This window comes from Rana temporaria, chromosome 12 (assembly GCF_905171775.1).
Source record: "Rana temporaria chromosome 12, aRanTem1.1, whole genome shotgun sequence".
Taxonomy (NCBI): Eukaryota; Metazoa; Chordata; class Amphibia; order Anura; family Ranidae; genus Rana; species Rana temporaria.
Window position 1 is genome coordinate 113,556,367 of NC_053500.1, and position 71,041 is coordinate 113,627,407.

The 71,041-nt window shown below is 45.3% G+C and overlaps 4 protein-coding genes, 1 non-coding gene and 1 pseudogene across 13 annotated transcripts in view; 3 read left to right on the forward strand and 3 right to left on the reverse strand.

The window, feature by feature from the left end:
• Positions 1-6,324: 6,324 nt before the first annotated feature.
• LOC120918576 (zinc finger SWIM domain-containing protein 1-like) lies at positions 6,325-24,018 on the reverse strand. 6 transcript variants are annotated; one of them, XR_005744421.1, is made up of 3 exons: positions 23,745-24,018; positions 23,425-23,525; positions 22,251-22,370 (listed from the first exon to the last, which is right to left on the reverse strand). XR_005744421.1 is itself a non-coding variant. In XM_040330233.1 (2 exons), exon 2 carries the CDS (start codon positions 7,727-7,729, stop codon positions 6,326-6,328), a length of 1,404 nt encoding a protein of 467 aa, XP_040186167.1. In that variant the 5' UTR covers positions 7,730-7,773; positions 23,745-23,962; the 3' UTR covers position 6,325. The 6 variants fall into 6 exon arrangements, 4 of the variants coding, with proteins under 4 accessions (XP_040186167.1, XP_040186165.1, XP_040186168.1 ...); XM_040330233.1 differs by lacking the exons at positions 22,251-22,370; positions 23,425-23,525 and adding an exon at positions 6,325-7,773 and having other exon boundaries at positions 23,745-23,962; XM_040330231.1 differs by lacking the exons at positions 22,251-22,370; positions 23,425-23,525 and adding an exon at positions 6,325-7,776 and having other exon boundaries at positions 23,745-23,962.
• On the reverse strand, positions 20,729-20,857 carry LOC120919662 (annotated as a pseudogene).
• A 16-nt stretch (positions 24,019-24,034) lies between the features above and the next one.
• On the forward strand, positions 24,035-34,640 carry LOC120918578 (zinc finger SWIM domain-containing protein 1-like). 4 transcript variants are annotated; one of them, XM_040330235.1, is made up of 2 exons: positions 24,035-24,244; positions 33,165-34,640. In XM_040330235.1, exon 2 carries the CDS (start codon positions 33,212-33,214, stop codon positions 34,610-34,612), a length of 1,401 nt encoding a protein of 466 aa, XP_040186169.1. In that variant the 5' UTR covers positions 24,035-24,244; positions 33,165-33,211; the 3' UTR covers positions 34,613-34,640. The 4 variants fall into 4 exon arrangements, with proteins under 4 accessions (XP_040186169.1, XP_040186170.1, XP_040186172.1 ...); XM_040330236.1 differs by having other exon boundaries at positions 33,168-34,640; XM_040330238.1 differs by having other exon boundaries at positions 24,036-24,144.
• On the forward strand, positions 25,655-25,793 carry LOC120919691. The gene has a single exon (XR_005744625.1). It is a non-coding gene; the product is annotated as a small nucleolar RNA SNORA16B/SNORA16A family (small nucleolar RNA).
• Positions 34,641-55,993: 21,353 nt separating the features above from the next.
• Positions 55,994-62,139, reverse strand: ZSWIM3 (zinc finger SWIM-type containing 3). The gene is made up of 2 exons (XM_040330242.1): positions 61,409-62,139; positions 55,994-58,058 (listed from the first exon to the last, which is right to left on the reverse strand). The coding sequence occupies exons 1-2, from the start codon at positions 61,561-61,563 to the stop codon at positions 56,051-56,053; spliced, it is 2,163 nt and encodes a 720-aa protein (XP_040186176.1). The 5' UTR covers positions 61,564-62,139; the 3' UTR covers positions 55,994-56,050.
• Positions 62,125-71,041, forward strand: part of ACOT8 (acyl-CoA thioesterase 8) — a 15,574-nt gene continuing 6,657 nt past the window's right edge. The window contains exons 1-3 of the mRNA XM_040330243.1: positions 62,125-62,369; positions 65,224-65,360; positions 70,560-70,785. Coding sequence (XP_040186177.1) covers positions 62,230-62,369; positions 65,224-65,360; positions 70,560-70,785 — 503 coding nt within the window. The 5' untranslated portion in view covers positions 62,125-62,229. The remainder of the gene's footprint in view (positions 62,370-65,223; positions 65,361-70,559; positions 70,786-71,041) is intronic.

Sequence of the window (71,041 nt, forward strand, 5' to 3'; positions counted from 1 at the left end):
GTGTCTCATGCCTATCAGAAAAGCAGGGTTTTGATCTGCCTTCTGAAGGACAGGTGGTTTTGCTCCAACCGAATGCTGGTTGGTAAAGCATTCCAAAGCCTGGGGCCCTGGAAAGCAAACCTTCTTTCTCCTTTGGACTTGTATTTGGTTTTAGGAACCTTGACCAGATTTTGGTCGGTGGATCGCAGAATGCGGTTGCAATTGTGCGGTTTGATCTTGTCGCATAGATATCTAGGAGCCTTCCCATGGATGCACTTATGTGTCAGGCAGAGTGCTTTAAATGCAATTCTGTCTTTCACTGGCAACCAGTGAAGGGATCTCAATGAAGGTGAGATTGATTCCCAAGATTTTTTCCCAGTCACCAGTCTGGCGGCCGTATTCTGTACGACTTGAAGACGAGCGATTTGGTACTTGGGGAGCCCGAGGTAAAGGGCATTTGCATAGTCCAGTCTGGAATTCACGATTGTTCCCACCACGACTGCTACGTCTTCTTTGGGGATAAATGGAATCAGTCTGCGTAGTAGGCGCATCAAATGGTGCGCCCCGCTGACTACTGACCCTATTTGTGCGTCCATTGTCATGAAGGTGTCAAACGTGACTCCCAGACTTTTGACTTTGGAGCTAGGGGAGATGATTTGTCCCAGGATGGGAGATGGTGTCCAGTTTGTTGTCGGTTGTTTCTTCCAACTGGCATCGAAGATAAAGAGTTCAGTTTTAGCGCTATTGAGTTTGAGATAACTCTTAGTCATCCAGTTTTCTATTGAAGAGAGACATTTCTCTAATCTGAGATGATGATCCTTTTTATGGCAGATGCGAAAATACAACTGCGTGTCGTCTGCATAAGAGTGATAGAGTAGTTCTTGGCTACCGATAATATCAAAGAGAGGACGAAGATAGATATTAAACAGCACCGGTGATAGGGGGGATCCTTGGGGGACCCCACATGGCACCGTGCGTTTTTCTGAGGTGAAGGATCCCAGTTTCACTGTTTGTGATCGGTTTCCGAGAAAAGAGGAGAACCATGGTAAGGCATCTTCTGAGACTCCGGCGACTTCTGTTAGTCGTCTCAGTAGCAATTTATGGTCTACTGTGTCAAAAGCTGCGCTTAGGTCCAGCAGAACCAGGAGACACGATTCTCCTTCGTCTGCGGCCTCGAGCGCATCGTCCCATATTTTCAGTAAGGCCGTTTCTGTACCGTGTCCGGGACGGAACCCGGATTGAAATGGATCGAGTAGGTTGTGGGTGTCCAGATGCTGTTGCAGCTGATTTACCACCACTTTCTCCATTATCTTGGACAGAGCATTTAGACCTGTTATGGGACGGCGGTGAGTTGGGTCCATAGGATCCAAATTAGGTTTTTTCAAGATCGGCAGGATTGTGCCCTCTTTCAGCAGGGAAGGCACTATGCCTTCCTTAAATGACTGATTTATAAGCTGCGTGATCGGAGGCGCCAGGATGTCGGCACATTCCTTCAGTAGCTTGGTGGGAATGATGTCATTGGGTGCTGTGCTGTTGCGCAGTGCACCAATGAATTTTTTTGTGGTATCGATGGAGATGGGTTCCAAAGTGAACTTAGTTGATTGTAGAGGCGTTCCGTCGGTGTATTGATTGAAGAGGGGGCTGAGTGGAGTATTGTTTTGCCGAATACTTACCCGAATTTTTTCAATTTTGTTGATGAAGAAATCCGATAGTTCATTGCAGAACTCTTGGGTGTCTGAAGTGGGAACTTCAAGACATCCCGGATTCATGGTCTGGGTGACCATCCTGAAGAGTTCGCGTGGGCGATTCCTTGCGCTGTTAATTACCATAGAAAAGTGCAGTTTTTTGGCTTTGAAAATTTCCTTGTGATATCGTGTTGTTACTGCTTTGTAGAAGTTGAGGCGGTCTTCTGAAGGACTTCTTTTCCAGGCGGCTTCCGCCCTTCTGCGCTCTTGCTTCAATAGCGACAGCTGGTTATTGAACCAGCTGGACTTTTTTGCCCGGCTGCGGAGTTTGCGCTTTGGTGCTGCTAAGTCGGCTGACTGTAGCAGAGCTGCATTTATGGCATCCAAAGTATCTGAGGCTGCTAGCTGAGGAGGAATAGCCCCAATTCGGTTTCCCAGGGTAGATCTGAAGAGTTCCGAGTGGAGCTTCTTCTGAGATCTAGCCCAGTGTGTTGTCACCGGCTTGGGTACTTTCATGACTAGTGAAGTTCTGGGAATTATGAAGCTAATTGCATGGTGGTCTGTCCATGGCAAAGGTTCATTTCCCAAAATGTTTATTTTCAGATTTTGTCTGAAAATTAGGTCGAGTGTGTGACCTGAGGCATGCGTGGGACCGCATACAAGTTGCTGAAGTCCTAATCCTTCCAGGTGGTCGATGCCGGCCTCCGCGATGGGATCCTGTGAGGAGTTGGCCCACAAATTGAAATCCCCGAGCAGCAAAAGATGATTGCTGTTAAGGGAGTAAGTGGAAATGAACTCCGTTAATGCTGGAATCAACTGCGATTTGGGCCCAGGGGGCCTGTAGCAGAGGAGAATGTGAACGGTCTCCTGAGAGTGAGCTTGAAGTTGAAGCGTAAGGGTTTCCATAAAAGGTAGAGGATTTTGAAGGACCGGTTTAGTGATTGCAATATGCGACTTATGAATCACCGCCAGGCCTCCTCCTCTTTGCCCTATTCTATTTTCCGTTAGGATGCGATAATTTTCTGGCACCAATTCTCCGAGAATGGTGTTGCAGTCGTCTGACAGCCAACTTTCTGTAATAAAGAGGCAGTCTAGATCGTTTTGTAGTAAGAAATCATGGATTTCTGAGCGGTGTTTAACTGCCGATCTAGTGTTAAGCAACGCACATGATATGTGCTTGAGCTGTGTTGAATGGTTGAAATTTTTGATGATCGATCGTCGATCGATTCTCAAAAGTTGATCCGATTTTAAGGCTTTTGTGGTGACGGCAGGTAATATTGTTGCGAATTGTCTCAGACCCCAAATGGTTTCCGCAGAGTATCTCAATTTAACCATTGTTGCCAGTCACCGTGAGGGGGGGTGCGGGTGTTTGGTGAGAGAGGATTCAGGGAATCCTCGCTCTCAGCAATCCTTGGTCCAGAGGAAGGCAAAAAAAACCCTGGGCAAGCTGGCCAATGTGCTGCGGCAGGGAAAAAAATTCCTTCCTGATCCCTAAAGGCGATCGGCTCAAGCCCTGGATCAAAGATTGATGACTTAATGAGGGGAAAAGGGGGGGGGGGGGATGCTGGGTGTCACTGTTGCTGGGGTGCACCAAGATGGCCGCCAGGCAAAGACACAGGACCCAGGCTGGGGGAGCAATCAGGTAGGTAAGAAAATGATTCCACCGATCTGGTTGCTAATAGGGGGGGTGGAGGGGACCTCTAGGGGTGCAGGGGCGATAAACAACGAAAACTGCACTGTTGGTGGTAGGTGCAGGGAGAAACGGTCGGAGCGCCGGTAGGCCGCGGCTGAAGCCGCGGACTTTCCTGAGGCGCGGCGGCCGCGAAAAGTAGCAGGCTGGCGCGGGCGTGTAAAAACGCCAAAAAGCGCCGAAAATACACCCAGGGGGGGTGTCTGGGGGCAACCACAATCGTGGGTGGCCGTGCGAGAGAGGATGCCGAGAAAAATAGAGAGCCGCAGTGTGGGGTCTGTGTGACGGCTGCCCTGAAAAGGACGGCCGTCAGTGGTTCCCCAAGATGGTAGGCCCTGAGAGAACAGGGTCTTACCTGCGGAGCAGGAAGGAGTCCACGAGGAGAGGAGAGAGCTGGATTCCTGGTTCCTAGGTTCCTGGTTCCTAGGAGCTGTTTCTTGTGCAGCACAGGTAATGGAAAGTCTGCCTAGTCTGCCTAGTTTCTGACTGCCAGGTCTGGGTGGGAGCAGGCTCGTAAGCGGAAGGTCCGAAGCACCCTACTCCACCTCTAATGGTCTGGGGTGCTTTTTCCTTCAGTGGAACAATGGAGCTTCAGGAAGTGCAGGGGCGTCAAACGCCCGCTGGATATATCCAGATGTTGCAGAGAGCATTCCTCATGACTGAGGGCCCTCGTCTGTGTGGTAACGACTGGGTTTTTCAACAGGACAACGCTACAGTACACAATGCCCACAGGACAAGGGACTTCTTCCAGGAGAATAACATCACTCTTTTGGCCCATCCTGCGTGTTTCCCTGATCTAAATCCAATTGAGAACCTTTGGGGATGGATGGCAAGGGAAGTTTACAAAAATGGACAACAGTTCCAGACAGTAGATGGCCTTTGTGCGGCTATCTTCACCACTTGGAGAAATGTTCCCACTCACCTCATAGAAACGCTTGCATCAAATTTTTGAAGTGATCAACAATAACGGCGGAGCTACTCATTACTGAGTTCATGTTTGGAAGTTGGATTTCTGTTTTTTGGAGGGGGGGGGGGGGGTTAGTTTTTTTTTTGGAGGTATGGTCCTAAACTTTTGCTCAGCTGAAAAACAGCCTGTTTCAGTTTATTCGTTATTTTCAATTAATTGAATGCTCAAAAAATGTTTTGTCTCACTCTCATTTCTTCTTGTTGCATGTTGAAGCTCTACTTGGAACCTTGTTAAGATCCAACAATGTAATTTATGATTTTTTTGCCATTTTTCAAGTGGTCTTAAACTTTTGATCAGGACTGTATTACAGGTTTGTAATATAAAACTTTATAATCAGTTGCATTATCAATTGTTTTAGAAATATAGTAAAACCTTGGTTAGAGAGCGTTTTGCAAGACAAGCAAAATGTTTAAATACATTTTGACTTGTTATACAAGCGATGTCTTGATACAAGAGTAGCGTCATGTCATAACTGAGTATAAAAAAAGAAGAGAGGCTCCTCTGTGTAGCAATATGGTTACATTAAATCAGGGGTGTCAACCTCAATTTCATCGTGGGCCGCATCAGCATTATGATTGCCCTCAAAATGTCCAGTTGTATCTGTAAGATTAGATGTCCAGCGCATTCCCTTCCCTCACATTAGATGTCAAGAGCCACCCCATCATCAGAAGTTGAGTCCCCCCACTGTCCCTTATGTGCCAAGTAAGCAAGTGGTTAAAGGGGTTGTAAAGGTATAATTTTTTTTTCCTAAATCTCTTCCTTTACCTTAGTGCAGTCCTCCTTCACTTACCTCATCCTTCCATTTTGCTTTTAAATGTCCTTATTTCTTCTGAGAAATCCTCACTTCTTGTTCTTCTGTCTGTAACTCCACACAGTAATGCAAGGCTTTCTTTCTCCCTGGTGTGGAGTGTCGTGCTCGCCCCCTCCCTTGGACTACAGGAGAGTCAGGACGCTCTCTACATTGCAGACAGAGAAAGGATCTGTATGTTAGTGGGTGTCCTGACTCTCCCGTAGTCCAAGGGAGGGGGCGAGCACGACACTCCACACCAGGGAGAAAGCCTTGCATTACTGTGTGGAGTTACAGACAGAAGAACAGGAAGTGAGGATTTCTCAGAAGAAATAAGGACATTTAAAAGCAAAATCGAAGGATGAGGTAAGTGAAGGAGGACTGCACTAAGGTAAAGGAAGCTATTTAGGCAAAAAAAAAAAATTGTACCTTTACAACCCCTTTAATTTTGCACTTCAGTAATCAAGAATTAAAAATTAAGAACGCTGCTTTTGGTCGCAGAGTAGTGGTAATGGCTTTGGAAGACAGACGAAGGAGCTAACATTTCAGAAGTTGAAGCACCAGAGGTTAGTAGTGCATTATTGGGGGGCAACACAGAAATTACACAGCTAAATGAAGAAATTCAGGAAAAATTGGCATTTATTACCAGAACATTTCTCAATCTGAAAGATTTGTATAAGCAAACCGAGATCTGAAAACAAATATTAAAAATTTCCTTGCGTAAATTTTCTTTAGTATGTACATATTATCTGGAATGTAAGAAGCCCAATACATTAAAGGGGCTGTAAAGGTAAAGTTTTTTCACCTTAATGCATCATTCAGGCAATACGGCCCCCCCTGGTATACTTAACGGGCCCCTGGAAAGTCCCGCGCTCGGCCCCGACATCCTCTCAGCCTGGCCGTTGATTAGCTAGAGCAAATTAATTTAAAGCAGAGCACCCATTGGCTGGCGCTGCTGTCAATCACATCCAATGACGCGGCACGCAGCTAGACAGGGCCGAGCTATAGCCGCTCGCTGTATCACAGGAGCGCGCCTGCAGGGACTCCACACCATGAGAGCTCGCTCGCATGAATGTGTGAAGTTCTTGCAGGGAGGACCAGAGACAGCCGCCGAGGGACCCCAGAAGACGTGGATCGGGGCCACTCTGTGCAAAACAAGCTGCACAGTGGAGGTAAGTATAACATGTTTGTTATTTTATTTTTTATTTACAACCACTTTAAAGTTTCACTTGTTCATAAGGCCCAATCCATGCATCTGCCAACTCCCTCAATGTATTGTAGCGCTGCTGAAATGTATCCTCGCTGCACTCCGACAGCAATTCAGAGAGCTGGTTGGTTAGGGATTCCACAGTCAATTCTTTTTCGGAAACATCTGTGCTTCCACCCTTTATGACTTCCAGAATGTCAGATGATACAGGAAGGTTGGAATCGGACCCTCCTGCCTGTGCCCGCCAGGGCCTTTGTATCATATCGGACTGAACCACTTTCTCACTGGCAGTGATAACCGCCAAGATATGGCGACAGGGAAGCTTTAAGACTTGGTTAAAGCTGCAGGAACAAGTCGCTGGTGTTCCATAACTGACCTCACTGGGGTGCTCTAGAAGCTGAACATTGGTTGTTACTTCATTTGTTCCTATCACTTTCACTGACTTCTGGGCAACTTCAAGTTCTTTTTGACAAAGGCTTAAGGCTGAAGGGTTGCGAATGTCCTGCAGAGCTTGAACCATCAATGAAGTGCTCTCAAGGTCCCTGTTGGCTTCTTCAGGTTCCTCTCCTTTGCAATCAATTATGGCGATTTCCTGACTGGTGCAGGTCCTCTTTTTTACAAGATCTGTGTGAAAAGCATGTTCCTTGATGTACTTAACCAGAGACTTTGGGATGGCATTCGTATCTCGAGTGTTTCTGAAGATTTCCATGAAAGCATGGCTCAAAGTTTCAATAGTCGGGAAATACTCAAAGCACTGAGTGGAGCTTTTCCAGCGATGCAAGGCCCAAATCCGATCTTCCAAAAGCCAGTCTGCTTTCAGCTGCATCAACATACTGGGCTTCACAAACTGGTTTAACATCGTATGCATGTTTTTTAGATTCTCCTTAGTGGCGGAACACATTGTGTTCTTCAAAGCGTCGATCAGCAAGTGTTCTGTCTGGCTAGGTAACGATAGCTGATAGATACTTTGCTGGAAGTGTCTGCAGATGTGATAGGCTGAGAGAACAACCTCAGCACTTGGAAATACTTTACGTATAGCATCAGCTCCTTTAAATTGGTGGTCCACCAGAAATATGCGAATGTCTTGCCAATTGGTGTTGAAATCTTTCAGAACTCGAAACATATCAGTGAGGCCTTCATGGCTCTCATTCTTTGGCACAGCTATATGAAGGATTCTTTCTGTCTGACATGTTGTGGGTATGTACGGGCCATCTGCCAAAAATGTGTACAGAGTTTTTTTCTGCGCGTCTTGAGATCGAATGATAAAGATAACTTCAGGAAACCTTTTGAACCATTTACACATCGTACTGGTCTGGAGGTTGAGAAAATCCAAAACTGAGCCTTTATGGAAGTGAAATGCAACTTTGGACCCTGGGTCTGTTGCCATGAACATGTCCAAGTAATAGGAAGCCATTTTCACTTATTCGCAAAGCGCTCGAGAAGAGAATGCTTGATGTTCTGCTAAAATAAAACAAAAAACAACATTTAATACAAAGAACGTAGCAGTGCCAAATTTCAAACGATATTTCCTTTATCAGTTGTATCCTTTTAGTGTAAAGTGTGGTTTTCTTAACCACTTACGGACCGCCCGCCACAGTTTTACGTGATGACTTTGAAGAGGAATACCGTTGTTATGGTAGCAGCTAGCTACCATAACCCTGGTATCCTCTTCAGTGGGCAGTCCTCTACAAGATAAAAGTGGTCTCTGCAGTGGATTCGCCACAAGATCACTTTTATCAGCAGCGGGAGAGGGGGGCCCCCTCACCTCCCGCTGCTCTCCGGTGCCCTCTGCTGCTTACCGGAGCCATCGGTAGTGGCGGAGGCGATCCGGTCCTATCCCTTCCTGTGTTTAGAGACGAGTGAGGGGAAGATGGCCCCCACCCGTCTCCATATCACTGCAGGGCGGAAGCAACGTCAAAACGCCACTTACGCCCATACGTCTTAAGGGGAATTTTTTTGTTGTCATTTTTTTCAAATGACAAATTTTTTTTATTTTATTGCATTCAAATCCAAATATGAGATCTGAGGTCTTTTTGACCCCAGATCTCATATTTGAGAGGTCTTGTCATGCTTTTTTTTCCTGTTACAAGGGATGTTTACATTCCTTGTAATAGGAATAAAAGTGACCCACTTTGAAAGTGTGTTTTTTTTTTTAAATCAATAAAATCAAGTAAAATAAATAAAAAAAAAATTAAAAATTTTTAAAGCGCCCCATCCCGACGAGCTGGCGCGCAGAAGCGAATGTATACTTGAGTAGCGCCCCGCATATGAAATGACCAGTTACACTTACCGGTAGCTGGATTTCTGGTAAGTCTTACAGGACGGCACCCTGAGAGATGACTGGCTCCACCTGACAGGAAACACAATCAAAGAGGTTAAAAACCCCGCCCCTTCCCGTTCTCCTCAGTTTGAGATAAAGTATTCACCCACCAGTGCACGGGAAAGAAAAAAACACAAAACAATACAAACCAATAATGTATCACAAGGGTGGGAAGTAGGCTTGCCGTCCTGTAAGACTTACCAGAAATCCAGCTACCGGTAATTGTAACTGGTCATTTCTCAAGTCGTCTTCCAGGACGACACCCTGAGAGAGAAGCAGGTAGCTTCAGGCCTACCTTAGGGCGGGATCACTGCTTGCAGGACCTTTCTACCAAATACCAAGTCCTGAGGTGACAGTAGTTCAACTCTATAGTGTCTTAGGAACGTGTTCTGGCTTGACCACGTCGCCGCTCTGCAAATCTGCTCCACCGAAGCTCCGGCCCTTTCTGCCCAGGAGGTTCCTAGTGAGCGTGTGGAGTGTGCTTTAACATTAGGAGCTGCCTTACCGGCCTGAACATAGGCTAAGGAAATCGTCTGCCTAATCCACCTAGACATGGAGGCTCTGGACGCCTGAAGACCTCTTTTCTGACCAGAAAAACGAATTAATAGATGGGTAGAACGTCTATTAGTTTATTTAGAGAGGGTTAGTGAATTTAGACAACGTCTGACATCCAGACAATGAAAGGAAGCTTCCTTTTCATTCTGGGGATTTGAACAAAAAGAAGGGAGAACTATCTCCTGTGAAACTTGGTCACTACTTTAGGAAGGTACAGGGGGTCCTGACTTAGAACAACCCTGTCAAATAAACAAAAAAACGGCTCATTAATAGAGAGCGCCTGCATATCACCTATCCTCTTGGCCGTCGTGACTGCCAAGAGGAAGGCAAACTTAAAGGTAAGTAACCTGATGGGGATACTGTCAATTGGCTCAAATGGAGTGTTGGTTAACCGATTCAAAACCAATGTAAGATCCCAGGGCGGAACTCTAGAAATCCAAACTGGGGACAACCTATCTCTGGCTATAAGGAACCTTCTAACCAGGGGATCCAGGGATAGGCGTCTATCCAAAAAATACAACAAGGCTGCCACTTGAACTTTAAGAGTCCTTGTGGCTAGCCCCTGGTCCACTCCGTCCTGGAGAAATTCTAGGATGACCGAAGTCTCCTGTTGGGATACTTGTCTCGCCGAACACCAGCGAGAAAAGATTCCCCAGGTCTTGGCATAAATACGTCTAGTGACTACCTTTCTACTAGCCAGAAGCGTGTCAATTACCTTCTTGGAGCAGCCCTTCTCCCTCAGGCTCCGCCTCTCAAGCACCAGGCCGTCAGCTTGAAGAAGCCGGGGTCTGGGTGATAGATCGGACCCTGCCGAAGAAGGTCCGCCCAAACAGGGAGAAGGAGAGGAGGGGCCACCAACCCGCGCTCTAGAGCGGGAAACCAGGTCCTCTTGGGCCACCAGGGTGCGACCAGAATAAACTTTCCTACTGCTAGGCTTAACCTCTGTAGGACTCTTGGAATCAGGTTCAGAGGAGGGAAGGCATAGGCCAGATGAAACCTCCATACCTGGGCCAATGCGTCCACCCCTCCGACCCGTGTTCCCGGGAGAGGGAGAAGAACCTCTTCACCTTCCTGTTCGCCCTGCGGGCAAAGAGATCCACCTCTGGGCTGTCAAAGTGCTGACAGATCAGACTGAAAACTTCTGCATTCAGTTCCCATTCCCCCTGGAGAATGGGATAACAACTCAAGTAGTCTGCCTCCAAATTAAGGGGTCCCTTTCAGGTGTACTGCCGAAAGACAGGGAATCCTCAGCTCTGCCCAGCCCAGGATCTCTAGCGACAACTCCAGAAGGGTGCGGGATATGGTGCCTCCCTGATGATTGAGGAAGGCTACCGTGGTCGCATTGTCGGAAAGAATCTGGACCTCCCGGCCCAAAATTCTTTCCTCAAATGCCTTTAGAGCTTCACCGACCGCTAATAGCTCGCGGTAGTTTGAAGAGGCCCCCCTCTGTCGTTCACTCCAGGAACCCTGGGCACGGAGCTCGTCCAAGTGAGCTCCCCACCCCCACGTGCTGGCGTCTGTGGTGATCCTGACTGGATCGGTCCGACTCCACGAAATACCTAACTGCAGGTTCTGCGGAAGAAGCCACCAGCCTAGTGTGAGCTTCACTGGGTCTGGGACACTGACCATGACATCTAGGGATTCTCTTTTTCCGTCCCAGGAGGAAAGGAGGAAGAATTGGAGGGGTCTGGAGTGGAGCTGCGCCCACGGGACCGCCAGGATACAAGAGGTCATTAGACCCAGCACCCTCATGATGTCCCTGAAGGAGGACTCTGCTCTCTCCATCGTCGACCTGACCACTGTCATGAGACTCAGGATCTTGTCTTCGGGCAAAAAGAGCTTCCTCTCGAGGGAGTCTATCAGAAACCCTAGATAAAGCTTCCTTTGCTCCGGAAGGAGCAAAGATTTCTCTTTGTTGATAATCCAACCCAAGGACTCCAAGGTAGTCATGACAGTGGCCAGGTCCGTAAGAAGGAGATCCCGACTCTGGTTGTACAATAGCAGATCGTCGAGATAGGGGACTAGCGCTATTCCCTGCAAGTGCAGGAAAGCAATTGCCTCCGCCAGGACCTTTGTAAAGACCCTTGGACTGGATTCCAGTCCGAAAGGGAGGGCAGCAAATTGCCAATGCTGCACTCCCTGGGCGGAGGCGATCGCGAACCTGAGGAACCTCTGATGACCCGGAAAAATTGGGACATGGAGATAAGCGTCTCTTAAAATCGATGGTAACCATGAATACCTCCCTCAGTAGAAGCCTCCTGAGGCTGTAAACACTCTCCATTCGAAACCTCTTGTGGAGGAGAGAGGTATTCAGGGGTCTCAGATTGATAATCAACCAAAATTTCTAGGGTTGTCCCGATACCACTTTTCTGAGACCGAGTACAAGTACCGATACTTTTTTTCAAGTACTCGCCGATACCGAATACCGATACTTTTTTTAATGTCATGTGACAGTGGCAGTAATTTTTTTTTTTTTTACTATTTTTTTTTTTTAGTGATTTTTATTTATTTATTTTTTTAGGGGGGCGTGGGGGGTGAATTGTCAGTGTGTTTTTTTTTATTTATTTTTTTACATTTTATTTATTTTTTTATATTTATTGCAATTTTTTATTTTAATTTTAATCAGCCCTGTTGGGAGGCTTTGGTGAGATTTCAGGGGTCTTAACAGACCTCTGGCATCTCCCCTTTAAGACAGAGAAAGGGACTAGGGAAACAGATTCCCCAGTCCCTTTCTCAGCAGCTTCAGCTGAAATGAATGGAGGGAAGCTCCTCCATTCATAAACTGAAGCATCGTAAACACAGGAGGTTACGATGCTCAGTTATATGAATGGACAGAGTCGGTAATCACCGACTCTGTTCATTCAGAAAAGGTAGGAGCCGGGCTTAGCAGCTCCTACCTCCGCTCTCCCCCCTGACAGATTGAGGGGGGAGAGCGGCACGGACGGGGACGGGATGGATGGAGAGAGACTACAGGGACGGACGGGGGGGGGGGGGGGGGAGAGAGAAAGGCGACGGACGGGGAGGAAAGAGCACTGCATGGACGGGGGGGGAAGAGAGAACGGGACGGACGGGGGAAGGGGAGGAAAGAGCACTGCATGGACGGGGAGAGAGAACGGGACGGACGGACGGGGGAAGGGGATGAAAGAGCACTGCTTGGACGGGGAGAGAGAACAGGACGGACGGACGGGGGAAGGGGAGGAGAGAACGGCACGGATGGACGGGGGAAGGGGAGGAGAGAGAACGGCACGGACGGACGGGGGGAGGTGAGAGAGCAGCACGGACAGGGGAAGACAACACTGACCATGGGGAGAGAAGATTTGCAACTCCCCTGCCTGCCCGCTCAAGTATCGGGTGAAGCATCGGGAGCATTTCCCCGAGTACAAGTACTCGGGGAAATGCTTGGTATCGGTCCCGATACCGATACTAGTATCGGTATCGGGACATCCCTAAAAATTTCCCTGACGGCTTTGGGACCACAAAGATATAGGAGTAAACGCCCAAACCTCTCTGGTCCACAGGAACTGGAACTATAACCCCCTGTTGTGCGAGTTTTGCGACGTTTCGCAGAAGGCCTGCTGACTTGAGGGGGTCTTTGGGTAAGTGAGTTAGAATAAATTTTGGAGGGGGGGGAAGCTGACAAAACTCTAGCTTGTAACCCTCCATTATCTGGAGAATATGGGGGCTGTGAGTAATACTCTCCCACCTGGGAAGGAATTGGGAGAGTCTTCCCCCAACCTTTCCGTCATTTGGGATCCTTGTCGTTGGGTTTAGTGTTGAAAAAAAAAGGACACCTTTTTGTTTTTCCTTTCCAACTCCAACGTCTATTGTTAGGAGGCCTCTTCTCTGAAGGACGGTTTTTACCCCCAAATCCACCCTGGGGGCCTCGAAAAACTATTTTCCTGTTCTGTCTAGGCTTAGTAGGAAAACGCACACCCTTCTCCGAGGACCTAGTCAGAGCATGATCCAGGCCTGCACCGAAAAGAAGGGAGCCCTCGAAGGGAAGACCACAGAGGCTGTTCTTAGACGCAAGGTCCCCATTCCACATCTTGACCCAAACTGCTCTTCTAGCAGAGTTGATGAGGGCTCCCGACTTTGCGGTAGAACGCACAGTCCCTACCGCGGCGTCAGCTAAATAAGCCACTGCGCTCCTTATGAGCTGTAGGGAATCCAGAATCTTCTTTAGATTCTGAAACCTGGGACACAAGCTCCATCAACTTGGAGATCCAAGAATTTGCATTCCTAGCAATACAGGCCGAAGCCAAAAGCAGGACTCAAGGCAGCCGCATTAGCTTCCAAAGCCCTACGCAAGGAGGTCTCTGCCCGCCGATCCATAGAATCTTTCAAGTTGCCCGCGTCCTCAAAGGAGAGGTCAAACTGTTTGGAGACCTGCGCGAGGGGGGCGTCCAATCTAGATACCTTGAAGAACTTAGATTCCTCTTCTTCTTTAAAGGGACAACGACGTTTCCAAGTCTTGTACCTCAAAAGTCTCTTCTCTGGTTCGGCCCATTCCCTAAGGATGATATCCTTGAGGGACTGGTGTACCGGAATAGCCTTAGACTGAGACTTAACTAGGCCCTGGTACAATCTATCTTGTGTGGAAATCTGTTCCGCAGGCTGTGGAATCTCCTCGGAGGCATAAACTGCCTCAAAGAGGGCTTCCATCTCGTTGGCAGAAAAGATATATCTGCCTGTCCTTGCATCCTCATTCTCCTCCTCCGCCTGATCTGCAAAACCCTCCCCCTGAGGGGGGGATTTCTAAGTCCTCAGAGTCAGATACCAAAGACCCGAGAGACTCCTGGCGGACCCTATAAAAATGAGAAGCAGAGGAACTCTCCTGAGAAGGCAGCCTATCCCAGACGACGTCCCGTTGATGACGAAACGCGTAGGTGTGGCCTAGCTGGGTGACGTCATCACGCACCGTACAGAGATACGAAACGACGGAGACAAGCAGACGAAGGAAGCGTAGAGGAGACGCCGCTTCCCTTCAGGTTTCATTGCGCCTATAGCTCTACATAACTGTAAGTGCATTACCATTTCTTATTAAAATCCGGTATCAAGCGGTTTTACACTATGTGGTCCCCCTGTTCTTTCATTTCATGGGAGCCTGAATGGTTACTGTCCTACTGAAGCATTTTTGAAGTACACAGGATTTGGAATTGTCCTCTACACCTTCCACACTCAGAGATAGTCCCATTGGGAAGACTTTAAACGTCCCTGAGCCTCATGTGACCGTTGAAATACGGTCAATCGATCTGGTAAGGAGACTACATTTCAATACTTGGGTGCTCTTTCCGGTGGAGGATCTCCGTTTCACCCTTATTCACTTATAAGCTTCACATGAACTTTTCCATTCATTCAATTGAATAAGGATTAAGTTTATGGACTTCCATTGTTTTTCACAAATATCATATCAATATTTTTTATTGCTGAGCACTTGAATTTTGGTGTTTATTTATTATTTTTTTATATGTCACGTTTTTTACTAATAATTCTTAAAGCGGGAGTTCACCCATAAAAAAATGTTTACCCTTAGATTGATGCTCATTTTGTCTAGGGGAATCGGCTAGTTTTTTTAAAATCTAAGCAGTACTTACCGTTTTAGAGAGCTATCTTCTCCGCCGCTTCCGGGTATGGGCTTCGGGACTGGGCGTTCCCATTTTGATTGACAGTCTTCCGACAGGCTTCCGACGGTCGCATACATCGCGTCACGAGTAGCCGAAAGAAGCCGAACGTCGGTGCGGCTCTATACTGCGCCTGCGCACCGACGTTCTGCTACTTTCGGAAAATCGTGACGCGATGGATGCGACCGTCGGAAGCCTGCCGGAAGACTGTCAATTAAAATAGGAACGCCCAGTCCCGCAGCCCATACCCGGAAGCGGCGGAGAAGATCGCTCTCTAAAACGTTAAGTACAGCTTTGATTTAAAAAAAAACTAGCCGATTCCCCTAGACAAAATGAGCAGGAATCTAAGGTTAAAAAATGTTATTTCCGGGTGAACCTCCACTTTAATTATTTATTGGTTGTCACTATCCAAACAGATCAACATTACCTATTGGTATATTGATTATTTGGGTTTTCTGAGCGCCAAATTTTTTTGTTTTTTTGTTGTATTTACTACGTATTTTACTTATCTTGAGTATTAAAGGGTCACTAAAGGAAAAAAATGTATTTGCTGAAATGACTGTTTACAGGGTATAGAGACATAAAAGTTAACTGATTCCTTTTAAAAATTATTACAAATAGATAAAAATCAATCATATAATGTGCCTGCAGGTTAGTTTCACTTTTAAACTGGTTTCATGTTCCTGTGAAGTAGAGAGACACACAGAACAAAAACAAACAAATCCAGGGCAGTGTTTTATTTTTAAAATTAATCTGATTGGTTCTGTTAAGTTTTAGACACACAGTAATGACAGCTTAGACCACAGTGAAAAGCTCCTAGTACTGTGGTTATAAGGAAACAGACAACCAGGAAGTGTGGAGATCACAGCAGAATTACAGCAACTTCAAAGCAAAAACAAACAATAAGGACATGAAACCAGTACTGCAGTAAGGTAAAGGAAGCTATTCAGCTAAAAAAAAAGAATTCCTTTAGTGATCTTTTAATACTGGCAGCTCTCTATACATTCACGTATATTTTCTTGGTTCACTTATTGTGTTAGCGCAGTGTCTTTTTTCTTCCTCTTGTAGGAAGGAGAACCTTTTCCACTCTCCTGAGAAGAGGGCCCTGCGGCGGGGGGCTCAGGTTCTTTGCTTTTAAGAGACACTTGAAACTCCTTAAGCGTAGAGAGCATCTCAGGCTGGACCTCAAGAAACCCTTTCATAATCTCAGAGGTCTCCTTCCCTGCTAACTTTAGAATGCATCTAGCACAGAAAGGTTTAAAATAATCTGAGGGTAGTTTGTTACTGCAATAGCCACATTTCTTAGAACGGCTAGTGTCCTTGGAAGAACGACTAGCACCCCCCTGGGCAACGATGTTGTCCCCTAAGAAGGAAGGGATACACAGGCATGCATGTAAATAACAGGGGGAACAACACTTGGTCCCAGCCCACCATACCCCCTGTACATAGGAAGACTCACCCCCCGTGGCCTCCTCCGCAGCCAGGGCCATGGACGACCGGTCCTCTTGCTCCATACTTGAGGGAGGATAGGGGCGCCTCTCTCTCTCTCGGCTGCTGTTTGCGTGTGTCCCCGGTGAAGTGAGAGCCGACACTGGCTTGCTGAAGCTGAAGGCGCCATCACTAGCAGAGATGACCCGGAAGTGACACGCGCGCGTGACGTCATCGACCTGCGTCGGCCGGCTCCTGTGTACAGACGCCGGAATCTCAGCGCCAAATTCGAAAGGAGCATCGAATACCACCTCCAGAGCCAGGGCGCAGCTTCAGACTGCACAGGGACCGCCATCACCGGAGAGAGCCTGACCCACACACACCTCCAGGGTAGGGGGAAGGCTAGGAGAGAGAGGGAACTAGCCCCTGAAGCTCCAGGATAGCCACCTATCCCAGGAGACTCCAGTACTCAGGGGGGTTCTTCCAGCTCACTTAGTGAGGCCCCCCTGAGTAAGAAGGGTCCCGCTAGGAAGGGATAGATTCGACTAGACCCAGAGGCTACCCAGTGCCTGCGGTCCAGCTCCCAGGGGGGGGACCACCAGCCCCAGGCCTTAGGTCAGGAAAATAAAAAATTGTTTCGCTGTGGGGAAACACAATCAAGAACTGAGGAGCACGGGAAGGGGCGGGGTTTTTAACCTCTTTTTGATTGCGTTTCCTGTCAGGTGGAGCTAATCATCTCTCAGGGTGCCGTCCTGCAAGACTACTTGAGAAAACAGTGTTCAAACCACACATGCGAGGTATCGCCGTGATCGCAATAATGAGTGCAATAATTCTAGCTCTAGACCTCCTCTGTAACTTAAAACATACAACCTGTAGAATTTTTTAAACGCTGCCTATGGAGATTTTTAAGGGTAAAAGTTTGACGCCATTCCACAAGCGGGCACAATTTTGAAGCGTGACATGTTGGGCATCAATTTACTCGGCGTAACATTATCTTTCACAATATAAAAAAAAATTGTGCTAACATTACTGTTGTCTTATTTTTTAAATTCAAAAGTGCGCTTGTAAGACCGCTGTGCAAATACGTTGTGACAAAAAGTATTGCAATGACTGCCATTTTATTCTCTAGGGTGTTAGAAAAAAATGATAATGTTTGGGGGTTCCAAGTAATTTTCTAGCAAAAAATAATTGTTTTTAACTTGTAAACACAGAGTCTAAAAAAAAAAAAAAAAAAAATAACTCAGTCCTAAAGTGGTTAAAGGGGTTTTAAAGGTAAAAAAAAAAAAAAATTCCCTAAATAGCTTCCTTTACCTTAGTGCAGTCCTCCTTCACTTACCTCATCCTTCCATTTTGCTTTTAAAATGTCCTCATTTCTTCTGAGAAATCCTCACTTCCTGTTCTTCTGTCTGTAACTACACACCGTAATGCAAGGCTTTCTCCCTGGTGTGGAGTGTCGTGCTCTCCCCCTCCCTTGGGCTACAGGAGAGTCAGGACGCTCAGATAGAGAAAAGAAGCTGTGTGTTAGTGGGTGTCCTGACACTCCTGCTCGCCCCCTCCAGAGGCTTTCTCCACACCAGGGAGAAAGCCTCGCATTACTGTGTGTAGTTACAGACAGAAGAACAGGAAGTTTAAAAGCAAAATCGAAGGATGAGGTAAGTGAAGGAGGACTGCACTAAGGTAAAGGAAGCTATTTAGGGAAAAAATAAAAATAAAATCACCTTTACAACCCCTTTACGCAAGTCATTCTTTCTTAATCTGTTGGAAAGTTTCTTACCCGAGATTCTGCCAGTAGCAGCAGTTCCTGTTGTACGAAAACAATAAAAGTGGCGCTAGAAAGTGATATTGATAGAAATATTAAAGTGAACTGAATCATAAAACTATGTGAACACAAATAAAAAGTCCATGTATGATGAATCCAAAAGCAGTGAATCACTGGAAAGGAACACCGTCTGAGAAATGGTCTCCTGTGACGAACAATTAGAAACACCACGGTGGGATGAATAAACAAATGTGAAGAGATGACCACCACCAGGAGGGGAGGCTTACCAGAGATATTGAACCCTGTTAAGCATACGCCTAGAGGGTCAATATAGGCTGTTATATGAGTTGATGGAACCACATCAATCGGATCCGGATACACTAAGAAAACGATGGCTTGAACACATCACTTTAAATCAGAGCGGAGGGGGGTGGCAACGTCTTGATGGTGACTCCCAAGAGGTCAAACCGTATCCAAAGCACATAAAAGAAAACGAAGTCTCATAGTGTAATACCGTAATACTGGTGAAATTTATTAACGGTTAAAAACACTTACAATTCTGAAGAAGACAAAGGGCATCAATAAAAGGTGGCGCATGGCAGCAGCAGAGTCCCGACGCGTTTCGCAATAGTTTGCATCATCAGATGATGCAAACTATTGCGAAACGCGTCGGGACTCTGCTGCTGCCATGCGCCACCTTTTATTGTTGCCCTTTGTCTTCTTCAGAATTGTAAGTGTTTTTAACCGTTAATAAATAAATTGTTTTTTAGCAGTTCCTGTTGTAGGCTCACATTGCTAAGCAGCAGCACTACATTGCAATTAGCAGCACGGTCAACCTGCCATGTGAACTCCTTCAGATGGTTCCCAGATTGCTTATAGACAGACTTGAGAAGTTGGGTTGTCAGCTTGCAACAGAAAATCCTGTTACTGGCAGGGTATCCAGCTAAGAAACTTTGAAACAAATTCACAAAAAAAAAAAAAAAAAAAAAAACTATCTGCTTAACATCCCTGTATACATTGAGGCATGATAGTGAACATGGATTAAAAGGGTTGTAAAGGTTTGTTTTTTATTTTCTAAATAGGTTTCTTTAAGCTAGTGCATTGTTGGTTCACTTACCTTTTCCTTCCATTTCCCTTCTAAATGTTTTTTTTCCTTTGTCTGAATTTCTCACTTCCTGTTTCTCCTCAGTAAGCTTGCCCCCATCATCTGAGCCGTTCTGGCTGGGGGTAGTCAGCCAGAACAGCTTACTGAGAAGGAACAGGAAGTGAGAAATTCAGACAAAGAAAAAAAACATTTAACAGGGAAATCGAAGGAAAAAGGTAAGTGAACCAACAATGCACTAACTTAAAGGAACCTATTTAGAAAATAAAAAACAAACCTTTACAACCCTTTTAAGGGTCCTTTCACGTGACCACATCTGCTCCGTTCAGCATGGAGGGGGTTAATGACATCCGTGCCCATTCTTTTTTTTTGTCCACATTTTGGCCACGGATGTTGGTGGACCTGTGATGGTTTTATGAGTGGCTGAATGTAAACAGGCTTGCGTCTGTTTACATCTGTCACACCTGCAAGTGACAAACGCACCAAAATGCGTGGTAAAAAAAAAAAAAACACAGCATGAAGCAAAAAGGTGCAGGAGCTTCTTTGGCGTGTTTTCTGCATGTAGGGCAGCCTCTTCTGATAAATGAGCTGCTCTATTTTTTCTGTTGAAAAGCCTGTGGCGTGCAAAACACAACCCAAAAACTTCACCCGGTGCAGGAAAAAAATGTGCACACACATAAAGAGTAAAACACAAAAAACTGCGACGGGTGCATCGTCAAGTAGTCCTCCGAAAAGGACCCAGCTCTGATCCCCCGGGGGGTTAGGCTCCTGACAGGGAAAAGAGTAATCTGTGATCCATGCAGCCGAAGCCACATGGACCCACCTTGGCCCAAGCAGCCGCAGCCACAAGGACCCAACATCCTCGGAGGGACTGCCGAAACAGAACCCTCCTCGGTGAGGCTCCCCCGAAGGGAGACCCCATGAGAGTAGGCGAACTAAGCCAGAAGGCCATGTCCACCCACTCCCAAGTCTTTCAGAGCAGGCCCGAGGACCAGCACCCTACTCGCCAAACATAAAGTGCACGCAACAAACAAAAAAAAGACAAAAACGTGACAAACACGGGGAAAAATAAAAAAAGAAAGTGGGGAAGAAGGAAGATGGGAGAGTGAGGTAAAGTGACCAACGTGCAATACGATGGCCGGCTCTCTGGCCAGGAAACAAAAATTCCTCTGGTCCTAGCCAAAAGGCCCGGCCCAAGAGGCAGGTGTAAAAAAGTGTGTGGAGATGTGACCTAAGGTGCCACACGATGAGTGCCCCTCAACACTCGTGCAATGTATGGCACCCCTGGACTGCCACTCCAGGGGCACTATCTCCACAGGCTTTTCAACGGTCCCTGACCCCTGGTCCGGACCGGCAGCGCCCTTCCCAGCCAGGAAGGTAGGAGAAGAGGTCGGGGAGAGCCCACCTATGCAGGCTACTACCCACAACCTCCAACTCTCCCACCTAATTACATTCGGGAAATATTACCCGCCCCTCCCGGTAAAAGGAGGAGCAAGGGTTCTCTCCCGAACAACTGACTGGGGCAGACACCACCAAATCCAGGCCAGAGGCCAGGGACCCGGCCCTTCAGCTTCGACCTCATGCCTCTCTGTCCCGATCAGAAGGCTTTCACCTCCACACCAACAGGCTTAGCGTCCGCCAACTGACATCCCTTTCCCTCTGCCCGGGTACTGGGGACAGTCGGCACAGCACCACCTATTGGCAACTGATAAGAACAGATACTACACTTGATCTCAGCCAAAAGGCCGAGAAGCGATAAGAAATGAGCTGCTCTATGTGCATCGAACGAAAAGGCGCAGAAAAAAGCATGCGTTCACGCAATGCCTAGATGAGAATGTGCCCTCTGGCTCAGATGTTGCAATCTACAGCGATTTATATTGTGGAACTATATCAAGTATACTTTAAAGCGGAGGTTCACCCAAAAATCCACTTTTTGACATTAGCTGTAGCATACTGCTAACATCTGCAGTATGCGTTTTTTTTTTTTTACTTGTACTTATCGTTATATGAGCCCTTGTTTTCCGGCTCCGAGCGGGGAATCCTGCGGGGAATGGGCGTTTCTAAGCGAAGAGGAGTTGATTGACGGCTGCTAAGGCGCGTCTTGGCCTCTGTTTAATCTTCAACTGCCATGATGCTGCACATGTGATCAGTTATGACACCAGCCATTGGATGGTTTGACAGTTTGGTTGAGAGCACAACCAATGTGACAGTTAGCATTCCCGGCATGCCAGGAATGTAAGTGCTTTTTCAAACTGTTAAATTGATGGGTGAACCCCCCGCTTTAAGGGTACAGAGACCTTGTGGCTAAAAAATAAAAATATATAGTGTTTTTTTTATTTTTTTATTATCAAAGTCATACACACCACCGATCAACCATCAATGACCGACATCTGGGAGAGAAAGTGTCACAGGCTCCTGCACACCCTGACATCATCCCACAGGACTGTCCCCTCTCCAGTTCAAGGACCACTGTCCCCGACCCATTATCCTCTCCTTCTTGCACAGTAAAGCACACACTGGGGTTTATTTACTAAAGGAAATCAACTTTGCATTGCAAGTGCAGTCGCTGTAGATCTGAAGGGGACATGCAAGGAAAATAAAAAAAAAACAGCGTTTTTGCTTGCACATGATTGGATGATAAAATCAGCAGAGCTTCCCCTAGTTTCAGAGCTTCCCCTCAGATCTACAGCGACTTCACCAACAAGTGCACCTGTAGTGCAAAGTGGATTTGCCTTTAGTAAATAAACCCCATTGTGTCTCTCTGCAGCCTTTTCTCTTTTTTACTGTGCTGTGTAGCCCTCGCCATGCCTCTGCACTAGCTTAGCTGCTGCACCTGTGCCAAGGATGAATGCTCTTGGATTAGAACCCTCATACCCCCCCCCTTACCTCCTTTATAGGTGCATTAGATTTCTCAGACTGTTCTATAGCCACCAGCAGTAACGAGAGAGCGAGATCAGATTTAAGCCCCATACACACCATCAGATTATCTGCAGATTTTTGTCTTCAGATTTACCAAAACCATATAATATGAGGTCAAACCTTAAGAGTTTCAATTTGTATGCAATCAGGCAGGCCCTTGTACTACATGGTTTTGGTAAATCTGAAGACAAAAATCTGCAGATAATCTGATGGTGTGTATGGGGCTTTAGTCATCTCAGAGTCAGTATCTCATTCTAGGAAGTAGCGATGAGCAATGCCTGAACAAAGATGGTGCTGCTCTTCCGGGAGGGACAGCAGATGAAGGCTTTATCAGGAGGATTACTGTGATCTCTGTCAAAGATAAGAAATACATGTAAATGATACACTTAGCAAATTACATAGCATGCGTGTATTTAACCACTTCCATCCCGCGCCTATTCTGACATTTCTCTCCTTCACGTAAAATTTAAAAAAAAAATAAAAAAAAATTTTTTTTTTGCTAGAAAATTACTCACAACCCCAAACATTATATATATATATATATATATATATATATATATATATATATATATATATATATATATATATATATATATATATATATATATATATATATAAAATTTTAAGCAGACACCCTAGGAAATAAAATGGCGGTCATTGGAACTTTTTATCTCGCACGGTATTTGCACAATAATTTTTTAAACGCCTTTTTAAAAAAAAAAATAAAAAAAATAACTGTTTCATGTAGGGCTGCAACTAACGATTATTTTCATAATCGATTAGTTGGCTGATTATTGTTTCGATTAATCGGATAATAGCCTTAAAATAAGAAAAATGTGCATTTTTTTTTTTTTTTTGGGCCTATTTGTTGTTGGGCAGATTACAAAACACAAATTGCCGCAAAAACACATTACATGCTTTTCTACAGCTTCTCCATTGAAGTATATAGAACCAAAAAAAAAAATAGCACCGTTTTGCGTTTAAAAGTCCTTGCCCTTTTTCAAATAAGCAGCAGCTAAAAAAAATCATGGATGTGAACGTGTCCCATAGGGATACATGTAAATGAACTGTAGTGTGTTTGTACAAAAAACATAGGTGTGACCCACGGCCTGAGATGTTTAGTAACACAATGGGGTTAAAAAAACAAAAATAAGAACAAAAAGAGCAAATAATCGCTACTGTAAGGGGTTCATTTTTTTTACTGTTGGACAGTGAAAGTAATATATACAGTAGCGATTTGCTTTTTTGTACTATAAAGGGCTAATTTTGGTTTTTTTAACCCCATTATGTTACTGGCCGATTAATCGATTATGAAAATTGTAATCGATTAATTTCATAATCGATTCGTTGTTTCGGCCCTAGTTTCATGAATTAAAAGATAAAACAGTAAAGTTAGCCTGCTCACCAGGTGCTGACAGACAGGTTCACTTTACTGCCAGACACCCCTATGTGCCAATCCTCCTCTCAGATCTCCTGTAGGGAGCCCACACACTGGACAGATCCAATCTGCAGAGAGATAAAACATCTGCACTGAGAGAGATCTCACCAATACATACAGAGAGCTGAGGGGGAGGCCAGCCTGACACATCACTCCCCTCCCCCCCTCCTCCCAGCACAGGGAGAAGATGGAACATCACACAGCATGAGGTACCCAGGAAGTGCTCTCCTCAGCACTGTACATAATGATGGAACAATAACAAACATCAGGGCAGCACACACACAAACCTCCTCAGAGTGACATGCTGGGACCTGTAGTTCCTCGTGTGAATGTCTCACAGACCTCCCCGTCCAATCAGAGCTCAGCCCTCTCTCACTATACATTCACCTGCAGCTTTCCCTCTGTGTATACTAACAGAAGCTGCTCCCGTCCAATAGGAGAAGCCGGAAACGACGTAGAGAGAGGCGGGTCTTGGATAAAACATGCTAGAGGGGAGGGGCCGCTGTGCTCTGCGTAAGGGAGGGATGGAGGAGTGTATTGTGTGCGATGTGATAAGAGGGGGAGGAGCACTCCATGTAATGAAGTATGGGACGTTTTATCCAAGACCCGCCTCTCCCTACGTCGTTTCCGGCTTCTCCTATTGGACGGGAGCAGCCTCTGTTAGTATACACAGAGGGAAAGCTGCAGGTGAATGTATAGTGAGAGAGGGCTGAGCTCTGATTGGACGGGGAGGTCTGTGAGACATTCACACGAGGAACTACAGGTCCCAGCATGTCACTCTGAGGAGGTTTGTGTGTGTGCTGCCCTGATGTTTGTTATTGTTCCATCATTATGTACAGTGCTGAGGAGAGCACTTCCTGGGTACCTCATGCTGTGTGATGTTCCATCTACTCCCTGTGCTGGGAGGAGGGGAGTGATGTGTCAGGCTGGCCTCCCCCTCAGCTCTCTGTATGTATTGGTGAGATCTCTCTCAGTGCAGATTGGATCTGTCCAGTGTGTGGGCTCTGGGGCCCCCTACAGGAGATCTGAGAGGAGGATTCGCACATAGGGGTGTCTGGCGGTAAAGAGAACCTGTCCCAACTGCCTCCCCCCCCCCCCGTCTGTTGGCACAGAGCAAAGCACTCACCAGGTGCTAAGGCCCCCATCACTGGTATATGGGGGGCACACACATTAACCACTTAAGCCCCGGACCTTTAGGCAGCTAAATGGCCAGGTTTTGCGATTCAGCACTGCGTCGCTTTAACAGACAATTGTGCGGTCGTGCGACGTGGCTCCCAAACAAAATTGGCGTCCTTTTTTCCCCACAAATAGAGCTTTCTTTTGGTGGTATTTGATCACCTCTGCAGTTTTTAGTTTTTGCGCTATAAACAAAAATAAAGCGACAATTTTGAAAAAAAATAATATTTTTTTACTTTTTGCTATAATAAATATCCCCCAAAAACATATGATTTTTTTTTCCCTCAGTTTAGGCCGATACGTATTCTTCTACCTATTTTTGGTATAAAAAAAATCGCAATAAGCGTTTATCGATTGGTTTGCGCAAAATTTATAGCGTTTACAAAATAGGGGATAGTTTTATTGCATTTTTTTTATTATTTTTTATTTTATTTATTTTTTTACTACTAATGGCGGCGATCAGCGATTTTTTTTTTTTTTTTTTTTTTTTTTTGTGACTGCGACATTATGGCGGACACTTGGGACAATTTTGACACATTTTTGGGACCATTGTCATTTTCACAGCAAAAAAATGCATTTAAATTGCATTGTTTATTGTGAAAATGCCAGTTGCAGTTTGGGAGTTAACCACAGGGGGCGCTGAAGGGGTTATGTTTCACCTAGTGTGTGTTTACAACTGTAGGAGGGTGTGGCTGTAGGACTGACGTCATCGATTGTGTCTCCCTATAAAAGGGATCACTCGATCGATGCAGCCGCCACAGGGAAGCCGTGTTTACATACGGCTCTCCCCGTTCTTCAGCTCCGGGGAGGGGGCGGCTAGAAACGAATAGCTGCACCCTCATCCCGGATCGCTCCCACAGAAGAACCGACCGCCGCATGTACGGGGGGGGGGGGGGTCCCGATCGGACCCCCGACACGCAGAAAGGCAGGGACGTACATGTACGCCCATATGCCTGTACGTGCCATTCTGTGGATGTATATGTACATGCGGCGGGCGTTAAGCGGTTAAAGCCTGAAACCTGGCGGCCCTGATCGAAGCCGTGCTAGTGGCTATGTAACTAGCGCGGTCATACAGAGGCCTAGAGTACACTTCTCCCACGACGGTCGCTGCTCCTGCTGTACTGTGCGGGAGGATGGCAACATTCAGGGGAGAGACACGCTCTATAGTCATACACACTGCAATGTTTTTGTTCCTGACTAACATCACAGAAAATGCATTGTGTACCAAGCTCTCGGTATACTCTAAAGAACTAATTGCACATATGATGCATCCCAGGGTCAACACTTGTGTTTGAGTGGAATTGGAAATGGCTTGTAGACTGTGGCTGAATGCATTTAATGCATGACAACCTTTTGGGTCCAAGAATGAAGTTTCCCTCAGTAACTAAACTGAAGGTTACAGGCTGGTGTAATAAAAAAAAAAAGGAGTTGCATTAACCAGTTCCCGACCCCCGCATGTACATATACGTCCACAATATGCCACGTACAGGCACATGGGCGTACACGTACGTCCTCGCCTATTAGCGGGTGGGGGGTCCGATCGGGACCCCCCCCCGCTACATGCGGAGGTCGGGTCCGCTCGGGGAGCGATCCGGGACCACGGCGCGGCTATTTGTTTATAGCCGCTCCGTCGCGATCGCTCCCCGGAGCTGAAGAACGGGGAGAGCCGTATGTAAACACGGCTTCCCCGTCCTTCACTATGGCGGCGCATCGATCGCGTCATTCCCTTTATAGGGAAGACACGATCGATGACGTCATTCCTACAGCCACACCCCCCTACAGTTGTAAACACATACTAGGTGCACCCTAACTCCTACAGCGCCACCTGTGGTTAACTCCCAAACTGCAACTGTCATTTTCACAATAAAGAATGCAATTTAAATGCATTTTTTGCTGTGAAAATTACAATGGTCCCAAAAATGTGTCCGAAGTGTCCGCCATAATGTCGCAGTCACGAAAAAAATTGCTGATCGCCGCCATTAGTAGTAAAAAAAAAAAAATTAATAAAAATGCAATAAAACTATCCCCTATTTTGTAAACACTATAAATTTTGCGCAAACCAATCGATAAACGCTTATTGCGATTTTTTTTTTACTAAAAATAGGTAGAAGAATACGTATCGGCCTAAACTGAGGAAAAAAAATGTTTTTATATATATGTTTTTGGGGGATATTTATTACAGCAAAAAGTAAAAAATATTGCATTTTTTTCAAAATTGTCGCTCTATTTTTGTTTATAGCGCAAAAACTAAAAACCGCAGATGTGATCAAATACCACCAAAAGAAAGCTCTATTTGTGGGGGGGGGAAAAGGATGCCAATTTTGTTTGGGAGCCACGTCGCACGACCGCGCAATTGTCTGTTAAAGCGACGCAGTCCCGAACTGTAAAAACACCTTGGGTCTTTAGGCTGCATGTTGGTCCGGGGCTTAACTGGTTAACCATGGCTTTAATTTGCTGCATATGATACCCATAACTGAATAAAAATCTTAAGAGGGGGAAAAACTGTGCTAAACCACAAGAAGCAGCCAGCACTCAAAATAAATGGAAATATAGGGTTACAGGCTGGTGTTTAAAAAAAAAAAAAAAAGGAGTTGCATGAAGAACAGAAATGGCTTTAATTTCCTGCATATGATACCCATAACTGAATAAAAATCTTGCCTTAACTTGTCAAAAAAAAAAAAAAAAAAAACATGAAACCTGAAAATCTAATTGGGTACACACTATCCCTCCTTCCCCTTCTCTTCTCTTTTTTTTTTTTCATTCTACCGGCGGGCTGGTCGAAAACAAATACTGACAGCTCTGTTTGGAGCTGATGTACTAACTATCCAGCATTAGTACAGCAATCTCCCCCACCGACTCTGATATCCAAAGTCACACAAGTGTGAAAGGGGCCCAAGTCATCAGTCCACAAGTTAGCGCTGCAGTTTACTATGGGGGTTATTTACTAAATAATGCCAGAGATTTCTGCAACATATTTGGCAAGTACAGAATCACAGTATATATAAAATATGCAAAGTGGTTGGAGGGAAGCTTCAGAATTGCAAAGATGTTTTTATTACAAATTATGTGAGCAGACTGCAGCTCCTCTTTAACCACTTAAGGACCGCCCACTGTATATATACGTCCACAGAATGGCACAGCTGGGCAGATGGACATACCAACACGTCCTGTACATCTACCCACTCCCCGGTCCGAAGCTCTGGGACCCGATCGCCGCTGGGGTCCCGCGGAGCTGAAGAACGGGGAGAGCCGCGCGTAAACACAGCTTCCCCGTGGCATCGATCGTGTGATCCCCTTTATAGGGGAGACACAATCGATGACGTCACTCCTACAGCCACACCCCCCTACAGTTGTAAACACATACTAGGTGCACCCTAACCCCTTCAGCGCCCCCTGTGGTTAACTCCCAAACTGCAACTGTCATTTTCACAATAAACAATGCAATTTAAATGCATTTTTTGCTGTGAAAATGACAATGGTCCCAAAAATGTGTCAAAAGTGTCCGCCATAATGTCGCAGTGACGGAAAAAAAATCGCTGATCGCCGCCATTAGTAGTAAAAAAAAAAAATTAATAAAAATGCAATAAAACTATCCCCTATTTTGTAAACGCTATAAATTTTGCGCAAACCAACCGATAAACGCTTATTGTGATTTTTTTTTTTTTTTACCAAAAATAGGTAGAAGAATACGTATCGGCCTAAACTGAGGAAAAAAAATGTTTTTTATATATATATATATATATATATATATATATATATATATATATTTTTAATATATATATTTTTGGGGGATATTTATTATAGAAAAAATTATATTTTTTTAAAAATTGTCGCTCTATTTTTGTTTATAGCGCAAAAAATAAAAACCGCAGAGGTGATCAAATACCACCAAAAGAAAGCTTTATTTGTGGGAAAAAAAAGGACGTCAATTTTGTTTTGAGCCACGTCGCACGACCGCGCAATTGTCTGTTAAAGCGACGCAGTGCCAAATCGCAAAACCTGGCCTGGGCCTTTAGCTGCCTAAAGGTCCGGGGCTTAAGTGGTTAACCACTTCCGTACCGTAGGATGTCATATGATGCCCTGGACTTCAGTGGGGATATCTGAATGATGGGCGCAGCTACAGGAATCATTCAGATAGCCTTTTTTTTTTTTTTTCAGGCGGCGATTCTGCGCACCACAAGAACGATCATAGCGGCGGTTCCACCGCTTGATTGTTCTTACAGGTCCGGTGCTTCTTCGGACTCTTTCGTGCCATTGGAGGCCCAGAGAACTTATTGGCCGCCGGCGAATCTGGTCACCGGTCATCTCTATGACCGTCGGAGGCCCAGGCGCGATGTTATGACGTCACGCCCGGGTAGCCAGAAGTAAACAAAGCCGCAATTGTGGCTGAAAGCATGAGATTGGGAGAAAAATTCACCAATCTCATGCTTTCCAGCCTGGAAGAGAGATGTGGGGTCTTATTGACCCCGCCTCTCTCAATAAAGAGGACCTGTGTCACACACTATTCCTATCACAAGGGATGTTTACATTTCTTGTAATAGGAATAAAAGTGATTTAAAAAAATAAAATTAAAACGCCCCTGTCCCCAGTAGCTCGCGCTCAGAAGCGAACGTGCACGTAAGTCCCGCCCATATATGTAAACGTTGTTCAAACCACACATGTGAGGTATCACCGTGTGCGTTAGAGCGAGAGCAATAATTCTAGCACTAGACCCCCTCTGTAACTCGAAACTGGTAACCTGTAAAAAAATAAAGTGTCGCCTATGGAGATTTTTAAGGTGGTGTGTATGACTTTGATAATTAAAAAAAAAAATACACTATATATTTTTATTTTTTAGCCACAAGGTCTCTGTACCCTTAAAAGTATATAAATCGCTGTAGATGGCAACATCTGAGCCAGAGGGCACATTCTCATCTAGGCATTGCGTGAACGCATGCTTTTTTTCTGCGCATTTTTGTTCGATGCACATAGAGCAGCTCATTTATTAGAATAGGTTGCCCTACGTGCAGCAAACACGCCAAAGAAGCTCCTGCACCTTTGCTTCATGCTGTGTTTTTTTTTTTTTTTTTACCACGCATTTTGGTGCGTTTGTCACTTTCAGATGTAAACAGACGCAAGCCTGTTTACATTCAGCCACTCATAAAACCATCACAGGTCCACCAATATCCGTGGACAAAAAAAAGAATGGGCACGGATGTCATTAACCCCCTCCATGCTGAACGGAGCAGATGTGGCCACGTGAAAGGACCCTTAATCCAGGGCTCGACAAATCCCTGGCGCCAGGTCGCCATGGCGACTAGAAATAGGGTCCTGGCGACTTGAATTGGAAGGGGGGCAAAAAAAAAAATAGAGTGAGCTGGGGCCATCTGGTGGTGAGCCATTGGTATTACAAGTTATTACCACCAGATGTGAGCTGGCGCCATCTGGTGGTGGCCGTTGGTATTACAAGTTAAGCATTACAAGTTAAACAGCAATTCTAATGTTGTTTTTCACTGTTGTTTTTCACTGTCTTCACTGCCATCTTCTTCCCTCTAATTAGAACCCCCAAACATTATATATATTTTTTATCCTAACGCCCTAGAGAATAAAATGGCGATCGTTGCAATACTTTGTCACACCGTATTTGCGCAGCGGTCTTACAAGCGCACTTTTTTTGTGAAAAAATTACACTTTTTTTCATTAAAAAATAAGACAACAGTAAAGTTATCCCCATTTTTTTTTTATATTATGAAAGATAATGTTACGCCGAGTAAATTGATACCCAACATGTCACGCTTCAAAATTGCGTCCGCTCGTGGAATGCCGACAAACTTTTACCCTTTAAAATCTTCATAGGCGACGTTTAAAAAAAATCTACAGGTTGGATGTTTTGAGTTACAGAGGAGGTCTAGGGCTAGAATTATTGCTCTCGCTCTACCAATCGCGGCGATACCTCACATGTGTGGTTTGAACACCGTTTACATATGCGGGCGCTGCTCACGTATGTGTTCGCTTCTGCGCACAAGCTCGTCGGGACGGGGTGCGTTTTCTGGCTCCTAACTTTTTTAGCTGGATTCCAAGCAAATTTGTCAAACCCTGGCGTAACTGATTCTAAGAATCGGGCGCATAGATAGGACGGCGCAACTCAGAGATACGCCGTCATATCTCGGTTGAGAATCTGGGCCTGTGTTTACAAGTTAAAAACATTTTTTTTTTTTGCCAGAAAATTACTTGGAACCCCCAAACATTATAATTTTTTTTCTAACACAATAGAGAATAAAATGGCAGTCATTGCAATACTTTTTGTCACACCGTATTTGCGCAGCGGTCTTACAAGTGCACTTTTGAATAAAAAAACAAACAGTAAAGTTAGCCCAATTTTTTTTTTTATATTGTGAAAGATAATGTTGCGCCGAGTAAATTGATACCCAACATATCACGCTTCAAAATTGCGCCCGCTCGTGGAATGACGAAAAACTTTTACCCTTAAAAATCTCCATAGGCGACGTTTAAAAAATTCTACAGGTTGCATCTTTTAAATTAGAGAAGGTCTAGGGCTAGAATTATTACTCTCGCTCTAACGATCGCGGCGATACCTCACATGTGTGGTTTGAACACTGTTTTCATATGCGGGCGCTACTCAAGTATGCGTTCGCTTCTGCACGCCAGCTCGTCGGGACGGGGCGCTTTACATTTTTTTATTTATTTTTTCTTATTTATTTTACTTGATTTTATTGATTTAAAAAAAAAAAAACCACTTTCAAAGTGGGTCACTTTTATTCCTTTTACAAGGAATGGAAACATCCCTTGTAACAGAAAAAAAGCACGACAGGACCTCTTAAATATGAGATCTGGGGTCAAAAAGACCTCAGTTCTCATATTTGGACTTAAATGCAATAAAAAATAAAAATTTAAATGTTGTCATTTAAAAAAAAAAAAAAAAAAATGTCCCTTTTAAGACGTATGGGCGTAAGTGACGTTGCTTCCGCCCTGCATTGATATGGAGACTGGTGGGGGCCATCTTCCCTTAACTCGTCTCCACACACAGCAAGGGATAGGACAGGATCACCTCCGGTACTACTGATGGCTCCAGTAAGCAGCAGAGGGCACCGGAGAGCAGTGGGAGGGAAGGGGGCCCCCCCTCTCTCGCCGCTGATAAAAGTGATCTTGTAACACCCCAGGTACCACGTCACATACGCTCTCCCTGGCCTATGGCCTTTTAAACACACCGCGCCCGGATTTTGTACCCCCGGGTTTACTTAAATGGGAGGAGGAACTACACTGTCATTTCGATTCGGCCAAACGACAACGCATCCTGAGGTTTACGCACAAGTCTTCCATCTGCGCCAAAGCCCAGGAGACCAGCTGTAAAATCTTGTCACGATGGTATAGAACCCCAGAGCTCCTTCACAAGTTCTTCCCGGCGACGTCTGACCTTTGTTGGCGTTGCTGGGCCGACAAGGGGACACTCCTGCACATTTTCTGGTCATGCCTGGCTCTGAGCCGCTTATGGTGAGTGGTTCGTGAGGTAGTTCAGAAATTTGCAGACCGCAGTGTTCCAGCGGACCCAGCGTTCTTTCTCCTGCATGCATCTAACATCCCGGAGAAAGTATACAAGAAATCCGTGGTTAGGCACCATTTGGATGCAGCCAAGGCCTGCATTCCTCTCCATTGGAAGGCCACACTGCCGCCGACGATCCCCCAGAGGATCAAAGGTGGAAGAGATAAAACGCATGGAGGATCTTATCCTCACAGCGCAAGACAGACAGGAAAAATTCACTGATACCTGGCAACTGTGGAATATCTTTATATACTCAGCTGAGGGCCAAGCACTGAGGGAGCCCACGGCTGATGCGTGAACGTATACTTCCCAGCATCTATCTGCACGCCTCAGACCATTGCTACAACGGTAAGGGAGACCACAAAGTAAGGGAACCCTCCCCCCCCCCCCCTGGGGAGCCTGTGCTCGGGGAGTTCAACCCCCGGAGCCCCCTCCCTGCCTTCCGCCCCATTTCCCCTCTGCTACCCTTGACCGCTCCTTCTTTCCTTCTCTTTCTCTCTGTCCTTAGTTCTGACTTTCTACCCTCTGGAATAGTACACACCCTTTCTTGACTTTCTTGAAATAAAGAAAAAATGTGGGGACCGGTCGCGTGATCTGGATACTTTGCTATAAATTGGCACAGTTGTTACTTTTCGTTGTTTGTATACCTAATCTATTACGTGTGCTGTGTGTATGGTTGTATCATGTCGGCCTGCGCGGCCTTGTCCCTGTTTACAAATAAACAATTTTGAAAAAATCCACCACAGAGACCACTTTTATCTTGTAGAGGACTGCCCACTGAAGAGGATATCGGGGTTATGGTAGCTAGCTGCTACCATAACAACGGTGTTCCTCTTCAAAGTCATCACGTAAAACTGCGGCGGGCGGTCCGTAAGTGGTTAAGAAAACCACACTTTACACTAAAAGGATACAACTGATAAAGGAAATATCGTTTGAAATTTGGCACTGCTACGTTCTTTGTATTAAATGTTGTTTTTTTGTTTTATTTTAGCAGAACATCAAGCATTCTCTTCTGGAGCGCTTTGCGAATAAGTGAAAATGGCTTCCCATTACTTGGACATGTTCATGGCAACAGACCCAGGGTCCAAAGTTGCATTTCACTTCCATAAAGGCTCAGTTTTGGATTTTCTCAACCTCCAGACCAGTACGATGTGTAAATGGTTCAAAAGGTTTCCTGAAGTTATCTTTATCATTCGATCTCAAGACGCGCAGAAAAAAACTCTGTACACATTTTTGGCAGATGGCCCGTACGTACCCACAACATGTCAGACAGAAAGAATCCTTCATATAGCTGTGCCAAAGAATGAGAGCCATGAAGGCCTCACTGATATGTTTCGAGTTCTGAAAGATTTCAACAATAATTGGCAAGACATTCGCATATTTCTGGTGGACCACCAATTTAAAGGAGCTGATGCTATACGTAAAGTATTTCCAAGTGCTGAGGTTGTTCTCTCAGCCTATCACATCTGTAGACACTTCCAGCAAAGTATCTATCAGTCTCTATCTAGCCAGACGGAACACTTGCTGATCGACGCTTTGAAGAACACAATGTGTTCCGCCACTAAGGAGAATCTAAAAAACATGCATACGATGTTAAACCAGTTTGTGAAGCCCAGTATGTTGATGCAGCTGAAAGCAGACTGGCTTTTGGAAGATCGGATTTGGGCCTTGCATCGCTGGAAAAGCTCCACTCAATGCTTTGAGTATTTCCAGACTATTGAAACTTTGAGCCACGCTTTCACGGAAATCTTCAGAAACACGCGAGATACGAATGCCATCCCAAAGCTTTTGGTTAAGTACATCCAGGAAAATGCTTTTCACACAGATCTTGTAGAAAAGAGGACCTGCACCAGTCAGGAAATCGCCATAATTGATTGCAAATTAGAGGAACCTGAAGAAGCCAACAGGGACCTTGAGAGAACTTCCTTGATGGTTCAAGCTCTGCAGGACATTCGCAACCCTTCAGCCTTAAGCCTTTGTCAAAAAGAACTTGAAGTTGCCCAGAAGTCAGTGAAAGTGATAGGAACAAATGAAGTAACAACCAATGTTCAGCTTCTAGAGCACCCCAGTGAGGTCAGTTATGGAACACCAGCGACTTGTTCCTGCAGCTTTAACCAAGTCTTAAAGCTTCCCTGTCGCCATATATTGGCGGTTATCACTGCCAGTGAGAAAGTGGTTCAGTCCGATATGATACAAAGGCCCTGGCAGGCACAGGCAGGAGGGTCCGATTCCAACCTTCCTGTATCATCTGACATTCTGGAAGTCATAAAGGGTGGAAGCACCGATGTTCCCGAAAAAGAATTGACTGTGGAATCCCTAACCAACCAGCTCTCTGAATTGCTGTCGGAGTGCAGCGAGGATACATTTCAGCAGCGCTACAATACATTGAGGGAGTTGGCAGATGCGTGGATTGGGCCTTATGAACAAGTGAAACTTTAAATAAAAAAATAAAATAACAAACATGTTATACTTGCCTCCACTGTGCAGCTCGTTTTGCACAGAGTGGCCCCGATCCACATCTTCTGGGGTCCCTCGGCGGCTGTCTCTGGTCCTCCCCCCAAGAACTCCACACATTCATGCGAGCGAGCTCTCATGGTGTGGAGTCCTTGCAGGTGTGCTCCTGGCTATAGCCGCTCACTGTATCGCTCGGCCCTGTCCCCTGGGGGCCGAGCGATACAGTGAGCGTGGGAAATTCAAGGGGCCCGTTAAGTATAACGGGGGGCCAGTATTGTCTGAAGGATGCATTAATTTGAAAAAACGTTATCTTTACAACCACTTTAATGTATTGGGGGGTTGTGCTTCTCACATTCCAGATAATATGTACATACTGAAGAAAATTTACGCAAGGAAATTTTAAATATTTGTTTTCAGATCTCGGTTTGCTTATACAAATCTTTCAGATTGAGAAATGTTCTGGTAATAAATGCCAATTTTTCCTGAATTTCTTCATTTAGCTGTGCGATTTCTGTGTTGCCCTCCAATAATGCACTACTAACCTCTGGTGCTTCAACTTCTGAAATGTTAGCGCCTTCGTCTGTCTTCCAAAGCCATTACTACTCGCTGCGAACAAAAGCAGCGTTCTCAATTTTTAATTCTTGATTACTGAAGTGCAAAATTAAAGGGGCTGTAAAGGTACATTTTTTTTTTTTTTCTTACCTAAATAGCTTCCTTTACCTTAGTGCAGTCCTCCTTCACTTACCTCGTCCTTCCATTTTGCTTTTCAATGTCCTTATTTCTTCTGAGAAATCCTCACTTCTTGTTCTTTTTTTTTTTCTTTTTATTTTTTTCCAACTATAAATTTTTTATTATATCAATAAAATAGTACATACAGCAAAAGCATAAATGACAGAGTTGCAGTACAAACAAAACAGCAGAGATCTAATCAGAACTGTAAAGGCCGTGCTTGTAAACATGGTACGGGCCTTGATGACCTAGACCAGTCTACCCCAACTGGGTTCTAACTGTAGGACTGGAAGGACATCAAGTAATGGTACAGCCTGTACTATAGAAAGAGTAAAAATAAATAAATAACGATAAAAGTAAAAAATACAAACAAAATATCCACTATAAACTAATAAAATATTCATTGCTCTACACCTGCATACTGCAGTAGAAATTAAATATTGCAATCTTTTAAATAGGCGGAGGCTCTATGATGTGTTAGCCATGTTTTCCATCGTTTCCTAAAAGAGGGGATTGTGTGGTTTTTATAAGCTAGCATCAGCTCGAATTGAGCTTGGGTATTCACTCTATTTATAACCGTGGAAATATTAGGTGCTTCTGTGGATTTCCATAGTTTAGTAACCGTTAGTCTCGAGGCTATCAAGATATGGGTCACAACCGTTCTATAAATGGTAGGGTATATCCAGGTCAATGCCCAGTAAATCTGAGGCAGGTGTAAGCGTAAGCAGGTTGCCTGTGAAGTCTGATATGAAGGATGATATTGAGTTCCAAAAGCTTCTCAATGATTTGCAACTCCAAAGAGTGTGTATGAGGCTTCCAGTTTGTTCTTTGGGTGCCCGGGGGTGATCGCGCCTGCCGGGCACTCGCATCGGCACCAGGGGCGAGCGCGCGGCCCTAGTGGCCGCAATGCGAAATCACGTTGTATTACGTGATTTTGCTCAGCCGAGCCGACCTGCCGCCGTAAAACAGCGGTGGGCGGTCGGCAACCGGTTAATTTTGAATCCAGGCCCTCCATGCAGCTGTGTCCCAACAGATCATTTATAATAGTGATCCACTTCTGGCTCTAATCAGATCACAACAGCAGCGATCCATTGCTGCAAGGGGATTCTGGACAGAGCTGCAACAACTCCTTCCCAGTGTCCTTGTTCATTGGAAGTGCCATGATATTACTTGTGATGTCACTACACTCCTGACAAACAAAAAGTGGAAGCATGGGGGGTTATTTACAAAAGGCAAATCCACTTTGCACTACAAGTACAAACTTGAAGTGCAGTCGCTGTAGATCTGAGGGGGACATGCAAGGAAAATAAAAAACACAGCATTTTAGCTTGCACATGACTGGATGATAAAATCAGCAGAGCTTCCCCTCATTTCAGATCTACCCCTCAGATTTACAGCAACTGCACTTCCAAGTGCACTTTGCACTTATAATTTGCAAAGTGGGTGCCATCAATTGTCACCACTGTGCCATGCCATCAAACGCAGCCATTTTCCCAATCAATTGTCACCACTGTGCCATGCCATCAAACGCAGCCACTGTGCCATCAATTGTCACCACTGTGCCATGCCATCAAACGCAGCCACTGTGCCATCAATTGTCACCACTGTGGCATGCCATCAAACGCAGCCACTGTGTACGGGGCTTAAGAGTGGGTTATAATCCCTGTCAGTTTTCTTTGCCATCTGTGTCCCCTTTGGGGAGATTTCCCACCTCTTCCTGTCCTATAGCCAAAACAGTAAATGTTTAAAGGGTCATCAGAACTACAGTGGAAGCTCGGTTTACTAGTAACTCGGTTAACAAGCTTTTTGAAAGACGAGCAACTTTAAAAAAAATATATATCTCAGTTTGCGAGTGTTGTCTCGCAAAACAAGCAGAATTCAAGCTAATGGGGCCTGCAGTACTGCATTTGGCCTGAGGTGGGGGGGCGCCGGAGCAGAGCCGAACGTCACCGATTGCACCATTCAGAAATGCATGAAAAGGCCTGAGGACAGCTCGGCTGACCTCGGCAAATCTCGGGAACGAAGGCTTTCTGAGGTTTGCCGAGGTCAGCCTATGGGTCCTTGGGCCTTTTCCAAGGCTCTCCAGCGCCCCCCCCCCGCCTCTGGCATCATGTGGTGTTGCATGGCATTGAAGTCAATGCGGAACAAATTATTTTCGTTTTCATTGCCTTCAATGGGGAAACTTGCTTTGATATGCAAGTACTTTAGGTTACGAGCATTCTCCTGGAACAGATTATGCTCATAATCCAAGATTCCACTGTATTGTCCTACTCCTGTTCTGATATCAACTCAAATTTTGGGATGCACAGGGAGCAATATAAACCTCTGTAGGTAGCAGGTGTAGATGTAGAGGAGAAGCACGGCTCAGTGATGTAAACAACTTCTGCACAGCCTGTCATTTACTGGTCCCAGCTGTGTTTACATCACTGAGCTGTGTGTGGATCCTGCTTCTCCTCTACATCTGCTACCTGTGACCTGTTTGCTGGTGATCACGTCCCTTTACCAGGCTGGATGCTGCTGTTTTTACATGTAAGTGGATGTTGTTTTTATCCTCAATAAAGTGGATTGTTGTGATCACATCACTGCACTCTGCCTTTTGTCTTTCCTGTCCTGAGGTTGGTTCTTCCCAAGATGGCTTGTCAGAATGTGGCAACATGGCATAACCCATGGTCAAGACTTAACCACTTAAAGAGGAAGTAAACCCTGATGATAATAGGAATAGTGTGTGACAGGTCCTCTTTAAGGAGAGATGCGGGGTCAATAAGACCCCGCATCTCTCCTCCAGGCTGGAAAGCATGAGATTGTGAAAAAAAATTCACAGATCTGACCAAACACTGATCGAAATTTTGGTCATTGTGTTGCAGTCCCCGCTTGATCGACTTCTGCCAAAAGAACATATTGAAAAATATTGAAAAATCTTCAGCAATCAGCAGCTGCTGATCAGTGTATTCTGGCAGTTGCTGCTGCAGAATACAACATTTTGATTTGCCCTTTGTAATGCAGTGAAACTCACTGGCTTCTTGAAATCTCCATATTCTCATGAAGCAGGATTTCCTGTTTGAACATAAGATGCAGGGGGACATCTCCGGTTGCTAGGTCATGTGTCTGCTGCCACCTGGTATCCTTGGTTAGTAGGATGCAGGCGGCCCATGATGCCTAAAGTCCTCAGTTGCTATGTGCAAGTGACCCCTGATGCGCAGTTTCCTCATTGTTGGGATGTAGGTGGCCCCTGATGCCCAGCATCCTCAGTTGCTGGGATGCAGGTGGCCCCTGATGCCCAGCATCCTCGGTTGCTAGGATGCAGGTGGCCCCTGATGCCTAGCATCCTTGGTTGCTGGGATGCAGGTGGCCCCTGATGCCTAGTGCCCTTGGCCCTTTACATATAGGCTAAACACTGTATGCTTGCAAATATTAGAATGTATGGATGCTGGCGGCCCTTGATGCCTAAAGTCTTCAGTTGCTATATACAAGCCACCCCTGAAGCCCAGTGTCCTCGGTTGTTAGGATATAGGTGGCCCCTGATGCCCAGCATCCTTGGTTGTTGGGATGCAGGTCCAGCTTCCACGGTTGTTGGGATGCAGGCGGCCCCTGATGGCTAGCATTCTCGGTTGTTAGGATGCAGGTGGTCCCTGTTGCCTAGCATCCTCTGTTGCTGGGATGCAGCTGGCCCCTGATGCCTATTGCCCTTGGTTCTTTACATACATATAGGCTAAACAATATATGCTTGCAAATATTAGAATGTCTACAAGCACACATGGTTAAACGCAGTCCATATGCACGACCATGGATGCAGATTTTTATTTTACACAGCTGAATGTAGCTCCAAGCTGTGCGCACGGGCCCGTAACATACAGCTGTATTCCGATCAGTAAAAAAAAAATGATGCATTATGTATTTGAATGCAGCGTAGTTTATGCTCATGTGCGTGAGCTCTAAAGTAGTGTAATGTAATTTAAAGGAGAAGTAGGACCAAAGTGCTTTTGGCCCCACTTCTCCTGTGGGTCACAAGAGTCCACTCCACTTTTCCACTCCAGTGACCTGTTTTTAGCCAACAACAGGCTAAAATCTGTTGATGGCTGACATCACAGAGCCAGTCCAGGCTCTGGAGAGATCCCGATTTTAAAGTCGGGATCCACCCAGATGCCTGGACTGGCAGTGTAAACAGCCTCTCACCGAGCCCTTGAGAGCCTGAGTCAGATGCTCCCGCCACCTCAACAGTCCAGTACTCCAGTGAGCACTGGAAGGGCAGAGCAGAGAGTCGGTGATCAATAATCAGGGTTTTCTGAAGACTGAGTGATCAGCTGTGAGTACGACGGTTAGTTTTTTTTCTTATCCCATACGTCTCCTTTAAAAAAAGCAAAAGTAAGAATGTGGCAGATGAAGAAATCTTAAAGCGGGGGTTCACCCAAAAAAAAAAATGTACCATTAGATTCAGCCGAGTTGTCAGAATGACAATCGGCTGTTTTTTTTACTTTATCCCCGTACATACCGTATTTTCACCGCCGCTTCTGGGTATGTCTTCTGCGGGACTGGGCGTTCCTAATTGATTGACAGGCTTCCGACCGTCGCATACTGCGCGTCACGAGTTGCCGAAAGAAGCCGAACGCAGGCACCGTATAGAGCCGACTCGCAGTCCGGCTTCTTTCGGCAACTCGTGACACACTGTATGTGACGGTCGGAAGCCTGTCAATCAACTAGGAATGCCCAGTCCCGCAGAAGACATACCCGGATGCTAGGGGTGCAACGGATCAAAAAACTCACGGATCGGATCGATCCTCGGATCAGGGGTCACGGATCGGATCATTTTCGGGTCAGAAAAAAAAAAAAAAGACAAATCTTGTTACACCCACCAGAGTTTTAGATTTCACAGTTCTTCTCAACACAAAACGGAGCTTATGTGCTTAAATACAGTGTTTGGAAATCCGACGGACTGTTTATTGCTAATGTGACAGAACACCTCTGATTTTCACATTTAAACAGTCCGTCAGATTTACATATACTGTATTTAAGCGTATAAGCTCTATTTTGTGTTGAAATAACTGCATCTCGCAATACTTATATGTGCAGCCAAGTGGAAGTCGCAGCCCCATGTACGAAAGTGGTGCCACCAGTTCCCTACTGTGACCTGAACTATCCCAATCATCAGATCCCTTTAGTGTCATTGATCGGTGGGCTGAGTGTCTAGTGAAAATCCCCCCTACGTGTTCAGTCCATACAGATCCCCCCGATCGCCTCCTCTCTCTTCTCTGGCAAGCAGCAGGACGCCCGGTGCGGCGGTGGCAGTGGCTCCCTGTGTGGATTCCTCAAGGTGCAGCATGGAGCTCATCGCTGGGCTGTTAGGAGTCAATGACATATTGAGCTCAAGTGCCCACAAACTTCCGAGGAGCAGCCTGCATCCCCCGCGCCGGGTGGACCTCGATGGCCGCCGCTTCGATAGCTAGGCCGAAGCCGCGGCCTTTCCTATGGACCGGGAGGCCCGTGGATCGCCGCGTGTTAGGGGTGCAACGGATCGAAAAACTCACGGATCGGATCGATCCTCGGATCAGGAGTCACGGATCGGATCATTTTTCGGATCAGCAAAAAATAAAAAAAAAAGACTAATCTTGTTACACCCAACAGAGTTTTAGATTCAGTTATTTTCAACACAAAATATAGTTTACATGTTAAATTTTAAAAGCCGCAGCAAACCTTACATGTTTGAAAATCAGAGGTGTTCTGTCACATTAGCAAACATGTAAGGTTTGCTGCGGCTTTTAAAATTTAACATGTAAACAGTATATACGTATGTGAGATTTTATATAAATATACACAGTTTTTTTTTTTTTTTGCAAATTTGTAAACTTAATTTTCTTTTAAAAAAATTGCCCAAAACCTTTTATGGCTTCATTTCAAGCTCTATAACTGCTCCTGGGCTACATCACTGACCTGTGCCATCCTTCCTATCCACCTGGTCTGTTTGCAGGAGAAGTTTAATCAGTGTGCAGGCAGATTGCATGGAGTGTGCGTCACAGTGTATTTTACAGTGGAAGCCAAGGCACCGGAATGAAGACACATGTCAGCAGAGATGATTCCCAGAGCGCGCCAAGTAAGCCAGCCAATCCGGGCAGCTCATCACGCGGGCCAATCAGGTGCAGAGACCGGACATCCCATCCAACCAATCACAGCCGATCTGTGATTGGTTGGGGTGGAGCAAGAAGCTCCGGAGCTAGGCCGAAGCCGGGGACTTTCCTACGGCCGAGGCTCCGGAGCGCTCCGCGGATCGCCTAGTGTGCCGATCCGAACGGGGTGACCCGTTCGGATCACGGATCGGTGACGATCCGTTGCACCCCTACCGCGTGTCCCGACCCGAAGGTGCTGATCCGTACGGATCAGTTGCACCCCTAGTGACAATACTTGATGTGTTCCCACTGTCATATGGCATTCTTGTGCTACAGTGCCTACACACCGTCACGGTTTTATCCACTAACCTCTTTCCTTCATCATTATATTTGACAGGGATGCCAAAATGCTCCCATACATGGGGATTTTAATGACGCGGGGCATTCAAGCTCCTCCGTTCGCCATGACCACGCTGTGTGTGGACTGAACATGCGCAAATTATTATTTTTTATTTTTTTAGAAAACAATCCTCGGATCACGTGTGTGCGGTTCGGATCAATCTTTTTCGGTTCGGATCACGGATCAATGACGATCCGTTGCACCCCTACCGGATGCGGCAGTGAAAATACGGTATGTACAGGGATAAAATAAAAAAAACAGCCGATTGTCATTCTGACAACTCGGCTGAATCTAATGTTAAACTTTTTTTTTTTGGGTTAACCCCCGCTTTAAACTTTAAGAAATACAAGACCAGTTGAAGAATCCTCATCTAGCACCCACAAGGTGTTGAATGGACTAACCACTTAAGGGCTGCGCTATAGCAGGTTTACTGCTACAGGGCGGCACCTCTGTGCTGGATCTCATATATACAGGAAAAAGAAATCTCGCGCCAAATGAATTACACTAAATTATATACTTGATAAATCAAGTGACTAACTGAGTGAAGCTGCTCCCAAATAAAATCAGGTGACTGACTTGCATATATTGTATAGTGAGGTGAGGGGCGCTATATCAAAATAGTGGATGCGTGTCACAATGTGCGTTTGAGTAGTACACAGTGTAACTGTGTACCCAAATCTATGTGGAAAAACCAAACAGATTATAGTCTAAACTCTATAAGTACAATAGTGCCAAATGCTGTGGAAAATAAATAAAATATAAAAAAAAAAAAAAAAAAAAAAAATTTTTTTTTTTTTTTTTAAAAGAATGTCCAGCAAATAAATAGTTAAGTGCAAAATGGATCCAGTGTTGTATCAAGTCCAGGTGCAAAATGCAAATAATCCAATCCCAAATCGCAGGGAAAAGTGCAAATGCTAAAGTGCTTGTGAATCTTCAAAATAGCCAAAGTGCGAGAAAGAAGTGATCCGCCTTCACCTATAGGTCACCAGAATAATAATGGATGGCTCCTTACCACACGGTGTTGACCAGATTACTTAAAATATGGTCGATCAGGCTTGTTTTAAATGAGGATCAGCAGGGTCTCATTGGGTTCCAATGTCAGCGATTGCAGCAAATGGTGTACCAAGAAAGGAGAAGAGATACCACCATAGTGTAAAACCATTTAGCTACTTGCCGACCGCCCACCGTCGTTATACGTCATCACTTTAGAGATGAATATCTCGGTAACGGTAGCAGCTGCTGCCACAATCGAGATATTCATCTCTTCTGTGGGCGGCCGTGTTAACGATAATGGCGGTCTCCGCGGCGAATCCGCCGCGAGATCGCCGTTATCGGTGGCGGGAGAGGGGCCCCCCCCCCTCCCGCCGCTGTTCCGCGCCCTCCGCCGCTTACCGGAGCCGTCGGTAGCGGCGGAGGAGATCGCGACCATCCGGATGGTGAGCGGGGACGAGACTGAAGGAAAAATCTCCTTCGCCCGTCCCCATAGCTCCGCTGGGCGGAAGTGACGTCAAAACGTCAGTCCCGCCCAGCGTCTTAAAGAAACATTTTTTTTTTTGTCATTTGAAAAAATGACATTTCCAAATTTTTTTTTTTTTTTTTTGCATTTAAGCCTAAATATGAGATCTGAGGTCTTTTTGACCCCAGATCTCATATTTAAGAGGACCTGTCATGCTTTTTTCTATTACAAGGGATGTTTACATTCCTTGTAATAGGAATAAAAGTGATAATTTTTTTTTTTTTTTTTTTTCAGTGTTAAAAATTGTAAAATAAATAAAAATAAATGCGAAAAGCAAAAAAAAAATGTTTTAAAGCGCCCCGTCCCGACGAGCTCGCGCATAGAAGCGAACGTATACGCGAGTAGCGCCGACATATGAAAACGGTATTCAAACCACACAAGTGAGGTATCGCCGCGATCGTTAGAGCGAGAGCATTAATTTTAGCCCTAGGCCTACTCTGTAACTCAAAAAATGCAACCTGTAGAATTTTTTAAACGTCGCCTATCAAGATTTTTAAGGGTAAAAGTTTGACGCCATGCCACGAGCGGGCGAAATTTTTAAGCGTGACATGTTGGGTATCATTTTACTCGTCGTAACATTATCTTTCACAATATATAAAAAAATTGGGCCAAATTTATTGTTGTCTTATTTTTTCATTTAAAAAAGTGAATTTTTTCAAAAAAAAGTGCGCTTGTAAGACCGCTGCGCAAATACGGTGTGACAAAAAGTATTGCAATGACTTCCATTTTATTCTCTAGGGTGTTAGAAAAAAAAATATATAATGTTTGGGGGTTTTAAGTAATTTTCTAGCAAAAAAAAATGGTTTTGTCTCGTAAACACCGACTCTGAAAAACAGGCCCGGGGCTAAAGTGGTTAATATACAAAAGTTAAAATTACAATGCCAAATGGCCTCTTACTGTTGCTGGTGCCCGTTCCCGGCACTGAGGCTGTAGGTGGTGGGGATAGTAAGACAAGATAAGAGATGGCCGCGTCCTGGTCCACTAGCGTGCGTTCCAACGCTAGTTGTCCATCAACCAGTGAGACCGGAAGTGCGTGGCTATGCGTGTGCGCTCGGATACCGCCTCGACGTCACGTTTCAGTTAAACCGTCTTCAGGAAGCGTATATGATACGCTTCCTGAAGACGGTTTAACTGAAACGTGACGTCGAGGCGGTATCCGAGCGCACACGCATAGCCACGCACTTCCGGTCTCACTGGTTGATGGACAACTAGCGTTGGAACGCACGCTAGTGGACCAGGACGCGGCCATCTCTTATCTTGTCTTACTATCCCCACCACCTACAGCCTCAGTGCCGGGAACGGGCACCAGCAACAGTAAGAGGCCATTTGGCATTGTAATTTTAACTTTTGTATATTAAATGGTTTTACACTATGGTGGTATCTCTTCTCCTTTCTTGGTACACCATTTGCTGCAATCGCTGACATTGGAACCCAATGAGACCCTGCTGATCCTCATTTAAAACAAGCCTGATCGACCATATTTTAAGTAATCTGGTCAACACCGTGTGGTAAGGAGCCATCCATTATTATTCTGGTGACCTATAGGTGAAGGCGGATCACTTCTTTCTCGCACTTTGGCTATTTTGAAGATTCACAAGCACTTTAGCATTTGCACTTTTCCCTGCGATTTGGGATTGGATTATTTGCATTTTGCACCTGGACTTGATACAACACTGGATCCATTTTGCACTTAACTATTTATTTGCTGGACATTCTTTTAAAAAAAAAAAAAAAAATTTTTTTTTTTTTATATTTTATTTATTTTCCACAGCATTTGGCACTATTGTACTTATAGAGTTTAGACTATAATCTGTTTGGTTTTTCCACATAGATTTGGGTACACAGTTACACTGTGTACTACTCAAACGCACATTGTGACACGCATCCACTATTTTGATATAGCGCCCCTCACCTCACTATACAGGATCTCATATATACATGTGATCCGGCTCTTTAACAAGTGAGGGCACGTGCATGCTCAGCAGCAGGTACCACAGACTCAGTCTGCCAGCACCCACCGATCATCCAGCAGAGAGGCAGAACAGCAGTCTGCCTATGTAAACATGGCAGATTATCATTCTGACAGGAGAGAAAGCATGGACCCTGTGTCTCTGCAAAGCAGGGATAAGAATCCATGACTTCCCCTAGTAAAAATACCCCCCACTCTGTGGAAAAACACAGACTATGAACCCTTTATTAACCCTGATGTTAACCCCTTCCCAACCAGTGTCATTAGTACAGTGTGTAAGGGGTTGGCTCGGTAGCGGGGGGGTGTGACCTCCTGAGTGGGTTCACTACACACTGAATTATACAGAGAGGCAGCCGTGGGTGGTTGAAAAAAACAAGGGTTATGGTTTATTCTTCCATATTGCTGGAAACAAGTGCAAGCATCCAAACAGCATAAACAAAACAAAACATAAAATAAACCCTGGCCACTTGGGCCGTCTACCTTCACAACACAGGAACCTACCTATGGAGTCTGGCACAGCCTACTGCTGGGCAGACACTGCTGGTCTTCCAGCAGAAAACAATAGTTTTTTCGATTTTCTTATCACACAGCAAAGATATCAACAAGCACTTCACCTTCAGAAGTCTTCCTCAGCTCACTGCTCTCCTTAATTTAACAAGCCTCAGGATGCAACATTCAGTAGTAATCCTCTGGACAATTTATAGAGGCCTTAATTTTCTCATTCTGAACAGCTGAAGCTATCCAACGACCTTAAACCTTTCTGGCTACCTCTGCAGCCGACACCTGATAGTAATTGGTGAATTTTCTAAACAAGGCAGAAATGTATCTCCCGTCTGTGACAACACCCCCAGATTTTTCTGACTTCCTGTCACATAACCCCCCCCCTTTTGTTTCAACCCTAGTGTTGGGACACAGGTTGCCAGGCACGCATGTACTCGGGACAAACCATCTGCATTCCCCATTTTAACACCGGGGCGATGCGTTACCACAAAACTAAATTCCTCAAGGGCCAGGAACCACCTATTTATTCTCCTATTGGTCTCCTTGTTTTGTGCCATCCACTTCAATGGGGCATGATTCATCACCAGTTCAAACTGTCTATCCACAAGGTAGTACCGGAGAGAATCCAAAGCCCATTTCACCGCCAAACACTCTTTCTCAACGGTGGCATAATTCTCCTCATGGGCCTTCAACTATCGGCTGAGGTAAAGAACAGGGTGTTCCTCCCCCTTGGTAATCTGGGACAGTACAGCTCCTAACCCCACATTTGACGCATCTGTCTGAACCACAAAGTCCCGTGAAAAATGAGGCGAATTTAAAACTGGCTGACTACATAAGGCCTGTTTTAAAGCCTTAAAAGCTGTTTCTGCTTCGGGAGTCCATTTGGTCATGACAGACTCCTTCCCTTTGGTCAAATTGGTCAGGGGAGCAGCCTGTGAGGCAAAATGGGGGATAAAACGGCGATAATAACCCGCGATCCCCAAAAATGCACAAACCTATTTCTTATTGGCCGGACGTGGCCAAACCTGAATAGCCTCAACTTTGTTCATCTGGGGCTTGATTAGACCTCTTCCAATGGTATACCCCAGATACTTTGCCTCTTCTAACCCAAGGGTAAATTTTTTTGGATTGGCTGTAAACCCGGCTTCCTAGATGGAATCCAACAGCCTGAACTTTTGGTAAGTGTGAGTCCCAATCCTCACTGTGGATGACCACATCATCGAGGTATGCAGCAGCATAGGCTCGATGAGGCCGAAGGGTCTTATCCATGGTGCGTTGAAACGTGGCGGGAGCATTCTGTAACCCAAAAGGCATCCTCCGATATTGGAAAGATCCTTCTGGAGTTACAAATGCTGTTTTTTCCCTGGCCGACTCCGAGAGAGGAATTTGCCAATAACCCTTGGTCAGGTCTAACGTCGTCATGTACCGGGCAGTGCCTAGGCAATCAATCAGTTCATCTATGCGGGGCATAGGATAGGTGTCAAACTTAGTGATTTTATTCAGGCGGCAAATATCATTACAAAACCACCAACTTCCATCTGGTTTGGGTACTAAGACAATGGGACTGGACCAATCACTATTTGACTCTTCTATCACCCCTAGCTCAAGCATTTTTTTTTTACTTCCTGGCGAATTGCCTCTCGCCGGGCTTCTGGAATTCGATAAGGCTTCAACTTGACCTTATCCCCTGGTGTGGTGATAATTTCATGTTTAACTCCGGAGACCCAACCTGGCAAGTCTGAAAACTTCTCCCTATTTCAGAGCACAAACTCTTTAGCCTCCTGTTGCTGAGTTTTGGACAGAGTCTCCGCTATTCCAACTTCAGGGACAGCCAGGTTAAACGGAGCAGAAGATCGGGTAGTCTTAGCGACCAAGGACTCTCTATCCTTCCATGGTTTCAACAAGTTCACGTGATAGAGTTGCTCAGGTTTTCGTCTTCCCGGTTGGCTAATTTTTTAATTCACCACCCCCATTTTCTCCAACACTTCATATGGACCCTGCCATTTGGCTAGGAATTTACTTTCGACCGTGGGGACCAGCACCAACACCCTATCACCAGGTGCAAAGGAACGGACCTGGGCCCCACGATTGTAAATCCTTTGTTGAGCCAACTGGGCTTGGGCTAAATGTACCTTCTATCTTGCATTTGCTATAGCCAGCTGCTTCAGTATCTCCTCCATTTTGGGTTTACTTTAACTGCCCGCATTCTCCACCATGTGTAAGGGGTTAGCTCGGTAGCGGGGGTGTGTGACCTCCTGAGTGGGTTCACTACACACTGAATTATACAGAGAGGCAGCTGTGGGTGGTTGAAAAAACAAGGGTTATGGTTTATTCTTCCATATTGCTGGAAACAAGTGCAAGCATCCAAACAGCATAAACAAAACAAAACATAAAACAAACCCTGGCCACTTGGGCCGTCTACCTTCACAACACAGGAACCTACCTATGGAGTCTGGCACAGCCTACTGCTGGTCTTCCAGCAGAAAACAATAGTCTTTTTGATTTTCTTATCACACAGCAAAGATATCAACAAGCACTTCACCTTCAGAAGTCTTCCTCAGCTCACTGCTCTCCTCAACAAGCCTCAGGATGCAACATTCAGTAGTAATCCTCTGGACAATTTATAGAGGCCTTAATTTTCTCATTCTGAACAGCTGAAGCTATCCAACGACCTTAAACCTTTCTGGCTACCTCTGCAGCCGACACCTGATAGTAATTGGTGAATTTTCTAAACAAGGCAGAAATGTATCTCCCGTCAAGTGACAGTACATATTTTTTTAGCACTGATCACTGTATTAGTGTCACTTGTTTTTAAAAAAGTGTCAGTTAGTGTAAAAAAAACAACAGTTTATTGGGATTTTTTTTACCAAAAATATGTAGCAGAATACACATTGTCCTAAATTTAGGAAAAAAATATAGATTTTTTACATTGAATTTGTTTTATAGCAGAAAGTTACATAGTAGGTTGAAAAAAGACACAAGTCCAACCTATGTGTGTGATTATATGTCAGTATTACCTTGAAAACCCCTGTATGTTGTGGTCGTTCAGGTGCTTATCTAATAGTTTTTTGAAACTATCAATGCTCCCTGCTGAGACCACTGCCTGTGGAAGGGAATTCCACATCCTTGCCGCTCTTAGGCCGCGTACACACGACCGGTCCAAACCGATGAAAACGGACTGAAGTTCAGTTCCATCGGTCCAAACCGACCGTGTGTACGGCCCATCGGTTTGTTGCCCTTCGGACAAAAATTAGAGAACTTGCTTTAAAATCGAACCGATGGACGGCTGACCATCGGTCAAAACCGATGGTTACTACACAAAAGCATCGGTTCAAAACCTGCGCATGCTCAGAATCAAGTCGACGCATGCTTGGAAGCATTGAACTTCGTTTTTTCAGCACGTCGTGTGTTTTACGTCACCGCGTTCTGACCCTATCGGTTTTTGAACTGATGGTGTGTACGCACATCAGACCATCGGTCTGCTTCAGCGGTGAACCGATGAAAACGGTCCGTCGGACCATTCTCATCGGATGGACCGGTCGTGTGTACGTGGCCTTACAGTAAAGAACCCTCTACGTAGTTTAAGGTTAAACCTTTTGTCTTCTAATTTTTAAGAGTGGCCACGTGTCTTGTTAAACTCCCTTCCGCAAAAAAGTTGTATCCCTATTGTGGGGTCACCAGAATGGTATTTGTAAATTGAAATCATATCCCCTTCTCAAGCGTCTCTTCTCCAGAGAGAATAAGTTCAGTGCTCATAACCTTTCTTCATAACTAATATCCTCCAGACCCTTTATTAGCTTTCTTGCCCTTCTTTGTACTCGCTCCATTTCCAGTACATCCTTCCTGAGGACTGGTGTCCAGAACTGGACAGCATACTCCAGGTGAGGCCGGACCAGAGTCTTGTAGAGTGGGAGAAATATTGTTTTATCTCTGGAGTTAATCCCCTTTTTAATGCATGCCAATATTCTGTTTACTTTGTTGGCAGCAGCTTGATGAGCCTAACATTTACTAGGACCCACATTTTTCTACATTAAACCTCATTTGCCATGTAGTTACCCACCCCATTAATTTGTTCAGATATTTTTGCAAGGTTTCCACATCCTGCAGAGAAGTTATTGCCCTACTTAGCTTAGTATCGTCCGTAAATACAGAGATTGAACTGTTTACCCCCTCCTCCAGGGCATTTATGAACAAATTAAAAACAGGATTGGTCCCAGCACAGAACCCTGGGGGACCCTACGTTCCATTCCTGACCTCTCCACATTTATCAACACCCTCTGTAATCTCCACTGTAGCCAGTTTTCAATCCATATATTCACACCCTTATTTTGTACAGTAAACGTTTATGGGCAACTGTGTCAAATGCTTTTGCAAAATCCAGATACACCACATCTACGGGCCTTCCGTTATCTAGATGGCAAATCACCTCCTCATAAAATTATTCATGAATCCATGCCGATTACTGCTAATGATACCGTTTTCATTACTAAAATATTGTATATAGTCCCTTATCATCCCCTCTAAGAGCTTACATACTATTGATGTTAGGCTAACTGGTCTGTAATTCCCAGGGATGTATTGTGGGCCCTCTTTAAATATTGGTGTTACATTGTCTTTTCTCCAATCTGCTGGTACCATTCCAGTCAGTAAAAATAAGGAACAATGGTCTGGCAATTACTTGACTGAGTTCCCTAAGTACCCTCTGGTGCAAGCCATCCGGTCCCACCGATTTATTAATGTTAAATTTTCCAAGTCTAATTCGAATTCTGTCCTCTGTTAGCCATGGAGGTGCTTCCTCTGATGTATCATGAGGATTGACACGGCAGTTTTCATTACTGAAGACCCCAGATTGCCTCGTGAAGACTGAGGAGAATTTTTTTTTTTCAAAACTGTTTATAGCAAAAAAAAGGTGGAGGTGATCAAATACCACTAAAAGAAAGCTCTATTTGTGAGAAAAAAAAAAATACAAATTTTATTTGGGCGCAGCATTGCACGGCCGCGCAATAGTCAGAAAATGGCCTGGTCAGGAAGGGGGTAAATCTTCAGAGGTCAAGTAATTACATAATAAGTAAAGACAGATTTCATAAGTTTTTTTACCTGAAAAAAATAATTTCTATACAGTCAAATATATATCACTTACACTTGTTCGTCACACTGCACAGTCAGGCAAGTGAAACATTTATTCAGTAGCATGTTAACAGAGTCATCTTTCATACGCCATTTTTAAGCATGGCTCCTAGTAGAGTTCACAGAGTTGCAATGAAAGACAATAAAACATGATCCTAAACTCTGGTATATAAATAAAATTATTCAAATATGTATTCCAACTTAAAATTTACATTCTATTGCTCTGTCTCCTCCGAATCTCCAAATTCCTTTTTTCTTGCTGCTATGATCCGACTTTCCGTTAGAGGGTTGCTCACGCCGTATGTGGGAACGTAGCCACCATCTCGCTCGCTCCTGAGCTGAAATAGGGACTGTGGGCCAAATTATTTGTAGTTTGCATTGAGCAGTGCTAATGACAGCAACTAACGTGTGCTGCTCATTCCAAAACGGAAATAAGTGGGAAAAGGAGAGGTTCGGGAGCATACGGAGGATGTTACAAAGAGGCAGAAAAAAAAAAAAAAAAACACATTAAAAAAACGATTTCATGAAAAATAAATTACAAGGCCATTAGGTTGTAGTTGTGTTTGGCTTATGTTTGTAAAAAATGGATATCTTTTATGCCGCGAACACACGATCAGTCCATCCGATGAGAACGGACTGATGGACCGTTGTCATAGGTTAACCGATTAAGCTGACTGATGGTCCGTCGCGCCTACACACCATCAGTTAAATAACCGATCGTGTCAGAACGCGGTGACATAAAGCACACAACGTGCTGAAAAAAATAAGTTCAATGCTTCCAAGCATGCGTCGACATGATTCTGAGAATGCGTGCATTTTTAACCGATGGTTGTGCCTACTAACGATCGGTTAGGTTAAATTTAAAACAAGTTGGCTTTTTTTTAACCGATGGTTAAATAACCGATGGCGCCCACACACGATTGGTTTTGACCAATGAAAACGGTCCATCAGACCATTCTCATCGGTTTAACCGATCGTGTGTACGCTGCATAAGTGTCACTTTAAGTTAGCAATCCCATACGTTAGACTTGCATGTCCAATCAGGTTTTGGGTTTGCTTTCTGTGTCCCCACTAAAGAGAATTCCTCTTTCCTGTGTCCCCATTAAGGCTGGATTCACACTTGTGCGGTGCGAATTCCAGCTCTGTTATCTCGGCAAAAAGATAAGAGAGCTGTTCAGCAGATCATCTCCGTTTTACCTGCGAATTTGGAGACCTGGGAGAGGGGAGGGGGAGGGCATGGAAGTGTATTGAGGAGAATGAGAGAAATGAACACATTTGCGAATCAGATGTGTGCCCATAGAAGATAACGGACCTGAATTCACACGTTTCTTTGGCAATGCCCAGTGCGAATGCATCGCACATATGTCAACCAGCCTCATTGAAATTAATGTATTTAGAAATGTTCTGCGAATTGGATGCGGTTTAAACCGCAACCAATTCGCATAGGTGTGAACCCGGCCTAAAGAGATTTCCTCTTCTTTCCTGTGTCCCCACTAAAGAGATTTCCTCTTCTTTCCTGTATAGGAAACAGCAGGAAATGAGGGGAAATACCATGTCAGTTGGCACTAGAACAAGAGTACCCTTCATTTTCTTTTTTGGTGACAGCTGCATTTCCTGTCACTTTATGTTCTGGTGACAATGGTCTCCATTCTAAATAGAGATTCTGAATTTCCCAGGTGGAGACAAAGACAGCAATAAAAACCTGACAGGTGGTTAACACTCCTATAGTCTATCCAAATCTTAAAGTGGAGTTACACCCAAAAGTGGAACTTCCGCTTTAAGCAATCTTCACCCCCCTTACATGTTTGGCATGTATTTTTTTTGGTGGGGGGGTGGGAGTGGGTACCTAGTTTTGACAGGTACCCAGCCCCACTTCCTGCTTCTGTCGCCTTGCCACCTGGGGAGGCGACTCCTCCTCTTTCCTTCCCTCTCTGCAATCTTCTGGGAAATGTCACAGATCCCAGAAGATTGCCTGGCCACTAAGAATGAACCCACAAGCTGTCACCGACAGGTGCCCACACTTGCAATGATGGCACCACAGAGAGGAGGGGGTAGAGGAGCGAGGCTTTAAGTGGCCGCATCGCTGGACCGTGGGACAGGTGAGTGTTTGTTTATTAAAAGTCAGCAGCTACACTTTTTGTAGCAGCTGACATTTAATAAACTTACAAACGAGTGGAACGCGGCTTTAAACGTTTTGGCCTCAGATTTTGGCACTCTTAATGGACACCTTTAATAGAACTGTCCTTCAGATACTTGCCCCCACTCACCTGAGTGCTGCAGATCCAGTCTCAACACTTCCCTTGGTCCCCATCCTGCTCCTCCTGGAGCCACGCAGACCTTCTGCAGAAATTGTCCCTCTATTATTCCTATAGGGAGGTTTACACATGCTGGCCTACAGCAGTCCTGCAGGAGTATAGTTCCCTCCATAGGAGTAAAAAGAGCTGTGGTCCACATGCGCAAGTAGAAGGCAGCACTTTTGGGAGGAAGTTTGAGTTTCTGGGCAGAGCTGCACTGTAAAGATTGCTGGACGGGAGTCCAAGTTAAGTGTTAGACCTACATCCAAATAATAGCTTTCCTTAACCACTTAAAGCGGGAGTTCACCCGAAAAAAATAATTTAACATTAGATTGATGCTCATTTTGTCTAGGGGAATCGGGTAGTTTTTTTAAAATCGAAGCAGTACTTACCGATTTAGAGAGCGATCTTCTCCGCCGCTTCCGGGTATGGTCTTCGGGACTGGGCGTTCCTATTTGATTGACAGTCTTCCGACGGTCGTATACATCGCGTCACAAGTAGCCGAAAGAAGCCGAACGTCGGTGCGGCTCTATACGGCGCCTGCGCACCGACGTTCGGCTACTTTCGGAAAATCGTGACGTGATGTATGCGACCGTTGGAAGCCTGTCGGAAGACTGTCAATCAAATAGGAACGCCCAGTCCCGAAGACCATACCCGGAAGCGGCGGAGAAGATCGCTCTCTAAAACGGTAAGTACTGCTTCGTTTTTAAAAAAACTAGCCGATTCCCCTTGACAAAATGAGCCTCAATCCAATGTTAAAAATTAACATTTCCGGGTGAACCTCCACTTTAAGGACCGCCTCCTGCACATATACGTCGGCAGAATGGCACGGCTGGGCACAAGAACGTACAGGTATGTCCTCTTTAAGTGCTCAGCCATGGGTCGCGGTCCGAAGCTCTATTTTTAATGCATTTTTTTGCTGTGAAAATTACAATGGTCCCAAAAATGTGTCAAAATTGTCTGAAGTGTCCGCCATAATGTCGCAGTCACTGGGAAAAAAAACAAAAACACGCTGATCACCGCCATTAGTAGTAAAAAAAAAAAAATTATAAAAATGCAATAAAACTATCCCCTATTTTGTAAACGCTATAAATTTTGTGCAAACCAATCGATAAACGCTTATTGCGATTTTTTTTACCAAAAATATGTAGAGGAATACGTATCGGCCTAAACTGAGGAAAACAAATAATTTATGTTTTTGGGGAATATTTATTATAGCAAAAAATATTGCATTTTTTTCAAAATTGTCGCTCTATTTTTCTTTATAGCGCAAAAAATAAAAACCACAGAGGTGATCAAATACCACCAAAAGAAAGCTCTATTTGTGGGGAAAAAACGACGCCAATTTTGTTTGGGAGCCACGTCGCACGACCGCGCAATAGTCAGTTAAAGCGACGCAGTGCCGAATCACAAAAACTGGCCAGGTCCTTTACCTGCCTAAAGGTCCGGGTCTTAAATGGTTAAATGACACACCAGTCATAGCCTCTTGTATGTAGAAATGGCTTACATCATTATGCCTACATTTGCGATGATGAGGGAAAGTACTGGCAATGGACAGGAATTAAAAACGCAACCAACATCCTCTTTTTGCAGCAGAGGTATGTGCCTGTTGTGGTGACCGCCACTCTGGAGAGGCCCATCATCTAAATCTAATAAAATGCAATATATTAATCTAATATCTATCAGTAAATTAAGGAATGAATACTTGTAGCACATTTATTCTTTTAAATCCTTCCCAAATCTTGCACTTACCTGTCCCTAATATGAGACTTCTACCATTGGGCCTGCTGGGAGCCCTTCAGGCTGGGCTTTTCTTCTACACATGTCTATTTATTTCCTATGAAAAGGCCATCAACCTACAGGGGCAGCATTTTCTTCTCTTTTGGGAATGAATGGTGACTGTTGTTCACATGGGCACTGTAACCCATACAACATGATTCAGCGTTTTATTTATTCAGCTTGAGGTGGTTTGCTGCCCATAAGTCTACAGGGATGCAACGACCGTACGGATACAGCTCTCATTCTTATTCGACGGGCATGATAGCGAGTGCCCCTCAAATGCAGACAGTGTGCATTGGGGGGCCTCTCACCTGTCAAATTAGGACAAGTGGCTGTGTCAATATAACCACTGCTTTCCCATAGGCTTACTTGGTGCATGCAGCCCCTAGCACCTTCAGCCACATAAATAGCCAATTTAGTGTACAGGTCTCAGCAATCATGTGAATAAGGCCAATAGCTTGGCCAGGAGACTTCTAAATAGCAGCAGGCCACACAGCAAAGCTCTCAGAGGAGCAAATGCAGATATTTCAAGTTTTTTTTCCTCTCTATGACATATAAAACAGTATTGCCGTGTACAGACTATCGGACATTCCGACAACAAAACCTGTGGATTTTTTTTTCGACGGACGTTGGCTCAAACTTGTCTTGCATACACACGGTCACACAAATGTTGTCGGAATGGCGAACGTCAAGAACGCAGTGATGTACAACGAGCCGAGAAAAATTAAGTTCAATTGCCAGTGCGGCTCTTCTGCCTGATTCCGAGCATGCATGGAATTGTGTACACACGCTCGGAATTTCCGACACCAAGTTTTGTTGTCGGAAAATTTGAGAACCAGCTCTCAAATTTTTGTTGTCTGAAATTCCGACAGAAAATGTCCGATGGAGCCTACGCACAGAATTTCCGACAACAAGCTCCCATCAAACTTTCAAACTGTATGTACGTGGCATTACAGAGTCAGTTGGAGGTTTTATTTGGTCTGCTAATAAATATTGAATTTATGGTCGGATCAAGTGTCCATTCTGTACAGTTCAGAAGAGTCAGGATGTGCTTCCTCATCGGGTTCCTTCTTCACCCATCTGTAAGGCAGGCTGTTAGAGTCACTCTCAGCAAGGTGTTCGTTCTTAGTATTCGACTCCTTGTGCCACATATCCACTATCGTCTGTAGGGTAGTAGCTCTAACGTGCATTTCCTTCTCATCATCCTGCAGGAGTAGATTAGCCAATTCCATGACCAGACTGCTGATCATGTCAACCCTTCTGTTCGCTTCTGCTTCAGATTTAGTATGGCAAAGTACCGTTTCCAATATCTTGTCCTCAGCTACTGGTTTTATGTACCTCTTCTGCCACCTGACACTGATCAGGTCTCTTTCAACCAATTTTTTGTTTGCAAGTAGCATGGCTAAGATATGTCTACATGGCAGCTTATAAAGAATATTGAAATAGCATGTGCAGGACACACCATCCTGAGAGACTTGATGGGATTCTTCCAGAAATTGGACATGAATGCAAGTGGTCTGCACACTTATAAGCTGGCTAGACTTCTGAGCCACTTCCCATTCTTTACTGCACAGCTGATAGCCAAGGTCATTGCAGTTCTTCTTCAAGGAAAGTAGCATTTTGTCTGAAGCTTTCTGTAGTTTGGAAGGCAGCGGCCTAGGTTTGTGGTCTACATAGTCCATAGCCTTTGACAAACCAGCATTCTTTTTCAAAGCAGACCGGGCTGGCTGTGAAGGATCAAAAGATTTTGCCCTTCCTCTTCTCTTTTTTGGAATTTTCACCATATTCGTGGAAAAATCCAAACAGCCATCCCTTTTGTTTTCTAACCCCTTACTGTTGAAATGGTCTGCAGATTCAACAAACTGCTGAATTTTTTCTTCCATGGATAAATCTTTTTTAAGTAGGCTGGTGATGGTATCGTTCACCAAGCCCAAGCTGTCCATATACATGATACTAGAAAGCAAGCCTTTCTTCATATGCATGTACCACAGCAATTCACAAGAGAACCAATTTGTGTGAAGGTTTTCATAAACCTCTTTGTCCAATTTATATTGTATTTGCTCCGCTAAGAATTTCAGTTTTTCTGGGGTTGTGTGATGGATTGCATCATCGATCCATTTACGGAGCCATTCCTTGAAGCACGACGATCCTTTAATCTGTCTTTCAATGAAACGCACAGTATGGAACACAGACAGTAGAATCCTGGTTGAAGGAAATGCCTCACTCACGGTATCCCGGTGTCCGAAATAAATATCCGTATAGATAATCTTTACCTTTTGCCATTCTGGGTTAAAAATTTTAAAGGTTTCCAACATTTTGGAGACCTCCCTTGCATTATCATCTCTAACGAAAGAGAAGTTAATGATCTTTGCTCTGCGTTCTGTGTTTTCCACTAGAAAAGCATACAATGTGTATCCACGTTTACTGACCATCTTGTTGATCAGAAGGCCCTCAGGGAACCTTCCAAACAAGCCACACATTTTACTCGTTTGAAAGCTTATCTGCTCCAACTGTTGTTCACTTCCAATGCTTAACAAGGCCTTGGAACCAATATCTTTGATCTGAAATTTCTTCATCAATTCGCCTAAACGTGAAATAGCCTCTAAGGACAACACCTCCTGAACACAGTCTATGGTGGCATTGGGAGAATCAACTTCATTACTATCGTTTCCCTCCAATGGCAAGCTCTCTTCATCTTCACATGGCACATGCAGTTGAAGATTTTCATTATATTCTGTATCTAGAGTTAAAGATATTGTTTCACCGCATCTCTTTTTAGATTGGGGTTCCAGCTCCCCGCATTCAGAAGGTACAATTTTCGGTGGATGCGTAGGGGGAGACGCTTTCAGACTTGTCTGCTTATCGTGGACATGGGTGGCGCATTCTTCTTTAACTACCAGTCGATCTATTGTGGAATCATACTGCAGAAAAAAGAAGGCTGGGCAGGTGGCTTCTTGAGACTTTCTTTTACCATTGTGTCCTTGCACCTTGGAACAGCGAAACTTCACCTGAGTATATCTGGCGAAAAAAAAAAACAAAGGTCATATTTAAATGCAGATCCCCATATACAATTAAAGAGAGGTAATCCCCTTGCACATACATCACTCCCTGCATTTTAGTGTGAACAACAGGTACAGTTGCAGCATCCAACCCCATGGCCTGCAGCTTGTCAAAGTCTATGGCAGGCTGTGGCTTATCACTGTACCAAGTGGTACTTGCATTTAAGGTCCCTATGCCTTCAGGGGGGATGAATGCCCACAACACAGGTCTTTTGCATTCATCCCTGAACACGAGTACCACTCAGTACAATGTTCAACACCCATCTAGCCACAGCCTGTAGGCAGGGTACACTAAAATCTTGGACCGACGCACAACAGTTAGACAGCCCTGTGTGCAATTTAAATCCCATGTTACCTAATCTCATATCAAAACATGTATGGAATGTTAAACAATTTAATTCAAATATGATGTTTTGCGTTTTCACCAGTTAACATTTCCCAAAAGAGCAGATTTTCCCTTTGTACTCAAAAATGATGACCTCCCCTGTTCATTTCCCTCAATCACAATATTACACCTAAAACATACAAAAACTCAGGAATACTAAATTTGGTTAATGCAGCACGCTCATGTATCCCTGTACTGTGCAAGTCTACTTCGCCGCCATTAATTCAACACTGGCTCCACTGGGTGATAGATATCAAATTACAAAGTTCCAAGTCACATGGTTTCATTAGATTAGTGGTCTCCAAACTATGGCCCGCAGGCAAAATGCAGCCATTTGCTTGCCTTCATTCGGTCCTTGGGGCACTGTTCCTGCCACTGATATGACCCACAATTACTCCCATTCATAAAAGTCACTACTTCTCCCACCGAAAAATAATGGGACAGTATTCCTCCCGCTGACACCAACAATAGGACACTATTCCACCCACTGACACCAACAATGGGACACTATTCCACCCACTGACACCAACAATGGGACACTATTCTACCCACTGACACCAACAATGGGACACTATTCCACCCACTGACACCAACAATGGGACACTATTCCACCCACTGACACCAACAATGGGACACTATTCCACCCACTGACACCAACAATGGGACACTATTCCACCCACTGACACCAACAATGGGACACTATTACCACCCACTAACACCAACAATGGGACACTGTTTCTCCCACTGACAACAATGGGACACTGTTTCTCCCACTGACAACAATGGGACACTGTTTCTCCCACTGACACCAATGGGACACTGTTTCTCCCACTGACACCAATGGGACACTGTTTCTCCCACTGACGCCAATGGGACACTGTTTCTCCCACTGACGCCAATGGGACACTGTTTCTCCCACTGACGCCAATGGGACACTGTTTCTCCCACTGACACCAATGGGACACTGTTTCTCCCACTGACACCAATGGGACACTGTTTCTCCCACTGACAACAATGGGACACTGTTTCTCCCACTGACAACAATGGGACACCGTTTCTCCCACTGACAACAATGGGACACCGTTTCTCCCACTGACAACAATGGGACACCGTTTCTCCCACTGACAACAATGGGACACCGTTTCTCCCACTGACAAGAATGGGACACCGTTTCTCCCACTGACAAGAATGGGACACCGTTTCTCCCACTGACAAGAATGGGACACCGTTTCTCCCACTGACAAGAATGGGACACCGTTTCTCCCACTGACAAGAATGGGACACCGTTTCTCCCACTGACAAGAATGGGACACTATTTCTCCCACTGACAATTGGTCCAACTAATAACAATGATTTAAAAAAAAAAGTATAACCTCTTAGCTGCGCACTCTGGAACCAACAAAATCAATTAATTAAATTTAAACAAATTACAGTGTGCAGCCCGTAGTGTAACCGTAAGGTCAAATTGATTAATTTCATACCACGCTCAACAAACCTAAACAGGTGTTATAAATTACCTTATAATCTATATTTGCAACCCAGCTTCCGGGTACTCACTCCCGCGGGAGTAGGCGTTTCTGTGCTGCGGCGCAATGTCATCTGGGACTTCGCCCAGATGATTGACGTCCTTGAGAAAAAGTTCCCCCCCGGCGGATAAGGCCCCGCCCCCTATTGCGTAGGCAAGTCACAGAGTTTCCGAAAGAACCCGAACATGCAGAGCTGCGCGTCAGCTCTATACGGCGCCTGCGCAGTCAGCTCTACACGGCTCCTAGTCAGTGCGCAGGTGCCATGTAGAGCTGACTCGCAGCTCTGCATGTTCGGGTTCTTTCGGAAACTCTGTGACACGCCTACGCAATAGGGGGGGGCCTTATCCACCGGGGGGAACTTTTTCTCAAGGACGTCAATCATCTGGGCGAAGTCCCAGATGAAATTGCGCCGCAGCATAGAAACGCCTACTCCCGTGGGAGTGAGTACCCGGAAGCCGGATTACAAATATAGATTATAAGGTATGTACAGCCAAAAAAAAAAAAGGGGCCTACTGTACATGTTGGAAGTATAAAGAATATGATCTTATATAGATGTTGTTTGGGTGAACCTCCGCTTTAATGACTGTAGAAAATAAAAATGTCTGAAGCCAAAAACAGCTGCTGTAAAAACGTCCAGCATGCATGAGGCCTTATTGTCAAAGCCTAAAGCGGAGTTCCATCGTAAAGTGGAACTTCCGCTCATCTGACTCCTTCCCCCCTCTGGTGCCACAATTGGCACCTTTCTGGGGGGAGGGGAGGACTGGTATCCTTTCGCGGGTGGTGACGTCACGGCTGTGGCTCCCTCCTCCTCCCTCGGCCAGTAGGAGAGAGAGGAGCGGGCCTCGCACATGCGCAGTAAGGCCTTGTACACACGACCGAACATGTCCGCTGAAACTGGTCCGTCGGACCAGTTTCCGCAGACATGTTCGGTCGTGTGTAGGGCCGACCAGACAGTTTCCCGGCCTAGCGGACAGGTTTCCAGCGGACAAAAGTTTCTTAGCATGCCAAGAAACTTGTCCGCTGGAAGCCTGTCCGTCGGACATGTCCGATGGTCAGTACGACTCATCGGACATGTCCGCTGGCCCGAAATCCCACGCATGCGTCAAAGTGATTCGACGCATGCGTGGAAGCATTGAACTTCCTGGTGCGCGCACATCGCGGCGTCATCGTCGCATTCTGTCAGAATAGAAGAACAGGAAGTGAGGATTTCTCAGAAGAAATAAGGACATTTAAAAGCAAAATGGAAGGATGAGGTAAGTGAAGGAGGACTGCACTAAGGTAACGGAAGCTATTTGGGGATTTTTTTTTTTACCTTTACAACCCCTTTAACACTTTAATCTAAACCCCCATTTTTTTGGGGGGGACCCGCCCCAGCATAATACCAGTGTGAATTCTTACACAATGTCATCACGGAGATCGGTGCCGTTCTTGAGGTTGTAGTGCTCGACGGACACACAGCTCTGGATCATGAACGTCAGCCTGGTCTCCTCTTTGTAGGAATCGAAGCATTCCCGGAAATCCTCGTAGTTGATGAAGCAGGTTCCACGCTGCATACTGGACGCCCTTCCTCCTCGCCGGGCTCTTCGATGAATAATAAAGTCTTGTAAGGTGATTGGTTACAGAAATAAAGGAGCGTCCTGTGGTGAAGGTGATGGGAAGTGTCCGGCGATCTTATATCCAGTACATTGTGATCATAGACGATGACTGATCGGTCACGGCCTTGTGTACGCTTCGCACTGATCGCCTATGGAGACGTTATACATCGTCATCATCCAGAAGATCGATCGATAGGATTAGGAGGATGGCGCTCTAGGAGTTCCTGGTGCTGGAGGAGGACCTGCATGCATCCTCTTGTTTACTATGGAAGGACCACTGACCTTATTCCTGTATATCCTCAGTATGGAGCTCTCCTGCCCTTCTATAGACTCGGGGTTAAGATTTTAGCGTTTTTTCCTGGACTGATCACCGATTCCCGCAGCTTCCTGTATTGCTGGGAAACCAAAGCACTATCAACAATAACAGCCGAGACCAGAAAAGAGAACGTTGGGCTTTGGCCACGCCTTTCCTATACTATATATATACTCGGGCTGAGCCCACCCCCCAGCCAGCGTCCAATCCCGGATTGGATCATGAGAAAGAGCGGATGTTGTCCTCCGTCACTTCCGGCCCGGTGTACACCTGTATGCCGGTGGGCGGAGCTGTGGGTGCCGCGCTAGCTGATGTACAAGGGTCAGTCTAGTGAGCGCACAAGGAGGATGGCGGGGTATCTGCAGCCGGAAGGGAAGAAGGCTCAGGACCTGAGGAGCGTGCTGGTGACCAGTGTGCTCAACCTGGAGCCGCTGGAGAAGGATCTGTTCAGGTGCTGCTGGTTGTATGTATGTAGGGGGGAGTCATGTGACGGGGGGCTTCACAGACAGTGAGTGTGTGTCATGTGAGTGTGTGTCATGTGAGTGTGTGTCATGTGAGTGTGTGTCATGTGAGTGTGTGTCATGTGAGTGTGTGTCATGTGAGTGTGTGTCATGTCATGTCGTGTGTGTCATGTCATGTCGTGTGTGTCATGTCATGTCGTGTGTGTCATGTCGTGTGTGTCATGTCGTGTGTGTCATGTCATGTCATGTCATGTCTATGTGTGTGTGTGTGTGTGTGTCATGTCATGTCTATGTGTGTGTCGTGTCATGTCATGTCATGTCATGTCTATGTGTCGTGTAGGAGGATACTGCATGGTGGGTGACTGGTGGACACATAAGGGGCATAGTTGGTGCGTGCCACACGGACACATAAGGGTTCGCTGGGTGGGTGCCCGGTGGACACTATTTTTTTACTTTCTGCTATAAAACGCATCCAATATTTTTTTTTATTTTTTTTTTTTTTTTTTTTAAGAGAAAAATCAAATTTCTATCAATTTCGGCCAATATGTTTTCTGCTACATCTTTTTGGTAAGGAATTCCCAGTGAGCCTGTATAGATTTGCTCAAAAGTTATGTCGACAAGCTGTGGAATATTTTTATTTTTTACTAGTAATGACGGTGATATTGCAGCGGACATTCTGACACTTGATACTTTTTGGGGACCAGTGACACTAATACAGGGATCAGGGCTAAAAAATATGCACTGTCACCGTACTAATGACAAGGGGTTAACATCAGGGGCAATCAAAGGGTTAACTATGTGCCTAGCCAGCGTTGTACTACAGCGGGAAGTGCTTTTGCTAGGGGAAGACATGGATCCTTGTCTTTGCTTTTATAGGAGCACTGGATCCATGCCTTCCCTTTTGTCAGAACTGCGATATGCTTTGTTTACATAGGCAGGCTGCTGGTCTGTCTGTCTGTCTTGGTGATCCTGCGCACAGCTGCCACAGGGTGGTCAGCAAGTGGCGGTCTTACAATCGTTTTTTATGTGAGTTTGCATTTTCACTTTTAATACATTTTGTGCTATAGCGGTTTACACTACGGATCTTGTGTTCTGTGAACCCCCCCCTGTAGCGGCGGTTCTGCCGACTGATCGTTCTTATAGGTGGCGGGAGGGGGCATAACCCCGCTGCCATCCAGTGCTTTTCCAGGCTTTCCCGTGCCATGAAGCGCATAGAGTTCTTTATGACCGCCCGGGGCGCGACGTTGCGACGTCACACCCGGGTACCCGGAAATAAACAAAGCCGCAATCGCGTCTGAAAGCATGAGATTGGTGAATTATTATTATTCTCATGCTTTCCAGCCTGGAGGAGAGATGTGGGGTCTTATTGACCCCGCCTCTCCATAAAGAGGACCTGTCGCACACTATTCCTTTTACACGGTATGTTTACATTCCTTGTAATAGAAATAAGAGTGATAAAAAAAAAAAAGTGTAAAAAAAAAAAAAATTAAGTAAATTAAAAACGCCCCTGTCCTCCGTAGCTCCCGCTCAGCAGCGAACACACACGTAAGTCCCGCCCACATATGTAAACGCCGTTTAAACCACTCATGTGAGGTATGGCTGCGTGCGTTAGAGTGAAAGCAATAATTCGAACACTAGACCTTCTCTGTAACTCGAAACTGGTAACCTGTAAAAAAATTAAAGCGTTGCCTATGGAGATTAAGTACCGAGGTTTGGCGCCATTCCATGAGTGCGCCCAATTTTAAAGCGTGACAAGTTGGCTATCTATTTACTCGGCAAAACATCGTCTTTCACATTATACCAAAAAATTGGGCTAACTTTACAGTTTTTATGAAACCGTTTTTTTTTATTTTATTTTTGTTTTTAAAAAAAAATAGGCGTTTGAAAAATGATTGCGCAAATACCGTGTGAGATAAAAAGTAGGGTTGTCTTGACACCGACTAGTATCGGTATCGGGACCGATTCCGAGTATTTGCGGGAGTACTCGTACTCCTGCAAATACTCCCGATACCGAAATAGAATACTCCAACCCCCCCCCCCCCAGGCGCCGACGCATCCCCGCTTGGTTAATACGGGCGGGGAACATTACAGCTTTCATTTCAATAGCTGTAGTGTTTCCCGCCGCGTATAGACACTCCCCCTTGCTCGGGTGAACTGTCCGATCCCGAGAAAGGGGGAGTGTCTATACGCAGCGCAGCGCAAAAGACTAAAGCTATTCAAATGAAAGCTGTAATGTTCCCCGCCCGTATTAACCAAGCGGCGGCACAGCGCGGCAGCATGTACGGAAAGGGGGACATGGCTGGATATGGGGGGGGGGGACATGGCTGGATATGGGAGGGGACATGGCTGCATATGTGGGGGGACATGGCTGCATTTGGGGACACATTTAAAAAAAAGTATCGGGACAACCCTAATAAAAAGTTGCAATGACAGCCACTTCCCTAGGGTGTCTGCCATACATATATATAATTATGTTTGGGGGTTCTGAGTAATTTTCTAGCAAACATATTTTTTTTTTTTTTTTTTACATGAAGGAGAGAAGTGCCAGAATAGGCGCGGTATGGAAGTGGTTAAAATACTTCTATCTAAACTGGATCTTTCTGCCAGGAGATGCAGGAAAATCAAGTGTAAAAAATTGCACGTGTTTTACAGGCGTATGGCATTGAGTGACGGCTCATTCTGCTGGCCTGAATATTGGTTTATTAATGACCACACAAGGACTTTAATGTTGGCGGCCGTTCACTTCACACCCTGATGGAAGAAATTCAAAGTTGGATACACGGCTAGATAGGTCTCTGCTTACTGCATATTACATGCGATTTACAATTGTTCTTACTATTACAGAGGCTCTCATCACTGGGTACCCGTCACCAAGAGGCTGTTTGGTGGGCAGATCGTTGGACAAGCTCTGGTGGCAGCTGCCAGTTCTGTACCAGTGGAAGAAAACGTCCACTCCTTACACTGCTACTTTGTACGAGCAGGTATTATTATGATCAACACTTCAATGTTCTCCTCTGTGGGCACACGTGATATGAACCTATGGCAGTCTTTGGGCACTAAAAAAAGAAGCAGCATTATTTGGATGTAACAAAATCGCACTACAGGAATTACAATCCCCTCTGTGTAAAAAATACTGGGGGTTTATTTACCAGAACTAGAGAGTGCAAAATCTGTTGCAGCTCTGCATAGAAACCACGCTGCTTCCAGGTTTATTTGTCAAAGCTTAAAGTGATTGTGAAGTCTGTTATTTTATGTTATACTTGCCTGCTCTATGCAGTGCATTGGCACAGGGCAGCCTGGATACTCCTCTTCTCAGGTCCCTCTTCGGTGCTCCTGGCCCCTTCCTCCTGTTGAGTGCCCCCACAGCAAGCAGCTTGCTATGGGGGGCACCCAAGCCAAGCTGAAGCTCCCGGTGTCCATTCAGACATGCAACTGTGGTTTGGCCCCTCCCCTTCTCTCTTGCTTGGCTATCTGACGTTGACAGCAGCGGGAGCCAATGGCGCCACTGCTGTCTCTGCCAATCAGGAGGCAGAGTCCAAAAAGCACTAAAAATACATAGTGCTGAAATTGACAGTCGTACTACTTTGGATTCGACTTTGCCCTGGATTCGACTTTGCCCTGCGACTTGAAGTCAGACATGTGTCCGACTTCAATGAACAGGGATCCAGCTTTGATCCCCGACAATGCCTGCCATGCATCGTGTTTGGATTGAATCTTGAGGGGGAACTCCACGCCAAATTTTAAGTTAAAAAAAACTGGGTTCCCCCTCCAAGAGCATACCAGGCCCTTCTGTCTGGTATGGATTTTAAGGTAGTGGGGACGATTCAGTGCCCCCCAACCTTATCAGGACGCATGGGGGGGATGCTTTGGGGCAGGGGTGCCTGCACCCTTCCAAACCAAGGCACCTTGGCCCCATGTTGATGAGGACAAGGGCCTCTTCACAACAACCCTGGCCGTTGGTTGTCGAGGTCTGCGGGCTGGTTATCGGAATCTGGGAGCCCCCTTTAATAAGGGGCCCCCAGATCCCGGCCCCCCACCCTTTGTGAATGAGTACCCCTACCCATTCACCTAAGGGGGGGGGGGGAGTGTCAATAAAAAAAAAAACACACACAAAGATTTTTTTAAAGTAAATTTTATTAAGCAGCTCCGGGGGTCTCTTCCGACTTCTCCGGTTCTTCTCCTTCTCCTGGTGTCTTCTGCCGGCTCCTCTGCCATCTTCTGCTCTTGGTTGGTCTTTGTCTTCTTCCCTCTTCCGATGTTGACATGACACTCTCCCGCTCTAATACCGACTGCGCGGTGTGCAACGACTTATATTGGCATAGGGTGTGGTCACCGGGTGATGTCACCACCCCATAATGCCCCGGGCGGTTATGTCATAAGGGGATGGGCTCGCCAAATGACATCACCCGGTGACCCCGCACCATGCCTATATAAGTCATTGCGCATCACGCACACTGCATTACAGTGGGAGAGGGCATTGTGTTGACATCGGGAGAAGACGGGGAATATTGGCCAGAAGAGAGGCAAGGCCCCCGAATTACTTTAAAAGCCTTTTGTAGTGTGTGTTGTTTTTTATTTTTTTATTTTTTTTATCGCATAGGGGACAAGTGGGTGACAGGTTCTCTTTAATGAGACATGCAGGGTTTAAAAGATCTCCTCTGGGCTCCACTGAATGTATTGCAATACAGCTCCTATCGGGTATGCTAGCTGGGGATACCAAGAGGCTGACCCGGAAGTGACGTAATGCACAGCAAAAAAAGGGGAGGATGGCGGATGTGTGTCCACTCTTCTCCCTCCCCCTCTACCTGTTGGTCTCGGGGTCCACATATGGGAAAGTGGATCCTGTAATACATGTTGGGGGATCCGGGAATGCATCCACCTGACAGGCAGGAGTTGGCTGCAGTTCCAGGATTGTGTGTGAAGCCCCCCCCCCCCCCCCCTTTGTCAACGTACGGACCTGGCAGCGAAAGGGTTAAATAAGGCCTGCGATAAGGTTGCTGATATGCTGCATAAATTAAAGTATGAAGCAAGCATGGTTCACTATTGTGACTATCGGGAAGCAATGATGTGCAGCCAACACTGGAGGAGTGCATGTAAAGAAGTGGCTGACCGAGGCTGGAAAAGATCGGTACTGAGATACAACAAAGATGAAACTCTGCTGAACTCGCACGACTTCATTCCCGCAGCCCAGTGTGAACCTGGGCTCAATCTATTTTTTAAGTTGCATTCATTTTTATCCACTTCGGAGGAATCTGATATGTTATCATAATTTGGCACCTTGTATTAGAGCAGTGTGCAGGCTTACCACACTGTACTTTGCTCTGAACTTTATCAGGTTCATCTAACAATCGCCTTGACATTTCCTCCAGTTATGACCATGTAATGTTTTTATATGGCTGTGACCATTGAGCTGTAATATAATTGACTCGCATTACTTAAAGTGGAGGTTCACCCTAAAACAATTATCTAACATTACATCCAGCATACTAACAACATGTACAGTACGTACGTACCGTTATATTGTTTTCTTTCCGGGTTCTGATTCCCGTGGGACTGGGCGTTCCTATCCCTGGGTTAGATGATTGACGTCTGGTGAAAAACTTCCCAAGGCGCGTCACCAGTTTTCCGTAAATAGCCGAGTCAGTGCTATACGGCGCCTGTGCCCGCTGTGTAGAGCTGACTGCACGGTCGGCTATTTACGGAAAACTGGTGACGTGCCTTATGCGCCATGGGAAGTATTTCACCAGACGTCAATCATCTAACCCAGGGATAGGAACGCCCAGTCCCGCGGGAATCAGAACCCGGAAGCCGGGGGGAAAATAACAATATAACGGTATGTACGGCGGGAAAAAAAAAAATGCCTGCATACTGTACATGTCGTTAGTATGCTGGATGTAATGTTAGATAATTGTTTTAGGGTGAACCTCCACTTTAATTTGCTTCCTAATTTTTGTAATTCCAGCATTGATTTAGATGTAAACCCTAATTGGGCAAATTGAATGTGTGTCAATTCCTCAACACTGTGTATGATGAACAGTTATCATTTTCTTATTTAAACTGGTTGTAAAACCTCAGACATTAACCACTTCAGCCCTGGACCATTTTGCAGCCGTTTTGCGATTCGGAACTGCGTTGCTTTAAGTGACAAATGCGCTGTTGTGTGATGTGGCTCCCAAACAAAATTGACTTTTTTTTTTTCTTTCCCACAAATGGAGCTTTCTTTTGGTGGTATTTGATCACCTCTGCGTTTTTTTTTTTTTTTTATTATTTTTTTTGAGCTATAAACCAAAATAGAGCGACAATTGTGAAAAAAATTCAATTTTTTTTTTTTTTTTTTTTTTTTTGCATTACTAAATATCCCCAAAAAATATATAAAGAAACATTTTTTTCCCTAGTTTAGACCGATACGTATTCTACATATTTTTGGTAAAAGCGTTTGGTTTGCGCAAAAGTTATAGCGTTTACAAAATAGGGGATAGTTTTATGGCATCTTTATTAATAAAAATTATATATATATATATAGCGGCGATTTATTTTATTTATCGCGACTGCAACATTATGGCGGACACAACAGACGCTTTTGACACATTTTTGGGACCCTTGTCATTTTCACAGTAAGCGGTGCTATAAAAATGCACTGATTACTGTGAAAATGACACTGGCAGTGAAGGGGTTAAGTGTTCCCTGCATAGTGTTTCTTACTGTAGGGAGATGGGCTCTGTGTCACATGACACTGATCTCCGCTCCGAGTACACAGAGCCAAGATCGGTGTCATTGTCACTAGTCAGAGCGGGGAGATGCTTGTTTACACAAGCATCTCCCCGCTCCATACCTCCCGTGAGACGATCGCAGGGATCCAAGTGGCAAACTAGTCCGTGGGACCCGCGGTCCGACTCAGGTGGATGGTGGCAGGGTCGCAAGTGCGCCACAACACGGACCGGCATTTAAAGGGGATGTACAGGTACGTTTATGCAGGAGGTGGTCCTTAAGCGGTTAAATATGAACAAAGCAAATCCCTGTATAGTGTGTTCTTGTCTCAATCCAAAGCACCAAGTGGAATTTCTGTCTGGTGCTTCATTCCTCTCAACATAAATCACTTCTGACAAGTTTTTCTGACACCAAGAGAAAAAATGTGACAGGGGCATGATCTCCAGCAGATTGACAAACTCAGCTATTTTCCTGTGTGCTGTGTGAAGGGGGGGGTTTGTCCCTTCCCTCCAATCGGCTCTCAGAGCTGAGCTTTGCAGAGTAACCAGCTTTTCACCCCTCCTTTTTTTTTAAGAATCGAGATCACCGCTCAAGCATACCAATTAAGAATCTCCTCACCAAATCTGAAGCCATGGGTGCTGCCAATGCATAGGATAATGCAAAATGAAGGAAGGATTTCTGGACAGCCGCACTCCAAAACTTGTTTCTTTTATTGTAAAATGAAAAACATGGGTACAAACTGACGCGTTTCACACTAAACTTTAGTGCTTAATCGCAGTTATGATAAGCACTAAAGTTTAGTGAGAAACGCGTCTTGCTGTGGCATGTAGCCTGTGTTTTTCATTTTTACAATAAAAGCAACAAGTTTTGGAGTGGGGCTGTCCAGAAATCCTTCCTTCATTTTGCACTGCTGATCGCTCAGTTCTCAGTGCTCCATGAGCAGCGAGTTGGTGACTGCCAGTCTCCGGCTCTCTGCGCTAACAGCTTTGGCTGTACTTTGAACCTAGGCCAATAGTCAACATTTTTACACTAAATGCACTGTGGGAAACCCCACGACCTGTGCGCATTTCCTGCACCGCATTTAAATCGAATCACTCTTGCAATCCGTGGCAGAAGACAGTGCAATCTTAACGACATCACAAAAATACAGTGTGTTTGCTTTCACCAGAACACATGTTACGAAAGCCATCTGGTTGCATCGTGGTTCCAAAGTTGTTACATGCAAGACTTTGGTGTGATGCATGCGGTGTGGTGAATACTGTGAACTGAAGCTAACATGAATGGGTTACATCTTCTATGAAATGTTAGAGATTGGGCTCACGTTGTACTATTTTAGACTTTGTTACATGTGTCCAGTAAGGTCTAAAGAGGAACTAAGATTTCTAGCTTGGCGCTACATTTAGTTGTACTTTTGCCTGTACATCTATCTCTTCCTGAATTTACAGCTCTGATCTTATTGTATCAATCCCTAGGGGACCCCGATATTCCAGTGTTGTACCAAGTGGAGAGGACAAGAGATGGCCGAAGTTTCAGTGTTCGTTCTGTAAAAGCCATACAGCATGGTGTCCCAATCTTGACATGTCAGACTTCCTTTCATCGCAACCAGGAGAGCCCCTTGAAGCACCAGTTCTCGATGCCAACGGTTCCCTTCCCAGAGGATCTGCTCTCCCGGGAGGAACTCATACACATATACTTAAAGTAAGCATGGGTTTTGGTAAAAGATAGAGGGTTAACCCTTTTAAAGTTCATGGGCAATAGCCCTACACCCTTTTTAGTGCAATAAAGCACCAGGACATATGTAAAACTCCTGTGGAAAACGTATATATGTGAAAGGGTGGTGCAATGTCTCTTCTGCAACAAAATAAACCTACCTGCCTGTTTGCAATCCTGCATAATGTAAACTGAGCTGTGCATGTGCATCTCTGCTTACATTTCCAGCATAGTGCCAGCTGGC

Excerpts from the sequence above, each read along its gene's own strand:
- LOC120918576 (XM_040330233.1), bottom strand. The coding sequence starts at position 7,729 with ATGGCTTCCTATTACTTGGACATGTTCATGGCAACAGACCCAGGGTCC.
- LOC120918578 (XM_040330235.1), top strand. The coding sequence starts at position 33,212 with ATGGCTTCCCATTACTTGGACATGTTCATGGCAACAGACCCAGGGTCC.
- ZSWIM3 (XM_040330242.1), bottom strand. The coding sequence starts at position 61,563 with ATGCAGCGTGGAACCTGCTTCATCAACTACGAGGATTTCCGGGAATGC. Across the intron at positions 58,059-61,408 it reads GATCTCCGTGATGACATTGT|ATATACTCAGGTGAAGTTTC; the intron begins GTAAGAATTCAC and ends TTTTTTCGCCAG.